Source organism: Malania oleifera, chromosome 8 (genome assembly GCF_029873635.1).
Source record: "Malania oleifera isolate guangnan ecotype guangnan chromosome 8, ASM2987363v1, whole genome shotgun sequence".
Taxonomy (NCBI): domain Eukaryota; kingdom Viridiplantae; phylum Streptophyta; class Magnoliopsida; order Santalales; family Ximeniaceae; genus Malania; species Malania oleifera.
The window spans coordinates 103,545,337-103,617,425 of record NC_080424.1 but is presented as its reverse complement, the minus strand read 5'-3'; the positions used below and the strand labels follow the sequence as shown (position 1 = coordinate 103,617,425).

Genomic DNA, 72,089 nt, shown 5'->3' with positions numbered 1-72,089 from the left:
AGATTACATAAGCATTTATAAGCTTTCTAAATTAAGTAATATACTAAGTTCATGTTTGGACTGCATTAATTTATTACAAACACTTTCCTTAGAAACATTTTAAGCTGTATACATGTACTTAATACTATTAGACTTCTCAAATTTAAAATTTAATAATCACATTTAGCATACAACACAACATAACATTTTTTGTTGGCAGGAAAATAAAATTATTGCTACACTTACATTAGCTATAATAACACAGCTGGAGTAACATGAAATAATTGTTGTAGCAACATTTATATAAAAAATGGCACGCCAACATGCCATATTTAAACCTAATTAATAAGAAATTTGTTGAGTCGTGACCTATATTTAGAGAGATTTTCCACTGGAAACTTATTACAAATAGGAGGTTTCGTGTGGAGTGCAAAGGAGTCCCAGAGCCCTCTATGCACGAAGTCTCCTTGTGATTAAATAATCGTCTTAGCGATGATTAGAATTTCAACACTTCTACTGATACCCGTTCACAAAATAGTTGCCACAATTATGCAAGTGTTACCTTCAAAAGGTAAAGAAATAAAAAATGAAAAAGAAAAAACTCCTTTTGGTCCTTCAGTGATCAAAACGCTGTCTGAGTACTCCAACATGACTTCAAAGAGTATAGAGTATTGCTCTAAAAATGGTTGGCCTCAAAACCCTAAATTTTAAGAAAAAAAAATAATGGTGATGATGGGAAGGAAAATAGTCAGTTTGTAAACGTCAGGCTTGTATTGCCGCCAACTTAGAAAACCAATAGTTTTAGAAAAGGATCATGCTTGTATTACTGGTATTTGAAAATGGCGAAATGGAGAATTTGAAAAGTGGAGTTGGAGTTGGGAAGAATATAGTGAAATGCACGACTTTTTAAAAATTTTAAGGTTTTTTCATCGGCCTACATATAGAAAATCACATAGTTTTTGAATTTTTTTTACAAGATTTTTAGAAAAAGGAAAATTCTTTTATTAACAAAATATAAATTCCAATGGTGAAAGCCCTAATTCTTTTTAAATCATACTATTCTTAAAAGTTAAAACTCCTCCCAAGCATAAGGATAAGGCGAAGAAAACATTACACAATAGAATTCTTCCCTTTATCTCATCATGAGCCAAAAATAGATTGTAGGAACCAATATACTAAACTCATATTTTTAAGATTTATTATACTTTCTATTTTTATTTATTTTTTTGATATTTTTCAGTGAAGACCAAATTAAATACATATGCTAATACACATACTAAAACACACTCAAACATATATACAAACACATACGTACACTTATGTTGACTTTTTGAGTCTTATCCCGTTTTAATAATGACAAAGCACAACATCTCATTTGTGTGTTTAATATTTGAACGGGTTAAGTTTCAGAAAACACAGATGACAGATGCAAAATGAAAGCCTTGAAGTACCTAAACGATCACAACTTCTGGTGTATTCCATGAATTTGTGAGCAAAAGCATGAAGACTTTATATTTTTCAGTTGCAATATTTATAGGTTTAAATTGTGCATACATGATTACATGATTTGAATAGAAGCTCTCAAAAACAACCATTGTCGCGACATTCTCGGACGCGAATTGAACGAGGTGGTTTTAAAAAAATATTTTCGTGGAAAAATATGATGTAATGGAGTCACCACTAGCCTTTTAGTGTGGTTATAACACTTGATTATCACCCAATTAAGGGTAGAATCGATCTGCGTTACTAGAGTCGGGCTTAGGAGTTTGGTTACGCTAGGAGAAGGTATTGGCACCCCTTGCACGCCCGTTCTTACGAACTGTACCTAATGAATCAAAAATTATCCATAAATTTAATTTAATAAGCTTTTGAAATTACTCTTTTTAAAAAAGTGTAAAGAGATGTACAAAATAAAATACCATATAAGTATTCCCTTATAACCAGAGCATATCGTACTCCGAAGAGCTCATGCCTCCCTTTTAAATCATCGAGATCGGAAAATTGAAAAAATAGTTAGAAAGATACGCTCCCGGGATTTTGAAATTTTTATAGAATTTTCTAAGTATGTAAAATAATATTCCGGGAGGTTTGGGAATTTATTTGAGATATAAAAGAGTTCCAAAAATGATTTTCAAGTCTCAAAATATTTTTCTTGATTTTTCTCTACTTTTCTGAATTTTTTATATCTTTTATATTTTTCCTAATAAAAAAGACAATTAAAGAGAAATAAATGAAAATCAAGTAAAATTTTTTTTTTTTGGCATTTTCTTATGATTCTGAATTCTCTGTGATTTTCTAAGTATGAAAATATTTTCCGAGCTTTAAAGGGTATTTTTGTGAATTTCTGCATTTTTTTTTATTTTTTTGTGATTTTTCAAAATGAAAATTATTTTAGGAGGGCCAAACCAAGAAAACTGGCTTAAAAACATTTTTTGAATTTTTCTTGATTTTTTTGTAATTTTTCTTATTTTTTTGAATTTTTATGATTTTGTTGAATTTATTTGAATTTCTAGTGAATTATTGAGTATTTAAATAATAAAATAAATGAAATGAAGAATCGTTGAAAACCGATTCAGGAGGGGGAAACCAGTCAAATGTTGACCGGTCTAGGGAAAATCGATTTAAGGTTGGGTCAGGGCCAGTTGCGCCACGTGGCTGTCTTCGGGTGGAGGAACATGTTCAGGTGAGGACTGATAGCGTGGCATCATCTTGATCGTCCACTAAGCATGGAGATCTTACAGTTGAGATGCGTGGACGCGCTCTTCTACAGGCTTGTGGAACAGATCTCAGATCCTTCACATGTGATCAGTTACGAATCACTGAAACTCTAAGATATACCATCATATGAAGAAGTGTCAGTTCAGATTTTGAACCGAAAGGAACAAGAATTGCGCACTAAAAGGATCCCATTGGTAAAAGTAATCTGGCGCAATCACGCAGTTGAGGAAGTTTAGCGAGAATTAGAAGAAAAAATGCGTAAAAAATATCCGCACTGGTTCAGTGGGACCAAGAGTTAGACAGGTAAAGGTGAGTAATGATTTTTGGTTTTTGTCTTGTACAGTATAGGATAGTTGATTATAGATATGTGTATTTGGTTTTAGAGCATGAATGGTTTTGGGAGAATTTTTATTTATGTGATTGATTGTAATCTCCCAGGACCTTAACTTTAACCACGGTATTCCTTCGCCATAAGTGAAGGTAATTAATAAAATTTTAATGGTTTTTCCCCAAATAATAGTACAAGCATCGAGTAACAAATTTTGAGGATGAAATTTTTATAAGGAGGGGAGGAGGTAGAGACCCAAAAAATAATATTAATAAAATAATTATGGAAAAAGAAGGAAAATGGTTTGGTGTAGACCAAACCGTCAACGGTTTGATGGGAACAAAAAAAAAAAAAAACTACTAATGGTTTTATGTTACTGCGGCCAAGTAAAGGTGAAACAGTTAAAAACGGTTTGGTTAAAAACCAAACCTTTAACCAAACCGTCGACGATTTCATAGATCCCAAGGAGAAACTGTCGATGGTTTTGCTCTAGGACAAAATTCTATATAAAGGCTACATGTCATTTTTCTTTGAAAATTTAAAAGACTCTCTCTATCTAGGCTACGAAGACTCTCTCACTCACTCTTTCTCTCCAAACTCACCCAAATTGACGATCAGATACCATTTTTAAGGCCTAGCAGTAATCCTCATCGTTTTTGTAGAGACCCAGAAAATTTAAATTATGAAATTAATAAAGGAAAAAGAAATTTCTAAGGGGAAACTACAAGGCTTCGTCGATGAAATGCCATGAGCTCGTCGACGAACTACCTTCTTTGATCCACCAATGTGGACACGTGTCTCGTCAACGAAGAGATACATAGAGCGGGGTTTCAGAACTTTCAGGTTCGGTGGTAAGGTTCATGGGTTCGTTGACGAACTCACTTCTTCGGTTCGTCAATGAGTACGCATGTCTCGTCGACGAAGTCATGTGGCCATCCATCTATAAACATGCAAAAATCACATTTCAGTGAGGGTTTCAGTCTTCTTACCTGTTTCTCTCTCTAAAATTTGACCGTCCCTCCTTCTCTCCTCCGATTCGGCTCCGTTTCTCCCCATTTCGACGATCAGAAGTTGTTACGATGATCTCCGGAAGATTCTCTATAACTTAACTGGAGCATAATGTTGATTTGAGTATCTTGGGCACCATCCCAAAATCAGGGTAAGTAAGCAATTTTAGGATTTATGTCCTCATTTGGAATGTTGGAACCCAGAAAATGTGTTAGATGTTAATATACTGGGGTTTGAGTTGAGTGAATTAGGGTGAATGTGATTTTAGGGTTTGGAATTTGGAACGCCATAGGCGTGATTTAGGGCTTTTAATAGGCTTTGCAGGAATCAGGTAAGGGAATAGATTAAGTCAGGTATTTTCAAGAATTTATTTATGAATTAGTGTATTTTTGGGAATATTGATGTTGAACAGAGGAAACAGGTTTTATAACATATTATAGTGTAATACAGAATAATACTCACTCGTGTGCCATGAGTATAAATTTAATGTAATATCAATATGTCAGAAATGTTATTATTTCAAAGAATATAACTGATTTTTCAGTAATTTTTAGAAGATCATAAACTGTGTAGATGTTAAAGATATTTTTAGTATATTATGATATGATAATCGGCGCAAATGTCGAGATATGATAGCCGGCACAGATGTCGTGATTAGTTTTATTACGATGATTTATTCAAAAATTATGAAATGATAGTTTTTATTCAGAAAATATGTAAAAACTAGATTTTATTACTGAAATATGAAAATGTTATTTACGAATAGAAATATATTATGTGAAATGTATTATCTAGTAACAGAACTCGAATGGTTACGTTTACTAAGAGCACGGTACCAAAACTAGTTAATCATATCAGTGTAGTAGAATACCCACTGAGTGCTGACCCCCAGAGGTTGTCGGTGAGTAGGTTGGGCAGACCAGATTGGGTATAACCGACAGTGCAACCACATTGTTCAGAAAGTATGGGTTGGTGGCCGATTAGCCCGAAAGTGTAGGCAGTGTAGTAGGATACCCACTGTGTTATTGACCCCTAGAGGTTGTTGGTGTAGTAGGCTGGGCTGGTCAAGTTAGGTGGCTGATCGTGCATAGTTATGTTATGTTTGACTTAACTTTGTAGGCCAACTAACGTTAAGTCTAGCTTACGAACCGCACAACCCGAATCATGAGGGGTGGAGTCATGATACACAAATTTACATTTAGGGTATAATTTCAGTAAAATACAGATTTAATAGATGATTTTTAAGATATGAAAATTCATTATGATATTGTATGTTTAAAAATAGAGATTTTCATATGATATCAACTACAGCTTAAGATAAGTATATATTACAGTTACATTATTTACGGTATATGTTTATAGTATGATAATACTCACATTGCCACACACTGATATTAGTTTATTTCCCTTATTGAGAGATGTCTCACCCCAGCATTACAAATATTTCAGGAAATCCCGACAGATGAAGAAGCGAACTCGGTGATAGAGGAGTTCGTAGGTACTACTTAGTTGCAGGGTAAGTAGTCGGATCATACTCATGATGGATTTTTGGGGTATATATGTGTATATGTAGAAACAGTGAAACTCTAGTATTGTATATATGTAAAGTTTATTTTGGTTCCGCTGCTTAGGTATTATGTATGTATAAATAGATAAATCTCTGGTACCCATGGGTCCGGATTGACTTTGACAGCGTAATATAGTATCAAAGTATTAATTATGTGTAAAAAAAAAGTATAGCAAAAAATTAGGGTCATTACATTTCGATATCAGAGCCTAAGTTGTTAGATTTTGTAAACTTTAGTGTGCAGTGAAAATAATACCAGAATATAAGAATTGATCAGGAATTTAGAGAGTCAATGCTGGGAAAATTAAGTTGAGTATTTAGGGTTTTGTTCTATAATCGGAAAGCGGGATTTTCGTAATGGTTTCTGTGTTTTTCCTGGGATGATGATTTAAGGAAAACTATAGTAAACTATTGTCGGGTTGTGTTTCTCAACTGTTGAGATGAATCTTAAATTGAAGAATAAGAACGTTAGATTAAATTGATGACATGATATTTCAGTTAAATAAATATGTTAGTTATGTTGCCTAGACAGGGTCCTCAGACTATGTTTATCTTCTTTTCAGAATGGACCCTGGGGGTAACAGCACTCACGCCAGTGGTGATGATGGTGCAGGCCCCTCAGGTGCAGGTGGTGGTGATTCAGATGCAGTTCTGCGTAGTGTGGCTCAGCAGGTTATGACTGAAATTGTATGAAGCTCTAGGGAGCAAGGAGGGCCAGCTGCATTACAGGGCTGCACTATAGAGAAGTTCGCTAAAATGAATCTATCAGCGTTCTCAGGAGGAGCTGATCATGCAGTTTCTAAAAACTGGATGTAGGAAGTTGATAAAATAATGATGGCGCTTCATTGCACCGATGAATAGAGGGTCCTATATGCTACGTATAAGCTGACAGGTGCGGCTGAGAGATGGTGGACAACCGTGAAGTTTCTTGAGGAAAAGAGACTCGTACCAGTGACCATGTCATGAAATGATTTAAGGAAATGTTCTTTGATCATTATTTTCCTTCCACTGTTAGAGAAGCTAAGATAACAGAATTTTTGAATCTGAGACAAGGGCAACTGACGGTTCACCAATATGCAGCAAAGTTTATCGAGCTGTCACGCTTTACTCCCTACATTATTCTAGATGAGGTGAAGAAGGCGAGAATATTTGAGAGAGGTTTGATACATGACATTCATAGATAGGTGGCAGTATTAGGTGCAAGATTTCTCTAAATTAATGGATAGGGCCATAGTGGAAGAGGAGAGCAGTCAGAAGGATGTGGAGACGTTGAGTCAAAGGAAGAGGCCCACACCTCTAGGATTCTAGGCGGGGTCCAACTGAGGCCCTTGGAGGGGAAACAGATTCTACAGAGCTCCGAGGTAACAAATAGGGAGACGGGAGGTTCAGGGCGAGCATGCATATCCAATTTGTCTTACATGTGGAAAGAGACATAGAGGTGAATGTCGGGCAAGGAGGAATGTATGCTACCGATGTGGTGGACCGGTTCATGTAGCACGGGACTGTCGTATGCAGTATAGTACTGCTCTTGCTCCCAAACCATTTGGAAGAAATATCCAGGCACTCAGGGGTGGGGCCAGCAAAGGAACACAGCTTCGGCGAGAGTCTATGTGTTGACGCCGGGAGATGCTAAGGTTGTAGGGGACTTTGTGATAGGTATGATTATTACTTTATCATATAAAGTTGTTGTTTTATTTGACTCGGGTGCCACCCATTCGTTCATTTCGTTTGGGTATGTCAAATTGACTGGAGTTGAAACACAGTTGAAATTAGGATAGCTTCCCAAGAAGAGGGTGAATTGAAATTTTAAAAACTTTCTTTTAATTCCTTTTAAGAATACTTAACTTATTTTATTGTTTAACCAATTCTTTGACTTGTTTGTGTAATTTATAAAACACACAATAACTTGGTTTCTTTTATACAATCAAAAAAACAACTAATTAAACATCCAATCTTCAACCACACTATCCAAACCAATCAAGCACAATTGGAAAGCAAAACAACCAAGTCAAGATTAAGATAACTGCATCACTATTTAGATTGATGAAAACATTCAAGATTCAGTACTCTTGGAATATAAACACACTACAATCAATATCAAACTTTAAACAATTTAACTTTCAGTTTTTGTTTGGTTTGCAGCCCTGTAGTGAATTTGAATCAAACCCTATATTAATGAATTTACTTCTTCAATATGATGTTCAATATAAAATCCAAACACTCTTTCCAAATATTCAGAATTCAAATAAACCCTTGATAAATTTATCTTTGGGTGTTTAACCAAGTAACGTACTCCCATATGGTTTCCGCAAAGTAAGATTTAACCAACATACTCTTTTTCGGTTTCCGTAATTCCAAATCAAAATTGAACCTTAAGTTTATTTAACTTCTAATTTACGTAGTTTGTATGTTTATCAATTAAACCATCCACGCAATTTTATATGTACTGAAAGTAAAGAGTAAGGGAAAGAGAGAGGAACACAAGATTTTACGAGGTTCGGCTTCAACACAGCCTACGTCCTCGACCTTGGCAAACCACCAAAGGGTTACACTATCGCAGTTCCTTTACCGGGCAGAACAAAACCTTTACACACTCCTTCAGTAGGCTAAAGCCCGCCTCTTCAAACGATGTCCCCTCGTTCGGTGACTCCTTAATTAGGCTAGAGTCCGCCTCTCTAAGCAATATACCCTTACTTAGCCAACTATCCAAACACCTCGAACCGTCCAAGAACAAAAAAAGATACAACCAATAGATGTGTACAAAGAGTGCTCACACAAAGAGCTGATTAGTACAATTTACAAACTAGTATACTTCAAAGTAAATAACAATATGGAATTTTAACTTGAAGCTCAAGGAAGTATATCACCGATTAATTCTTTCAATGATTGAAAGATTTAGAATTTGTAGCACAATTATGGTGGAAGAAGATCACAAAAACTCAGTTGAATTCATGCACAATATGTGAGCTTGAGAGCCTTTGAATGATGAGAACAATTGAGTGAGTATTGAGTTATGATTTTGTTCTTGGTTCTTAGTTCATTCAATGATCTTTAAGGCTTATTTAAAGAATTGAAAAAGTATGTTACTTGATCCCCAAGTGACTTGGAGTATTCCCCAAGTTTTCATAACATTTAGATTTAAAAAACTATTTTTTAGAATTTTCCTGTTAGAGGTCAAAATTTAAATTTCCGTTGGGTTAGTTGGCTAACCAGGCGACTGGGAGGTTGTTTATATAGGGTCAGTCGACTGGACAGGCGACTGGGTGCTTTCTGTTTCCCAAAAATCGGTTATCTTAACTGGTCAGTCGACTGACTGAACACAGTTCGTTCTAGTCAGCCGACTGACCAGACAACTTTATTGTGTTGCTGATAGCTTTGACCCCTCTTCTGTATTTTGGTCATAAAATTTTTTATATAGCTCCAAATTTAACGTTCTTGGTGTCAAAAGAAAGCTAAGAGAAAAGCCTAGAACTTTCATGTTGAACATTTTTTAAAATAATGAGGTTTTGATAAAGAAACATCTCATCAATACGGATGTATAAAAATTAAATAAAATTTGGAAAAATCCCATTTTAGTGTTTTTCATTCCAAAAACAATTAATCCTAAGAGTTTCATGCATCCATATTAAATTTACTTGAAGTACTTACATGAAATTTCCTTAAGATTCTAAATCCTTCATCTTTTGAAGTCTTCATGCATGTTGTCACGAGCTAAGCTTGTTTAGGGCATTATGCTTGCCTGTGACCGCTTGCCTCGTGTGTTCGGGATGGGTTTCCATCATGTAAATATTAGTGTAGGGTTATTTTCCAGTATTTATTTCATTGTAAGCCAAATAAGGCAATATGACTCTTCAGTCACTTTGATGTTTCCTAGTGTCAGAGTGAGAATAGCCCAGAAAGCTCTTTAGGGGAGGGTGAGTGTTCATCAATCATTGTAAAACTCACTAGAAATTGTCAATGTGCTTAGCCTACTTGCCTCCCTCACTACGTACACAATGTCAACAGAAGATTTGTTAATGAATTACGTTTGCTTCAATGTTTACTGCTTGCTTGCCACGACTTTCATGAATTGATTACTATTTCTGCTGCTATTTGAATGAATGCTAATGAAAGTGCTTCGTGGATGAATGTTGGTAAACGATAGGCTGGCTAGTTAAACAAGAGTGTTTTAGCTAGCGCCGCATGACCCTTCACAATGGTGTGAAAATAATCGGACTGTAACACTTGGTATCAGAGCCAAGGCTCAGTTGCTACGAGAATTCAGTTACCTTCGTTGTGGGATTTAGGAAGCTTTGGTAATTGACCATGGCACCAAACAATGCTGAAAGACTCAGTGCATTGGAAGTACGGGTTGAAGAGACAATCGACAATATGGCAACTAGATGGCCCAACTGAGGGGACTTGTTGATGAAGTCATAGGATCACAGCAGCATCAAGCAAGTTCGACAAGTGAAATGTCAGAGGACTTTCACCACACTATGGAAACTTTGCAAGCCCGGATGGCTGATCTGGATGCAAAGGTGAATCTGATGGTTCTTGCTATGGGGAACTCCAACACTCCGGGAGTTAGTAAAACCAATGTACCTAAACCCAGGACATATGGGGGTGCCCATGATGCTAAGGAGTTAGAGAAATTCTTGTTTGATATGGAACAGTATTTTCACGCTGTGAGGATGGCCTCAGAACAGGTGAAAGTGGATAATGCAACCATGTACTTGGTTGGTGACGCCAAACTGTGGTGGCGTGCTAAGTACAATGACATTGAAAATGGAAATTTTGTAATTAATAGTAGGGCAGACTTGAAGAGAGAGCTCAAGGCCCAATTCTTTCCTGAAAATGTTGAGTATAATACAAGAAAAAAGCTGAGAGACCTTAAGCATACTGGGTCAATCTGGGAATACGTGAAACAATTTTCTGCTTTGATGTTGGATATTTGGGATATGTCAGAGAATGACAAGTTGTTCTATTTTCTAGAGGGGATGAAACCGTGGGCAAGAACTGAACTTCATAGACAAAGAGTTCAAGACTTGTCTACCACACAAGCTGCTGCAGAACGCTTGACTGACTATGCTGGGGAGAATACCGCTTCGTTCAAAGGATCTGGCGAAGAGGGAAAAAATGGAAAGTCTTTCAAGAAAGGCAAACCCAAGAGTGGGGGAGCCGACTATAAAGCATCAACCTCAAAGGAAGCTTCGTCGTCTCGAGGCTTCAACACACCCAAGGGAAAGGGTCAACTTGAGTGTTTCTTTTGTTGAGGTCCTCATAGAGTCTTTGAGTGTCCTCACAAAGCAACACTTAATTCTTTACAGGCTTCCATTGCTGAACAGGTAGTGGAAGACGATGGGGAAGAAGATGAGACCCCGAGGATGGGTGCAATGTGACAGGTGAGCACATTAGAAAAGCAGGTGAAAGCCCCAAATGTTGCATGAGCTAGAGGGCTAATGTTTGTGGACTTGAGAATCAATGGGAAGAGCACCCGTGCTATGGTGGATACCGGGGCTACCCATAACTTTGTTTTGCAACCGGAAGCTTGGAGACTCAACTTATCCTTAGAGAATGATACATGACGCATTAAAGCAGATAATTCTATAGCCCAGCCTACTCTAGGAGTAGCCAAGCAAGTTACTACGAAGCTTGGGAAGTGGGAAGGTCATATGAATTTCATAGCAGTGCCATTGGATGACTTTCTAGTCATTTTGGGAATAGAGTTCCTAAGGGGAACGAAGGCAGTGCTGTGCCTTCGGCTGGTTCCCTATGTCTGATGGGAGATCACCCGTGCATGGTGCAAGTTGTTGCAACAAAAGGAGACGATGGGAAGTTCCTTTAATTCATGCAACTCAAGAAAGGTTTGAGGAAGGGAAAGCAGACATATCTAGCCACGGTGGTGGTAGATGAAGAAGTAGGCAAAGATCTGGTGCCTTCGACCATCCAATAGGTGTTGGATGAGTACAAGGAGGTGATGCCGGATAAGTTGCCTCACGAATTACCTCCACTACGGGGCGTGGAGCATGAGATTGAGTTGTTTTTAGGAGTGAAACTACCTGCAAAAGGGCCATATCGGATGGTACCTCCAGAGTTAGCAGAATTGAGGAAGCAACTTGGTGAATTATTGGAAGTGGGATATGTTCGCATTTCCAAAGCACCATTTGGAGCACCAGTGCTATTTCAAAAGAAACATGATGGGAGCCTGCGGATGTGTGTAGACTACCGTGCGCTCAACAAGGTGATAGTGCGCAACAAGTATCCTATTCCGTTGATTGCTGATTTATTGGATCAGTTGAGTCATGCCAAGTACTTCACTAAACTTGACTTGAGGTCAAGCTACTATCAGGTGAGAATTGTTGATGGGGATGAACCGAAGACTACTTGTGTGACACAGTATGGGGCATATGAATTCTTAGTGATGCCATTCGGGTTGACGAAAGCGCCTGCAACATTTTGTACCTTGATGAACCAGGTTTTTCGTGAGTACCTTGACAGTTTGTCGTGGTATACCTGGATGATATTGTTGTCTACAGTTCCACTCTAGAGGAACATAAAGAGCATTTGCGTAAGGTGTTCGATAGTCTGAAGGGGATCAATCTATATGTGAAGAAAGAGAAGTGCTCTTTCGCTCAGTGGAACATCAAATTCCTTGGTTATGTGATTGAACAAGGTTATATCAGGATGGATATGGAGAAGATAAAGGCAATTCAAGAATGGAAGATCCTAACGACAGTGAAAGAGTTGCGTTCCTTTCTTGGCCTTGCCAACTACTACAGGAAGTTCGTAGAAGGGTATTCACGGAGAACGACCCCTGTGACAGAACTACTAAAGAAGGGTCGTGGGTGGAACTAGACAAAGGAGTGCCAGGGAGCCTTTGATGACTTGAAGGATGTCATGATGAGATATCTGGTACTGGCTCTTCAGTATGTCATGAAACCCTTTGAGATACAAATAGATGCATCAGACTTCGCCCTTGGAGGAGTCTTGGTACAGGGGGGACACCCTGTTGCGTACAAAAGTAAAAGCTTAGTGAAGCAGAGCGGAAGTACACAGCTTAAGAGAAGGTGATACATTGTCTCCGTGTGTGGAGGCATTACTTACTTGGGTCAAGGTTTGTGGTGAAAACAAATACTTCAGGTGTTAGCCATTTCTTCACACAACCAAAGCTGACACTCAAGTAAGGCCGATGGCAAGAATTCTTGGCAGAATTTGATTTTTCCTTTGAGCACAAGGCAGGGCGATTGAACCAAGTCGCAGATGCACTGAGTAGAAAGGCCAAACTGGCGGCTTTACAAATGGTAACACATCTGACTTTAAGTACTGTTACCACAACGATGCGGGAGCGCATCAAGGAGAACTTAGCCAAAGATCCAGTTGTGCAGAACTTAATGAAACTTACCGAAGAAGGGAAGGCACGACAGTTTTGGATGGAAGATGGATTACTGATGACCCATGGTAACCGGCTCTTTGTGCCACGAGCGGGTGATCTGAAAAAGACATTGCTGAAGGAATGTCATGATACCATGTGGGCTGGACATCCAGGATGGCAGCGCACTTTGGCCTTACTGAAGCGAGGGTACTATTGGTCGCATATGCATGATGATGTGGTTGATTATACCCAAACTTGTCTCACTTGCCAACAAGACAAGGTGGAGCGAATGAAAATTGCAGGGCTATTGGAGGCCCTACTAATACCGTCCAAACCGTGGGAAAGTGTCTCATTGGACTTCATCACCAACCTGCCCATAGTGGGAGACGCAGGGTCTATAATTGTTATTATAAACAGGTTTTCGAAGTATGGTACATTCATAGCCGCACCGAAGTACTATTCGACAGAGGAGACAGCACAGTTGTTTTTTAAGAACATTGTGAAATATTGGGGTGTTCCCCAAGACATTGTTAGTGACTGAGACTCAAGATTCACCGGCAACTTCTGGACAAAACTTTTCAGAATCCTCGGTTCACTACTAGAAATCTCTTCGAGTTATCACTCACAAACAAATGGACAGACGAAGAAATTCAATGGGCTACTTGAAGAGTACTTGCGCCACTTTGTCAATGCCAACTAGAAGAATTGGGTGCAACTACTTGATGTGGCTCAGTTTTGTTTCAATGCCCAAAAGTGCTTCACAACCAACAAGACTCCTTTTGAGCTTTTACAGGCCAGCAGCCACTGTTACCTCACACAGTGGATGAGTCGTACAGAGGAAAGAGTCCCAAGGCGTACGTATCTACCAAAGAATGGAGACAGAATGCTGAGATTACCCGAGCCTACCTAGAGAAAGCTACTAAGCAGATGAAGAAGTGGGTAGATCAGGGGAGATGACCGCAGCACTTCAACGTAGGTGACTTGGTGCTTGTTAAGCTCAATCCTGAATAGGTCAGGTCACTACGAGGATAAGATAGGAGACTACTTCGCAAATATGAAGGACCAATCCCCATCTTGGCTAAAGTCGGGAAGGTCTCCTAAAAAATCGCTCTGCCTTGGATGAAAGTGCATCTTGTGTTTCACATCAGCTGCCTCAAGCCGTACAATGCCGACACCGATGATCTGAGCAGAAATCAGTCAGCCAGAGCAGAAGTGAGTACAGTTCAACTTGACAAATGTGAAGTTGAAGATATCCTTGCAGACAGAGAGTTCACATCCTCAAGGAAGAAGCGGCAAGAATTCTTAGTGAAGTGGAAAGGCCTTGGTGATGAAGAAATTAGTTGGGTTTCTTCGGAAGATATGCAACCGTTCGTAGACAAAGTCAAAGTGTACCTAGTGTCAAAGTCTACGAGGACGTCGACCGCATAAGTGGGGGAGAATGTCATGAGCTAAGCTTGTTGAGGGCATTATGCTTGCCTGTGACTGCTTGCCTCGTGTGTTTGGGATGGGTTTCCATCATGTAAATACTAGTGTAGGGTTATTTTCCAGTATTTATTTCATTGTAAGCCAAATAAGGCAATATGACTCCTCGATCACTTTGATGTTTCCTAGTGCTAGAGTGAGAATAGCCTATAAAGCTCTTTAGGGGAGGGTGAGTGTTCATCAATCATTGTAAAACTCACTAGCAATTGTCAATGTGCTTAGCCTACTTACCTCTCTCACTAAGTACACAATGTCAACGGAGGATTTGTTAATGAATTACATTTGCTTCAATGTTTACTGCTTGCTTGCCACGGCTTTCACGAATTGATTACTGTTTCCGCTGCTATTTGAATGAATGCTAATGAAAGTGTTTCGTGGATGAATGTTGGTAAACGATAGGTTGTGTAATAACCCCCAAAAAGAGATATAAAAGATTAGTAGAATGATTCACAAAAAAAAATTAATTAATTAATTAATTAAATAAATGGATTTAAAAATAAGAAAAGAAAAAGAAATTAATTGAAATTAATTTTATTTTATTAATAAAATATATTATTATTAATATTAATTAAATATTATTATTATTATTATTATTATTATTATTATTATTATTATTATTATTATTATTATTATTATTTTACTTTATCTTGAAGGTTTAGGATAGTTTCTTCTTCTTCTTCTTCTTCTTCTTCTTTACTTTTTCTTTCTTTTCTGCTTTTCCTGCAACGCAGGACTTTGTCTCTCTCCTCACGTTCTCTCTCCCTCTCTCCTCGATTTCGTGACGAATTTTCGCCCGATCGAAAATCCGAAGATACCACTAGATTCCATTCGCTATTGCCGTCATTTCTATCGGAGCAGATCGGTGGTAGGAGCGGCGTAAGCATATTCCCTAAGGTAAACAATTTTTTCCTTTTTCTTTAATTTCTTGCAAATAATAAGTTCAATTGACGAACGGACACCACCACGAGAATCTAGGGATGATTCTCTGCAAGTCTAGCGAGACGAAATTCTCGTGGGGGTGTCGGGCCAAAACCCCAAATTTGGGGTGCGGGGGTTATTAAGGGGTTTATTTTTAAATTAATTTTGAAAAGAAAAAAAAATTAATTGAAATTAATTTTATTTTATTATTAAAATATATTATTAATAATATTAATTATTATTATTATTATTATTATACTTTATCCTGAAGGTTCAAGATAGTTTCTTTTTCTTCTTCTTCTTCTTCTTCTTCTTCTTTACTTTTTCTTTCTTTTCTGCTTTTCCTGCAACACAGTACTTTGTCTCTCTCTCCTCACATTCTCTCTCCCTCTCTCCTCAATTTCATAACGAATTTTCGTCCGATCGAAAATCCGAAGATACCACTGGACTCCATTCACCACTGCCGTCATTTCTATTGGAGCGGATCGGTGGTAGGAGCGACATAGGCATATTCCCTAGGGTAAGAAATTTTCCCATTTTTCTTTAATTGCTTGCAAATAATAAGCTCAATTGATGAACGGACACCACCATGAGAATCTAGGGATGATTCTCTGCAAGTCTAGTAGGACGAAATTCTCGTGGGAGTGTCAAGCCAAACCCCAAATTTGGGGTGCGGGGGTTATTAAGGGGCTTATTTTTAATTAATTAGCATTAATTTAGAAATGCTAAAATATTGAGCATCTGGGGTTAAAGTAAGATTTCTGAAATTTAGGACCCGGGTGAGCGCCGCGGGTATAATTTTGAGACCCACAGGCAAAATTTAGAAAATTAAGCGGGGATGTTAAATAATAGTTTAAATATTAATTTGAGGTATATGGAACCTAGGGAAGGCTAGATGAGTATTATTTTGGAGAAATAGATTAATTAATTTGGAGAAAATGCAAATTGCAGGAGTTGAATTTCGGGCGCCAAGGGCGTAGAATTTGGGATTCTAGCGAGACTCTTAGTAAGTCAGGTAAGGGGAATAAATTATAGCAGTGTTTTTAGAATTATTATTTGAATGAATAGGTGAAAATGAGCATACGATATTTTGTCTGAAAATTATTATGATATAAATATCAGATAAATTGTGTGGCATTTGAGTAATTGTAAATTGTGATGTTTTGGAGTGTAAAATATAATAATGTGGTATTTATTTGTGAGTAGAAATTATGTGCATGACAAATGAGAATTACTGATGTGATTAGTGAGAAATAATGAAATATGGTATTTATATGTGAGTGGAAATGTTTTCCCTGAAAAATGAGATTTTATGAATTACAGATATTGGAAAAATACGTGAAATATGATATATGATATTACGAGATGATGAAATGTGCACAGAAAATGATGAGAATATTTATATTGAACTGAATTGTGATATACTGGAATATAATTGATGAAATGTCAATATTGCATAATGATTGCAGGTATGTGGTGGTAAACCCTATTGGATCGTTATGATATTGAGCACGGTACCGTTGCGAGTGGTGTTAGTGTAACCACACGGACTCTTGGAGCGTGTGGCGTGACAGTCGACTGAGCCATTTTGTAGGGTTATTAGGCCCCCTGAGTCCGGATCAGGGTATTAGGCCGGCCAGTCGTACTACAGACGCGATATGTGATACGATATTTGATCCTACCGGGCCCCATAACCTTGACCATGGGGGGAAGCATGGCGTGTATAGAAAGATCCTCAGGGTGGCCATGAGTTACAGACGCGATGTTGGTATTTGATACCGAGGATACTCATGAGCCGGAAAGTAAAGTGAAAATGAAAAGTAAAAGAATGATAAAATTGGCTAAAATGAGAAATTAAATAAAGAATGGAAATTAAGAAATAAAGAATGATAAAATGATAAATGGAACAGTGTGATTTAATAATATAAATAATTAATGCGAAGTGAAACTCTCCGCCTGAGGGCTTACTGAACAAGGTGAGTGCCCTGATGGGTATCAAATGTGGCCATACCCGGCTGCATAATGTGTTAGGGCAGAGGGAAGCGGGTAATCTTCCCTATTCTCAGGAACTTCACGGGTAAATATGTGTTGGAAATCATTGAATTAGATAAATGATTTTAAAGCTTATAAAAGCTTGTGTTGTACATCTATATGATTATGAGAATGTGTATATCAGTGTATTTTCTCAGATGAAATGGTGATTTGAAAAGTAAAGTGTATTATAATTGTACTTATATGGCCACACACTATAAATAATTTATTCCTTCTTACTGAGATGTGTCTCACCCAAATTATCTAAATTTTTCAAGGGACAGAGATAGGCCAGGTGGTAGAGCTCCGTGATCATAAGGAGCTAGGACCCTGAGATACAGGGTGAGTTTTGATTAGGGAGGTGTGGTTCCCTAGGGTTGTATTATTTTTGGGTATGAGATAGTATTGTGTATTTATGTACGTTGATACTCTGGGTATTGTATTCTGACTATTGTGTATATATTATCTTCCGCTGGGTTGTTTAATAAAATACTTTTTACCCGGTACCCAATGCAGGTCGGGTCGTATGAATGATAGTAGGCTTGTTGACGTGGCCGATTAATGGATTTATATGATTATTTATTTATTATTTTTAAAAAATTTTTATGAAAATCGGGGCGTCACAGTTTGGTATCAGAGCCTAGGTTGCTAGATTCTGCAGACTTTAGTAGACAACGAAATACAATACCAAAGTATAGGAGTAGATTTTGAGGGAAATAAAAGATGGGTAGATTGAAATGTGAGTTAGTTGTTGTTAAAGGATGAGGTGAGAATTTAGGATTCTATCTTGCGGCCTAGAGACAAGAGTACGAGGGTTGTTTCTGTGTTTTTCCTTAGGTGACGATTTTGGGAAAATCATGGATACTACCGCTGAATCTTGTTTCTGAGTGGTAGGACTGAATCTTAAATGGGGATTAAGGTGTGGATAGAAGGATAATTTATGAGTTATTGTAGTGTATGGGTTGTGTGATAGTGATTGTATATTGAGATTAGTTATTTCCTTTGCAGGATATATCCGGGGAACAGTAACACGAATACGGGAGGTGATGGAGCAAGACCTTCTAGTATGGGTGGTGCGGACCCTGACACAGTGTTACGTAGCATCACTCAGCAGGTGATGGCTGAGTTGGCCGCATCACTCAGGGGAGCGGAGCTGCATGATCGAGTAGTTCACACGTATGCGACCCCCATCTTTCGCTAGAGGAGCGGACCCACTAGTAGCAAAGAACTGGGTTCAGGACATAGAGGACATACTAGCAGTCCTCTCATGTATAAACGAGCAAAAGGTATTATTTGCTACCTTTAAATTGACTTGGGAGGCAAAGCACTGGTTAAGGTCAGTGACAGTACTGGAGGAGTAGAGGCCTAACCCTATAGCGATGACATGGAGTCACTTCAGGGAGATTTTCTTCGATCAGTACTTTCCCGCTACAGTTAGGAGTGCAAAGGCATCGGAGTTTCTGTATCTGACACAGGGGTCTATGACGGTGCAGCAATACGCAACAAGGTTTGTTCAGCTGTCCCGCTTCGCCCCGTATATGGTGCCAGATGAGGAGAGGAAGGCGAAGAAGTTTGAGGAGGGCTTGAGGCAGAACCTGTATGAGCATGTGGTAGGTTTCCGAGCTCAGACCTTCTCGGAGATAGTATATAGAGCTGCGGTGATTGAGAGCAGCATACAGAGAGGCGCAGCAGCCTAGAGCCAGAGGAAAAGGCCCACGTCTTCTAACTTTCAGGCAGGGCCCAGTCGAGGGCTGTGGAGGAGATTTGATACCAGAGGAGGGCGACGATAGGGAGGAGGAGAGCGAGCAGTGCAGGGCAGACAAATGCACCCTCTTTGTCCCAGATGTTTGAGGAGGCACCTAGGAGAGTGTCGAGCGAGAGAGGTTGTTTGCTATCTGTGCCACCAGCCTGGGCATATCGTGAGAAACTGCTAGGCACCACTAGCGGTAGCGGCTGCTCCTCAACCGTATAGAGGAGGCTACCAGGCACCTCGAGGTGGACAGCAGAAGAATGTTGCACCGGCGCAGGTTTATGCATTGACGCCGAGAGATGCTGAGGCGGCAGGAGATGTGGTGACAGGTACTATTTCAATACTGTCATTTAAAGCTACCGTTTTATTTGATTCTGGGGTGACGCATTCATTTATCGCTCGGGATTATGTAAAATTGTGTGGGTTTGAGCATCAGCAGTTAGAAATTAGTTTGTCTGTTGCTACGCCGACTAGGGCTGTAGGGGTATGTAGAAAGGTACTCAGGGACTGTCCAGTGGATATTCATAGGAGGTCTTTGTTGGCTAATCTTGTGGTTTTAGACATGCATGGGTTTTAGACTGCCCACTATGCTTGCATTAATTGCCATCAGAGAGTGGTAGTATTCAGACCTTTAGAGGGACAAGAGTACAGATTCATGGGATCACGTGTGTGCACCCCACCTCAGTTACTATCTGCTATTAAGGCACGTGTATTGTTATCAAAAGGTTGTCAGTAATATTTAACCTATGTGAAGGCAGTATTAGGAGGGGAGCTGAGGATTTTCCCCGAGGATTTTCCAGGACTACCTCCTCATTGTGAGGTAGAGTTCGTTATTGATCTGGTTCCGGGGACAGCGCCAATTTCAAAGGCGCCGTATAGAATGACACTAGCAGAGTTGAAAGAATTGAAAGAGCAATTGCAGGAACTATTAGATAAGGGGTTTGTTCAGCCCAGTGTGTCACCTTGGGGAGCACCGGTTTTATTTGTGAGGAAGAATGATGGCTCGATGAGGTTGTGCATCAACTATCGAGAAATAAATAAAGTAACTATCAATAATAAATACCCGCTCCCGCGTATTGATGATTTGTTTGACAAGTTACAGGGGACATTGATCTTTTCGAAGATAGATTTACGCTTCGGGTACCATCAGGTGAAAGTCAGGGCGGAAGATGTTCCAAAGAAGACATTCAGAACACGATATGGTCACTATGAATTTCTAGTTATGCTGTTTGAATTAACGAATGCTCCTGCAATGTTTATGGATCTTATGAACAGGGTCTTTCACCAGTACTTGGATCAATTTGTGGTAGTATTTATTGATGATATACTTGTGTATTCGAAGAGCTCAGAGGAGCATGAGGAGCATTTGAGTATAGTGTTGCAGGTGTTGCAAGAGAAGAAGCTTTATGCGAAGCTCAAGAAGTGTGAGTTCTGGCTGGAACAGGTTACCTTCCTTGGACACGTTATATCCAGGGGTGGTATTTCTGTTGATCCGAGTAAAATTGAGGCGATAGTAAACTGGGCACAACCAAAGAACGTGCACGAGATCAGGAGTTTCCTGGGATTGGCTGGGTACTACCTCAGGTTTGTTGAAGGCTTCTCTAGACTGTCAAGCCCGTTGACCAGATTAACCAGGAAAGGAGCGAAGTTTGAGTGGTCTGATGAATGTGAACAGAGCTTCCAGGAATTGAAGCAATGACTCATCACTACGCCTGTGTTGACGATTCCTTCAGGAGAAGAGGGGTTCGTAATTTATAGTGATGCATCCCATAAAAGGCTTGGATGTGTATTGATGCAGCGGGGGAGAGTGATAGTCTATGCCTCACGACAGTTGAAAGAGTATAAGAAGAACTATCCTACCCATGATCTGGAGTTGGCGGCAGTTGTTTACGCACTAAAGATTTGGAGGCACTATCTATATGGGGGTAGGTGTGAGATATTTACTAACCATAAGAGTTTAAAGTATTTCTTCACACAGAAGGAATTGAATATGAGGCAAAGCAGATGGCTGGAGCTAATAAAGAATTACGACTATACTATCAGCTTACCACCTGGGAAAGGCCAATGTGGTTACTGATGCTTTGAGTCAAAAATCAGTGGATTCATCTATATTTGCAGTGGAGATTCAACATCCGATCCAGATGGATCTGGAGAGGCTCGGTGTGGAGCTGGTTGAGGGCGATCACCAGGCGTTCATTGCTGACTTGGTTTTGCAGCCGACCCTACAGGAGAGGATTAAAGCAGCTCAGAGGAATGATGCAGAACTAGTAGAGCTTATGGGAAAGGTACATGATGGTCAAGAACCAGAGTTCAGCATTTCAGATGATGGAGCCTTGAGGTTCCGTACCAAGTTATGCGTTCCTGCTGATCCTGAGATCAAGAGGATCATTATGGAAGAAGCGCATCAGTCCCTATATACTGTACATCTAGGTAGCACTAAAATGTACAGGGATCTCCGAGAGTCCTTCTGGTGGAGCAACATGAAGAGGGAGATAGCTTAGTTTGTGGATCAGTGTTTGACGTGCCAGCAAGTGAAAGCTAAGCATTAGAGACCGGCGGGATCATTGCAGCCACTCCACATTCCTAAGTGGAAATGGGAGCATATAGCGATGGATTTCGTCTCAGGATTACCTCCTGCATTGCATGGATAGGACGCTATTTGGGTAGTGATGGATCGATTGACGAGGACTGCCCACTTTTTGCCAATTAGAGTTAGCTACTCTATGGACAGATTGGCTGAGTATACATCCAGGAGATAGTTAGGCTCCACGGCGTCCCAGTGTCCATAGTTTCATATAGAGACCCACGGTTCACATCTCGTTTTTGGAAGAGTCTGTAAGGGGCCATGGGTTCTTAGTTTTCGTTCAGAACAGCTTTTCATCCTCAGACAGATGGATAGACAGAGAGGACGATACAGATTCTGGAGGATATGCTGCGAGCAATGGTGCTGGACTTTGGAGGTCGTTGGATGTAGTATTTGCCACTGGTTGAGTTTGCGTATAACAACAGCTACCAGGCCAACATTGGGATGGCACCGTATGAGGCGCTTTATGGAAGGAGGTGCAGATCCCCGTTGTACTGGGATGAGGTTGGAGAAAGACATGTATTGGGGCTAGAGCTGATACAGCAGACTCAGGATAAAGTCAAACTCATCAGAGACAGGATCAGGACAGCGCAGAGCCGGCAGAAGAGTTATGCTGATACTCATCGGCGAGAATTGGAGTTTGACACAGGAGATCACGTATTCCTGAAGGTGGCACCGCTGAAGGGTGTTATGAGGTGCGGGAGGAAAGGTAAGCTGAGCCCTAGGTATATTGGACCATTCGAGATTCTTGAGAGAGTGGGTCCAATTGCCTATCGTTTGGCATTACCATTGGTCCTATCTAGGATCCATGACGTATTCCACCTTTCTATGTTGAGGAAATACGTCCCAGACCCCTCCTATGTGATCAGATATGAGGTACTAGAGTTGGGTGATACTTTAGCTTATGAGAAAGTGTCAGTGCAGATTCTTGACTGCAAGGAATAGGAGCTATGCACAAAGAAGATTCCACTAGTAAAAGTTCTGTCGCGCAACCATGCCATCGAGGAGGCTTCCTGGGAACTAGAGGATCATATGCGCCAGAGATATCTGCACTTATTCAGTAGAGTTTAGAGTTGAGCCAGTCAGAGTAAAAAGAATAATATTGTGTAGTTTTTATTTGTATAGTGTAACGTAGGATAAATAGGGTTTTTAGTTTTGAAACGTGAATGGTTTTGAGAGAATTTTGAATAGTTGTAATCTCCTAGAGTCCTCGTTGTAATCACGGTATCCCTCCGCCTTAAGTGAGGGTAATCAATAAAAATTGGAAGTGTTTTCGCTAAGAAAAGGAAATAGGGGAATAACAAATTTTGAGGACGAAATTTTTTTTAAGGAGGGAAGAATGTAATAACCCCAAAAAGAGATATAAAAGATTAGTAGAATGATTCACAAAAAAAAAAAAAAAATTTAATTAATTAATTAAATAAACGGATTTAAAAAAAAGAAAAAAATTAATTGAAATTAATTTTATTTTATTAATAAAATATATTATTATTCATATTAATTAATTATATTATTATTATTATTATTTTCTTTTTCTTTCTTTTCTACTTTTCCTGCCATGCAGGACTTTGTCTCTCTCTCCTCACGTTCTCTCTCCCTCTCTCCTTGATTTTGTGACGGATTTTCGCCCGATCGAAAATCCAAAGATACCACTAGACTCCATTCGCCGCTGCCGTCATTTCTATCGGAGCGGATCGGTGGTAGGAGCGGCTTAGGCATATTCCCTAGGGTAAGCAATTTTCCCCTTTTTTCTTTAATTTCTTGCAAATAATAAGTCCAATTGATGAACGGACACCATCATGAGAATCTAGGGATGATTCTCTACAAGTCTAGCGGGACGAAATTCTTGTGGGGGTGTCGGACCAAAATCCCAAATTTGAGGTGCGGGGGTTATTAAGGGGCTTATTTTTAATTAATTAGCATTAATTTAGAAATGCTAAAATATTGAGTATCTGGGGCTGAAGTAGGATTTCTGAAATTTAGGGCCCGAGTGAGCATCGCGCGTGTAATTTTGGGACCCGCAGGCAAAATTTAGAAAATTAAGTGGGGATGTTAAATAATAGTTTAAATATTAATTTGAGGTATATGGAGCCTAGGGAAGGCTAGATGGGTATTATTTTGGAGAAATAGATTAATTAATTTGAGGAAAATGCAAATTGCAGGAGTTGAATTTCGGGCGCCAAGGGCGTAGAATTTGGGATTCTAGCGAGACTCTTAGTAAGCTAGGTAAGGGAAATAAATTATAGCAGTGTTTTTAGAATTATTATTTGAATGAATACGTGAAAATGAGCATACGATAATTTATCTGAAAATTATTATGATATAAATATCAGATAAATTGTGTGTCATTTGAGTAATTGTAAATTGGGATGTTTTGGAGTGTAAAATATAATAATGTGGTATTTATTTGTGAGTAGAAATTATGTGCATGACAAATGAGAATTATTGATGTGATTAGTGAGAAATAATGAAATATGGTATATATGTGAGTGAAAATGTTTTACCTGAAAAATGAGATTTTATGAATTACAGATATTGAAAAAATACGTGAAATATGATATATGATATTACGAGATGATGAAATGTGCACAGAAAATGATGAGAATATTTATATTGAACTGAATTATGATATACTGGAATATAATTGATGAAATGTCAATACTGCATAATGATTGCGGGTATGTGGTGGTAAACCATATTGGATGGTTATGATATTGAGCACGGTACCGTTGCGAGTGGTATTAGTGCAACCACACGGACTCTTGGAGCATGTGGCGTGCCAATCGACTGAGCCATTTTGTGGGGTTGTTGGGCCCCCTGAGTCCGGATCAGGGTATTAGGCCAGCTAGTCGTACTACAGACGTGATATGTGATATGATATTTTATCTAACCGGGTCGGCCAACCGCGGTTAGATCCAGCCTTCGGGCCGCACAACCTTGACCATGGGGGGAAGCATGTCATGTATAGAAAGATCCTCAAGGTGGCCATGAGTTATAGACGCGATGTTGGTATTTGATACCGAGGATATTCATGAGTCGGAAAGTAAAGTGAAAATGAAAAGTGAAAGAATGATAAAATTGGTTAAAATGAGAAATGAAAGAAAGAATGGAAATTGAGAAATAAAGAATGATAAAATTGAGAAATGGAAAAGTGTGAGTTAATAATATAAATAATTAAGGCGAAGTGAAACTCTCCGCCTGAGGGCTTACTGAGTAAGGTGAGTGCCCTGATGGGTATCAGATGTGGTCATACCCGACTACATAACGTGTTAGGGCAGAGTGAAGCTACCTGTATGGGCGGGTAATCTTCCCTATTCTCAGGAACTTCGCGGGTAAATATGTGTTGGAAATCATTGAATATGATAAATGATTTTAAAGCTTATAAAAGCTTGTGTTGTATATCTATACGATTATGAGAATGTGTATATCAGTGTATTTTTTCAGATGAAATGGTGATTTGAAAAGTAAAGTGTATTATAATTGTACTCATATGGCCACACACTGTAAATAATTTATTCCTTCTTATTGAGATGTGTCTCACCCAAATTATCTAAATTTTTCAGGGGACAGAGATAGGCTAGGTGGTAGAGCTCCGTGATCATAGGGAGCTAGGACCCTGAGATACAAGGTGAGTTTTGACTAGGGAGGTGTGGTTCCCTAGGGTTGTATTATTTTTGGATATGAGATAGTATTGTGTATTTATGTACGTTGATACTCTGGGTATTGTATTCTAACTTATGTGTATATACTGTCTTCTGCTGTTAGGTTGTTTAATAAAATACTTTTTACCCGATACCCAATGCGGGTCGAGTCATATGAATGATAGTAGGCTTGTAGACGTGGCTGATTAATGGATTTATGACATGATTATTTATTTATTATTTAAAAAAAATTGTATGAAAATTGGGGCGTCACAGGCTGGCTAGTTAAACAGGAGTGCTTTAGCTAGCGTCAAACAGCCCTTCACAACGATGTGAAAATAGTCGGACCGTGACACATGTCCATGCTTTGAGTCCATCATTTCTTCAAGCTTTCATATCAAGCTCATCCTCTCATAGTCGTCAAGCTTTAATATATCATCTGTTCCTTTAAGTATTCTTTAAGTTTCATATGATCATGTTCCTTTAAAATATAAGCTTCAATTGATCCTTGTGAGTACTTGACCTTACTTTCACATATATGAGATATAAAATATCATCACTCAATCAAATATGTTAAGTTCCATTTGTTTGTTAGCATCAAAATAGAATGTTAAGCCTTGTAAGGCCAACAATCTCCCCCTTTTTTATGATGACAAACAATGAGCAAAAATAGGAGTGAGCCTTAAAAAGACCCCATGTTTCAATAAGCATCATATTAACAATATTTGCAAGATCAATATTAATTTCAAAAACTCTTTTTCAATCAAGCTCATCACTTCATCATCACTTCATTAATATCAAGAATTTGTCCTCCTTTTGATATTCATGCTCAATTTTTGCAATATCATGCTCAATTTTTGCTTAAAACATCTCCCCATTTTGACATCAATCAAAAAGAGAAACAAAATAACAACACATTCCAAGCATATCATGCATATCAACCATATGTACACACTCAAGTTATTATTTTTCAATATAACATGTATAGAGTATTATATATTTACTAACATCTTTTTCCCCCTTTGATATTATTCAAGATACCAATTTTTGATACCAATTGATGATTTTATGATACCAATTGATGATTTTATGATACCAATTGATGATTTTATGATACCAATTTAAAATTTAAAATTTAATTCATGATATCAATTTATTAATAGGGAAATTATCATAATATAAGTAGTAAGTCATAACTCCTCTTGAATTCAATACATTCAGTTTTGTTACCAACTTTGCATTTATCATCCCATGTTTCAAAACATTTAATCATGTCATGTATCAAATATCAACATCATGCTAATATCATCAATGTCATATCATGCTCATAGACATAATCATACTTGTCATGCTCAAAAACAAATTGAACTTTTAGATTGTGATACTAAGTGAGCTTTTAAATTTTGATACCAATTAAAATTTTTTAGATGTGATGCCAAAAATACTTTATAGATACCAAAGTCATTATCACATCATGCATAACTCATGGATACCAATATAACTGTTATATCTTTCATAGCTCATATATATCAATAGTAAAAGTAGTAAGTTTATCCATATGATTCATCAATAGCATGCATGGTCAAGAATTAATCTCATATCAAAATCCATGCTTATATGCAATAATCTCATGCTCAAATTTTCAACATAGTGAGCCATAAATTATCAATATAAGTCAAGTCATGTAGCATATAGCATATCAGCACATCACATAAATAGGGAGCATATCATATAGGCATGTAAGCATGTAGTATATAGACTTTCATTCTCAAAAATCTTCTTCTTAATCAAGATACTTATGTAATAAGCTTAATGTGATATTTTCTTAATATTTTCTTAAGTTTAAGCCTTGTAAAAAATCATCCTATGATTTTGGACCAACAATGCTATTTTCTTTATGTTTGTATGAAATTATTTCACTTTTGGTAACCATACCTTTTTGGGTCCGGTAGGTTTCACAAGGGATGTTTCTTTTATCTTTCATATTTGTTTTGTTTTAACACCCTTTCTTTTAAATGGACATTCAAACTTTATATGCCCATTTTTCTTACATTGATAGCATATGGTGTTAGTGTAGGCATTAGAAGATGTGTTTGCATAGTCTTTGGATCCTTTTGAGAAATATCCCATGTATAGATTCTTTTTCCTTTTATTTTCAACTCCATTGAAATCAATGTTTTCTTTGTTCAATGACATTCTTTGTGAGTCAATCATCTTATCAAGATTTTCTTTTCCTTTAGTAAAGTTATAAATGATCTTATCTTTATCTTTGATTTGACTCTTAAGATCGTTTGTCTCCATCTCTTTCTTGTTGTCAACTTTCTTTAATGATTTCTCTAACTCTAGAGATAATTTTCTGATTCTATCCTCTAATTCAGAAATATACATATCTTTCTCATATACCGTAGAGGATAGGGATCGAAGGTCTTCTATCATTTGTTCATTATTGCTTTCTAATTTCTTGATTTTCAAGTCGTTTTCTTTTTCAGCAAGAGTTTTAGCTTCTATTTCTTTTATTGCAGCTTCATACTTATTTTTTATTTTCTTGATCCTTGAATCCTTTTCTCTTTCAGCATTTCTAAGGGATTCTAACTCTTTCATTAATCTTTCATTCTTATTCTTCAATGAAGCATTTTGTTTATTTACTTTGATAAGCATCTTATGAACTTTGAATAGATCATTTTGTAGTTCATCATAAGATGGCATACTCTCATCATTGGATTCACTAGATGAATTACTACAAGAATTATCTAAGGGTTTGGATTAGGAGCTTTCCTCATTGTCCTAAGCCATAAAGCACGTATAAGCAACCTCTTGGTCACTTGATTCATTTTCTGAACTACTTGTACTCATCATGTCCCAAGTAGTGGCTTTCATGGCCTTTTTCTTTTTCTTCTTAGATTCTTTCTTTAGTAGTGGACATTCTGGTTTAATATATCGAGTTTTGTTGCAATTGTAACACGTAGGAGTTTTATTCTTGAATTTCTTACTAACTTCTTCTTCTTCTTCATCTGATTCAGATTTGGATTTTATTTTGAATTTATTTTTCTTTCTTAGAATTTTTGCTAGCTTCTTAGATATGAAGGCTACTTCATCTTCATCCATCTCTTCTTCACTACTTGAGTTTTCCTTTGAGGCTTTGAAGGCTATTGTTTCTTGGGCTTTAGTTTTGCCACTCTTTTCATTTATTGCCATTTCATATGTGAGTAAAGAACCTATAAGCTCATCTAAGGAAGCGGTTTTCATATTTCTTCCTTCCGTTATAGCAGTGGCTTTTGGTTCCCATTTAGGTGGCAGCCCTTTAAGAATTTTCCTTATCATCTCATAAGTAGTGTAGGTTTTTCCTAGTGCATTTAGGGAATTGATTATGTGAGTGAACCTAGTAAACATATTAGTTATGGATTCATCCAGGTTCATCCTAAAGGCTTCATAGTCACTTGTAAGCATATCGATCCTATTATCCCTAACATCGATAGTTCCTTCATATGTTACTTCTAATTTGTCTCATATCTCCTTAACTGATTTGCAAGTCATTATTCTATTAAATTCATTTGCATCTAAAGCACAATATAGAGCATTCATGGCACTAGAATTAACTTGCAGCATCTTATAGTCTATATCGGTCATATCTCTTTTCTCTTTGGGAATTTATTTTCCAAGTACTATCATAGTAGGAATTTGATCTCCATCTATAACAACTTCCCATACTTTCCAATTCATAGTTTGGAGATAGATTTACATTCTCTTTTTCCAAAAAAGTGTAATTTATACCAGAAAATATAGGAGGCCTAGTTGAAGATTGTCCCTCTCCAAAGGGAGCTACGCCTAAGTTAGTCATATAGATCTTTTTATAAGTACTTGTTAGGATTTGTTATAACCCCGCTCTGATACCAATTGAAATTAGGATAGCTTCCCAACAGGGGGTGAATTGGGATTTTAAAAAATTTATTTTAATTCCTTTTAAGAATACTTAACTTTTTTTATTGTTTAACCAATTCTTTGACTTGTTTGTTTAATTTGTCAAACACACAATAACTTGGTTTCTTTTATACAATCAACAACACAACTAATTAAACATCTAATCTTCAACCACACTATCCAAACCAATCAAACACAATTAGAAAGCAAAACAATCAATTCAAGATTAAGATAACTGCATCAATATTTAGATTGATGAAAGCATTCAAGATTCAGTACTCTTGGAATATAAACACACTCCAATCAATATCAAACTTTAAACAATTTAACTTTCAGTTTTTGTTTGGTTTACAGCCCTGTAGTGAATTTGAATCAACCCTTGTATTAATGAATTTGCTTTTTTAATATGATATTCAATATAAAATCCAATCACTCTTTCCAAATATTTAGAGTTCAAATAAACCCTGGGTAAATTTCTCTTTGGGTGTTTAACCAAGTAACGTGCTCTCGTATGGTTTCCGCGAAGTAAGGTTTAACCAACATACTCCCTTTCGGTTTTCATAATCCCAAATCAAGATTGAATCTTAAGTTTATTTAACTTCTAAATTACGTAGATTGTATGTTTATTAATTAAACCATCCATGCAATTTTATATGTACTGAAAGTAAAGAGTAAGGGAAAGAGAGAGGAACACGAGATTTTACGAGGTTCGGCTTCAACACAGCCTACGTCCTCGCCCTTGGCAAACCACCAAAGGGTTCCACTATCGCAGTTCCTTTACCGAGCAGAACAAAACCTTTACACACTCCTTCAGTAGGCTAGAGCCCGCCTCTCCAAACAATGTCCCCTCGTTCGGTCACTCCTTAATTAGGCTAGAGCCCGCCTCTCTAAGCAATATCCCCTTGCTTAGCCAACTATCCGAACACCTCGAACCGTCCAAGAACTACAAAAGATACAATCAATAGATGTGTACAAAGAGTGCTCACACAAAGAGTTGATTAGTACAATTTACAAACTAGTATACTTCAAAATAAATAACAATATGAAATTTTAACTTGAAGCTCAAGGAAGTATATCACCGATTAATTCTTTCAATGATTGAAAGATTTAGAATTTGTAGCACAATTTCAGTGGAAGAATATCAGCAAAAACTCAGTTGAATTTGTGCACAATATATGAGCTTGAGAGCCTTTGAATGATGAGAACAATTGAGTGAGTATTGAGTGTTGATTTTGTTCTTGGTTTTTAGTTCATTCAATGATCTTTGAGGCTTATTTATAGACTTGAAAAAGAATGTTACTTGATCCCAAGTGACTTGGAGTATTCCTCAAGTTTTCATAATATTTAGATTTAAAAAACTAATTTTTAGAATTTTCCCGTTGGAGGTCAAAATTTAAATTTCCGTAGGGTCAGTTGGCTGACCAGGCGACTAGGAGGTTGTTTATACAGGGTCAGCCGACTGGACAGGCGACTGGGTGTTTTCTGTCTCCCAAAAATCAGTTTTGTTAACTAGTTAGTTGACTGACTGAACGCAGTTCATTATGGTCAGCTGACTGACCAGACAACTTTACTGTGTTATTGACAGCTTTGACCCCTCTTTTATATTTTCGTCATAACTTTTTTTATATAGCTCCAAATTTAACGTTTTTTATGTCAAAAGAAAGCTAAAAAAAAATCCTACAACTTTCATGTTGAGCATTGTTTAAAATAATGAGGTTTGGATAAAGAAACATGCTCATCAATACGGATGTATAAAAATTAACAAAATTTGGAAAAATTCCATTTTAGTGTTTTTCATTCCAAAAACAATTTTAACCTTTTTGAAACAACCTCTGACCTTATAAAAATATTTTCCAAGTATGTTAAAAGGTATTTAGGTCCAAGTAATTAATCCTAAGAGCTTCATGCATCCATACTGAATTTACTTGAAGTACTTACATGAAATTTCCCTAAGATTCTAAATCCATCATCTCTTGAAGTCTTCATGCATGTCCATGCTTTGAGTCCATCATTTCCTCAAACTTTCATATCAAGTTCATCCTCTCATAGTCATCAAACTTTAATATATCATCCATTCCTTTAAGTATTCTTTAAGCTTCATATGATCATGTTCCTTTGAAATATAAACTTCAATTGATCCTTATGAGTACTTGACCTTGCTTTCACATATGTGAGATCTGAAATATCATCACTGAATCAAATATATTAAGTTCCACTTGTTTGTTAGCATCAAAATAGGATGTTAAGCCTTGTAAGGCCAACAATAGTTGTTAGATATAAATTTTTCAATAGCCACACCAACTGAATAAGTAGTGAGATGTGGAAGGGTACTTAAAAACTATCTAGTGGTCATTTAGGAAAAAATATTACCAACCAATCTTGTAGTGTTGGGCATGCAAGGATTAGATATAATATTGGGTATGGACTGGCTGACAGCTAAGTACGCTAGCATTGATTACCATAAAAAAGAGGTGATTTTCAAACCCCCGTGAAAGCAGGAATTCAGGTTTTTTGGATCGCGTGTGCATGCCACACCACAGTTAGTGTTAGCTATTCAAGCCAGGAGACTACTTCAGGATGGTTGTCAGGGGTATGTTGCTTATATAAAGCAAATGCTAAAGCAAGAATTAAAACAAGTTGATATTCCAGTAGTCAGATAATTTTCAGATGTTTTTCTAGAGAAATTGCCTGGTTTACCACTAAATCGAGAGATTGAATTTGTCGTAGATTTATTGTCAGGGTCGTCATCGATATCTAAAACACCCTATAGAATGGCTCCAACTGAACTGAAAGAATTGAAAAACCAGTTGCAGGAGTTGTTGGATAAATGATTTATTAGGCCTAGCGTGTCACCTTGGGGAGCACCAGTCCTGTTCGTGAAGAAGAAAGACGGGATTATGAGAATGTGCATTAATTATAGAGAAATAAATAAAGTGACAATCAAGAATAAATATCATCTTCCCAGAATTGATGATTTATTTGATCAGCTCCGGGGGACCCAGGTTTACTCCAAGATTGACCTTCGGTCGAGATATCACTAAGTGAAAGTTAAAATAGAGTATATTCCGAAGACGGCATTCAGGACCAGATATGGTCACTCTGAATTCCTAGTTATGTCATTTGATCTGACTAACGCACCCGCAACATTTATGGATTTAATGAATCACGTGTTATATCAGTACTTAGATCAATTTTTTATTGTCTTTATTGATGATATATTGGTTTACTCGAAGAGTTTTGAAGAGCACGAAGATCATCTGAGACTAGTACTGCAGGTACTAAGGGAAAAGAAGCTATAAGCTAAGTTCAAGAAATGTGAATTTTGGCTGAGGCAGGTCACTTTCCTTGGACCTGTGATTTTTGGGAATGGTATATCAATAGATCCAAGAAAAATAAAAGCAGTGGTGAATTGGGTAAGACCAGGAAATTTTCAAGAGGTCAGAAGTTTCCTTGGCCTGGCAGGATACTACCGGCATTTTTGTGGATGGTTTTTTCTAGAATATCCGGTCCATGACATGACTCACCAGGAAAAATGTGAAGTTTGAATGGACCGACAAGTGTGAACAGAGTTTCCAAGAATTGAAACAACGGCTTGTCTTTGCACCGGTGTTATCCATTCCATCAGGAGAGGATAGATTTGTTATATATAGTGACGCATCTTTGAAGGGACTCAGATGTGTCTTGATGTAGCGCGAGAGGGTTATCGCTTACGCTTTTCAGTAACTTAAGGAGTACGAAAATAACTACTCGGTACATGATTTAGAGTTAGCTGCAGTGGTGTATGCTCTAAAGATCTAGAGGCATTATCTTTATGGTAGAAGATGTGAGATTTTCACTGATCATAAAAGTTTGAAGTATTTTTTCACCCAGAAAAAATTTAATATGAGACAGAAAAGATGGTTGAAACTTATTAAGGATTACGATTGCACCACCAGTTACCACCTGGGGAAAGCAAACATGGTGGCTGATGCTTTAAGCCGAAAATCAGTGGGAGCAACACTATCAACAGGGATGATTCAGCATCCGATTCAAATGGATTTGGAGAGGATCAGTGTGGAGTTAGTAGAGTATGAGCACAAGACATTTATTGTTAATTTAGTACAACAGCCTACCCTATAGAAGAGGATTAAAGCTGCTGAAAGGAATGATCCAGAATTGGAAGAATTGATGGATAAAGTGCAAAGCAAACAGGGAGAGGAATTTAATATTTCAGATGAGGGAGCTCTGAGGTTTCAAACCAGGTTGTGCTTACTTGCAGATACTGAAATTAAGAGGACCATTCCAGAGGAGACGCACAGATCTCTTTACATAGTACATCTTGGAAGCACTAAGATGTACCGAGACCTCTAGGAGTCATTTTGGTGGAGCGGTAAGAATAGGGAGATAGCCGAGTTTGTGGAGCAGTGTTTGACGTGCCAGTAGGTGAAGACTGAGCACCAGAGACCAGCGGGACAGTTGTAGCCACTCCACATTCCTGAGTGGAAGTGGGATCATATATCCATGGATTTTGTTAAAAGGTTACCGCCGACGTTGCATGGGCAGAATGCCATTTGGGTGATTCTAAACAGGCTGACGAAGACTGCTTATTTTCTTCTTAAGAAAGTCAACTATACCATGAACAGGCTAGCAAAACTATATATTTAGGAAATAGTTCGACCTCATGGTGTGCCGATATCTGTAGTATAAGATCGAGACCCACGATTCACGTCAAGATTTTGAAAAATTTTGCAAAAGGCTTTGGGGTCTCAATTATCATTCAGCATAGCATTTCATCCTCAAACGGATGGACAAACGGAGAGGACGATTCAGATACTAGAAAATATGCTTCGAGCATGCATGCTGGATTTCGAGGGTAGTTGGAACCAGTATATGCTGCTGGTTGAGTTCGCGTATAACAACAGCTACTAGGCCAACATTGGGATGGCACCTTACGAGGCATTATATGGTAGGAGATGTCATTCTCCTCTATACTGGGATGAAGTGGGTGAAAGGCAAGTTTTGGGGTCAGAGTTGGTGCATCAGGAGTATAGTAAATTTCAACTTATTAAAGACCAAATCAGTGCAGCTTAGAGTCGGCAGAAAAGCTACGCAGATACTCGTCGTCGAAAATTAGAGTTCAAAATGGGAGATCAGGAATGTTTGAGAGTAGCACCGTTAAGAGGAGCTAGAAGGTTTACGAAGAAGGGTAAGTTAAGCCCTAAGTTTATTGGCCTATTCGAGATACTTGAGAGAGTGGGTTCAGTCGTTAGAAGGCTACCTTTACCACCAACTCTATCTAGGATTCATGACGTATTCCATGTTTCCATGTTGAGGAAATACGTCTCAAATCCCTCCCCCGTGATCAGTTACAAGGAGATAAAGCTTAGAGATACTTTAGCATATAAGGAAAAATTAGTGCAGATTTTAAATAGAAAAGAACAGGAGTTGCGCAACAAGAAAATTCTATTAGTAAAAGTACTATGGAGGAATCATGCAGTAGAGGAAGTGTCGTAGGAGCTTGAGTAGAAAATACGATAGAAGTACCCACATTTGTTTAGTGGGGATCAGCGTTAGTCGAAGAAAGAAAAAGGAATGGCTCAAGTAAGGTAAGTAATGTTTGGATTTTATTTTATGTTGTGCAGGGCAATAATGTATAAATTATGTTATGGTTTATAGGATATAATGGGTTTGGGGGAGAATTTTGGTTAGTTATTGTAATCTCCCAGAACCGTATGTGTAACCACGGTATTCCTCCGCCATAAGTAAGGGTAATTAATAAATGTACAGAAAATTTTTCTTTAAAGGTTGGTACATGTATGGATAGTAAATTTCGAGGACGAAATTTTTATAAGAAGGGGTGACTGTAGAGACCCAGAAAATTTAAATTATGAAATTAATAAAGGAAAAAGAAATTTCTAAGGGGAAACTACAAGGCTTTTTGACAAAGTGCCCTGAGCTCATCGACGAACTGCCTTCTTTGATCCGTTGACGAGGACACGTGTCTCGTCGACGAAGAGATGCAAAGAGCAGGGTTTCAAAACTTTCAGGTTCGGCGGCGAGGTTCATGGGTTCGTCGACGAAGCCATGTGGCCATCCATTTACAAATATGCAAAAATCAAATTTCAGCAAGGTTTCAGTCTTCTTACCTATTTCCCTCTCTAGAATTCGGCCCTCCCTTCTTCTTTCCTCCAATTCAGCTCCGTTTCTCCCCGTTTCGACGATTGGAAGTTGCTACAATGATCCCGGGGAGATTCTCTATAACTTAACCGGAACAAAATGTTGATTTGAGTATCTTGGGCACCATCCCAAAATTAGGGTAAGTAAGTAATTTTAGGATTTGTGTGCTCATTTGGGATGTTGGAACCGGCACCATCCCAAAATTAGGGTAAGTAAGTAATTTTAGGATTTGTGTGCTCATTTGGGATGTTGGAACCCAGAAAATGTGTTAGATGTTAATATACTGGGATTTGAGTTGAGTGAACTAGGGTGAATGTGATTTTAGGGTATGGAGTTTGAAACGCCGTAGGCATGATTTAGGGCTTTTAACAGGCTTCGCAGGAATCAAGTAAGGGAATAGATTAAGTCAAGTATTTTTAGGAATTTATTTATAAATTAATGTACTTTTAAAAATACTAGTGTTGAACAGAGGAAACAGGTTTTATAACATATTATGGTGTAATACAGAATAGTACTCACTCATGTGGCATGAGTATAAATTTAATGTAATATCAGTATGTTAGAAATATTATTTCAAAGAATAAGTATAGTTTTTCAGTAATTTTTAGAAGATCATAGACAGTACAGATGTTAAAGATATTTTAAGTATATTATGATATGATAGCAAGCGCAGATGCCGTGATCAGTTTTATTACGATGATTTATTCAGAAATTATGAAATGACAATTTTTATTCAGATAATATGCAAAATCTAGATTTTATTACAGAAATATGAAAATATTATTTACGAACAAAAATATATTATGTGAAATGCATTATCTAGTAACAGTACCCGGATGGTTATGTTTATTAAGAGCATGGTACCTTAGCTAGTTAATCAATTCGGTGTAGTAGGATACCCACTGAGTGCCGACCCCTAGAGGTTGTCAATGAGTAGGCTGAGCGAACCAGATTGGGTATAGTTAACAGTGCAATCACACTGTTCAGGAAGTGTGGCTTGGAGGCCGATTAGCTTGGAAGTGTAGGCGGTGTAGTAGGATACCCATTGTGTTACTGACCCTAGAGGTTGTTGGTGTAGTAGGCTGGGCAGGTCAGGTTAGGTGGACAATCGTGCATAGTTATGTTATGTTTGACTTAACCTAGTAGGCCAACCGACGTTAAGTCCAGCCTACGAACCGCACAACCCGGATCATAAGGGGTGGAGTCATGATACACAGATTTACATTCAGGGTATAATTTCTAGTAAAATACAGATTTAACAGATGATTTTTAAGATATGAAAATTCATTATGATATAGTATGTTTAAAAGTAGAGATTTTCATATGATATCAACTACAGCTTAAGATAAGTATATATTACAGTTACATTATTTATAGTATGATAATACTCACATTGTCACACACTGATATTAATCTATTTCCCTTACTGAGAGGTGTCTCACCCCAGCATTACAAATATTTCAGGAAATCCCGACAGACAAGGGAGCGAGCTCTGTGATAGAGGAGTTCGTAGGTACTACCCAGTTGCAGGGTAAGTAGTCAAATCATACTCATGATGGATTTTTGGGGCATATATGTGTATATGTAGAAATAGTGAAACTCTGGTATTGTATATATATATATATAAAGTGTATTTTGGTTCCGCTGCTTAGGTATTATATATGTATAAACATGTAAATCCCCGGTGCCCATGGGTCCGGGTTGACTTTGATTGCGTAATATGGTATTGGAGTATTAATGATGTGTAAAAAAAAAAGTATAATAGAAAATTAGGGTCGTTACAGTTTTAATCTGAGTAGATTTGTGTTTTGAGGATCCCAGGAACCACTCCAAAACTAGGCTAAGAGATTTGTTTTTAGGTTTAATTAGTTATTGGGATTGTGTGGATTTAGGAATGATAGGATGATATGCATTCTGGGGTTGAGCCGATTAAATTAGGGTTTGTAGTATACAGGATTTTGTGTGAACGCCGCAGGCACGAATTTAGGATCGCTACGAGCATTTCCTCATGAAACAGGTAAAGGGAATAAATAATGTCAATACTCTTTGGAAATTAATTGATTAATACAAAGTATGATATTAATATATTATATGTAACTTTCTGACTTGGGTATTTGAAAATAATGGCGTTGGTTGATTACATGTTTTTCTGGACAGATACTATGTTATGAAATATAACTGAAAAAATGTGTGGCATGAGGAATGATTTTGATTACTGCAAAATAAGTATGTGAAAATATTATATGATAAAATAACAAGATTTATACAGATATGTTGATATGAGATATGTACAGATATGTTTTACACAGATATGATGATATGAGTTATATATATATATTTTAAACAGATGTGATGAAATGAGATCTATACAGACATGTTTTTATTAGATATGATGATATGTGATATACACAGACACGATGGTTTTATGCTAACAGATATGATGAACAACCATGAGTTACAGACGAGATGTGTTACATCTACGTGGATACTCATGAGCTTAAGCATGTTTATGAGAAATGAAAGCTTTTGAAAATATATTATCATGTATATTAAGTGGTCAAAATGAGAACCCGATTGATTAATGATATAAGAGCATGGTACCGTTGCTAGTGATGAGTTAGTGCAACCACACAGCTCGGGGAGCATGTTGGTATTGGAAGTCGATTGAGCCTTCGGAGAGATGTTGACTGCCCCTGGGTCTGGACCAGGCTATGGTGGGCCAATTGTACTACAGACGAGGTATTTTGACTTAAGCCTAGTAGGTCATCTAGGCTTAAGTCCCATTTTTGGTTCGCACAACTCGGTCATGTGGGGTTATTACATGACGGTGATATGAATGGGTTTCTCATTACAAACGCGATACACTCATATGATTGTACTTTGGCAGATATGTTATTTTGTACATAGAGATATTTATTGAGCATGATCACAGGGTTAAGTCCCGCTTTCGAGTCGCACAACCTGGTCATGTGGGGTTATTACATGATGGTGATATGAATGGGTTTCTCATTACAAACGTGATACACTCATATGATTGTACTTTGGCAGATATGTTATTTTGTACATAGAGATATTTACTAAGCATAAGTACAATTACTATGAATTCTCAGTTGAATTAATATTTATATGAATATGATATGATACACTAAAACTCATTTGTCAGGCACTGATAATAATTTGTTCCCACTTACTGAGAGGTGTCTCTCGCCAACAATCCTGAACATTTCATGAAATCCGGGTCGCTAGGCGGAGCTAGTCAAGGTATGTTCTTATTTTGGGACTGGGAGTATATTTGTATAATCCTTGGGACATCTGATGGATTTTTGGGGGGGGGGGGGGGGGTTGTATGCATATTTTTGGAGTTTTTTGTACTCTAGTATTGTATATAAAGTGTAGGTGTATTATGTTTTCCGTTGCACAGTTAGAATGTAAATATGGACAGGTGGCTCGGTACCCCACCTTGGGCCCGGGTTGTTTGGCTAATTATTTTTAAAAAAAAAACAACAACAACAACAACAACAAAAACAAGGCGTCACAGTTTGGTATCAGAGCCCAGGTTACTAGGTTCTGCAGACTTCAGAGGATAACAATACCAAAGTATAGGAATGGATCTTGATAAGGGTAAAAAATGGGTAGAGTAAGAATCTAGCAAATCATTATTGGAAACTAAAGAGAATCTTGGGTTTTGGTTTTGAAGTCTGGAAGCGGAAATCCATTGATGATCTTTTGTGATTTTCCTATGACGATGGTTTCAAGAAAATTACGACAAATCATTGACGATTTTGCTTCTGAGCAGAGAGATTGAGACTTGGGATGTTAGTGGGCGGAAAAAAGCCAAAAATTTTGTGGATGTTAAATTGTTTCCTTAGATTGATGATAGTGCTCCTCATGTTAAGAAATTAGAATTCTAAAATTGTTTTTGTTCTATTTTCAGGATGGACCCTGAAAATAGCAACGCTCATGCTGGAGGTGGTGATGATGCGAGGCCTTCTAGTATGGGCAGCAGCAATTCTGATGTAGTCCTACGTAGTGTTGCTCAGCAAATAATGGTTGAGATAGCACAGAGTTCTAGGGAGCAGGGACACCTGCCAGTGGATCAGGGTTGCACTATAGAGTAGTTCACCCGGATGAAGCCTCTGGCCTTTTCAGGAAGTGCAGACCTAATTATGGCAAGAAACTGGATATAAGAAATTGAAAAGATCCTGACAGTACTACGCTGCACCGACGAGCAAAGAGTTTTGAATGCCACGTTCAGACTGATAGGGAAGGCTTAGCGTTGGTGGTCTGCAGTGAGGCTCATGAAGGAGTAGAGACTTGTACCAGTAGCCCTAACTTGGGGAAGGTTTAAGGAGATCTTTTTCTACTACTATTTCCCCACCCCCATCAAAGATGCAAAGATGGAGGAGTTATTGAATCTAACTCGGGGTCATTTGACAATGCCACAGTATGCTGCTAAATTTGTGGAGTTGTCTCGTTTTTCCCTATTCATGATACGAGATGAGTTCAGGAAGGCTCAGAGATTTGGAGAGGGGTGAGATAGCAGGTGTATTAGAAAGTGGCGGTTCTGCAAATACGAGATTTTTCTGAGCTGGTGGATAAAGCCACCGTAGTCGAAGCCAGTCGATAAAAGGGTACGAGAGGACAAAGTCATAGAAAGATACTTGCGCCTCCTAGTTTTCAGGCGAGAACTAGTTAAGGCCAATGGAGGATACATGATGTGGACCAGGGATAGGTAAGGGGACACCAAGTTCCTCTAGGGAATCCAGCATCCCCTACTTGCCCTCGATGTCACAGGAGACATTCAAGAGAGTGTCGGGTTGGGGTAGTCACCTGCTATCGATACGAACACCTGGGCCATATGGCGCGGGATTGTCTTGCATCCCTGAGCTATGCGCCTGCTCCCAGACCGTACCGAGGAAATTACCAAGCACCCCGAGGTGACGAGCAGAGGAATACCGCCCCGACGCGGGTCTATGCACTAATCCAAGGAGACGCAGAGGCAGCAGGTGATGTGGTGACAAGTATCATTTATATTATGTCATATAAAGCTACTATTTTGTTTGATTTAGGGGCGACACATTCATTTGTGTCTTGGAAGTTTATTAAGTTATGTGGGATAGAAACTCAACCGCTGGATATTAGTCTATCAGTGGCTACACCAATGGGGACCATAGCAGTGTGTAGGAGGGTACTTAGAAATTTTCCGATCAGTATTTAGGAGAGGTCACTGTCTACTAATATGTTCGTTCTCAATATGCATGGATTCGACATGATTTTGGGGATGGACTGGTTAGCTACCAACTATGTCAGTATTGATTGTCATAAGAAAGAGGTAGTCTTCAGATCTCCAGGGGAGTAGGAGTATCTATACATAGGGACGCACGTGCACTCCTCATCGCAGATGTTTTCAGTTATTCGGGCAAAGAGATTGCTCCTAGAGGGATGCTAGGGGTACCTGACTTGTGTGAAAGAATCATCGATAGGGAAATTAAAGTTAGAAGATATCCCAATAGTAAGGGATTTTCCTTATGTGTTTTCAAAAGATTTGTTGGGATTGCCTCCCGATCGAGAAGTTAAGTTTGTGATTGATTTACCTCCAAGGACGGCGCTGATCTCTAAGGCTCCGTACAGAATGGCCCCGGCGGAATTGGAAGAATTGAAAGAACAATTGCAAATTTTGCTTGACAGGGGAATTATCAAGGCCAGTGTGTCACCCTAGGGAGCACCAATACTCTTTGCAAAAAAGAAAGACAAGACGATGAGAATGTGTATTGACCATAGGGAGATAAATAAAGTAACAATTAAGAATAAGTATCATCTTCCCCGTATTGATGATCTGTTTGACCAGCTCCAGGGAACACTAGTATTCTCTAAGATTGATCTTCGATCGAGGTACCATCAGGTGAAGGTCAAGGCAGAGGATGTTTTGAAGACAACGTTCTGAACTTGGTATGGCCATTACAAATTCCTAGTTATGCCATTCGTACTGACGAATGCACCTGCGGTATTCATGCACTTGATGAATAAGGTTTTCCACCAGTATCTGAATGAGTTCGTTGTAGTTTTTATAGATGACATTCTGGTATATTCAAGGAGCCCCTAGGAGCACAAGGATCATCTGAGGATAGTTCTTCAGATACTAAGAGAAAGGAGATTGTATGCTAAATTTAAGAAGTGTGACTTCTGGTTGGAACAAGTTACATTCCTCGGGCATGTTATATCCAGGGGCAGTATTTCTGTGGATCCAAGCAAAGATAAAAGCAGTAGTGGACTGAGAGAGACCGAAAAATGTCCATGAGATCAGAAGTTTCTTAGGATTGGTATGATATTATCGCCGTTTTGTAGAGAGATTTTCTAAATTGTCATGCCCTTTGACCAAATTGACCAGGAAGAATGCAAAGTATGATGGACAGATGAGTGTGAGCATAGCTTCTAGGAATTGAAGCAACCGCTTATTACTGCACCAAATTCCCTCGAGAGAATGGAGCTTTGTAATTTACAGTGATGCGTCTCAGAGGGGCCTTGGATGTGTGTTAATGCAATAGGGAAAAGTGGTAGTTTATGCTTCCTAGTAGCTCAAAGAATATGAGAAGAACTATCCTACACATGATTTAGAAACGGCAGTAGTGGTGTTTGCATTGAAGATTTGGAGGCACTATTTGTATAGGGGTAAATGTTTACAGACCAAAAGAGCTTTAAGTACATCTTCATGCAAAAAGAGTTGAATATGAAGTAGAGGAAGTGGCTAGAGCTAATCAAGGAATACGATTGTACCATCAGCTACCACCAAGGGAAAGCAAATGTGGTAGTTGATGCCTTGAGTCGAAAATTAGGGAGGGCCTCAGTATCAGTGATGGTGGTGCAGCATTAGACTAGAATGCATTTAGAAAGACTTAGGGTGAAGCTTGTAGAGGGAAATCACCAGGCACTCATCGCTAATCTAGTAATTCAGCCCACGTTACAGGAAAAGATCAAGGCTGCTTAGCCAAAAGATGCGGGGTTGATGAAAATTATGGATAACGTATAGAGTGGACAAATATTTCAAATGATGAAGTATTGAAATTCTGTACCAGACTATGTGTACCTGCAGATGCTTGGATTAAAAAAACTATCTTGAAGGAGGCACATCGATCCCTTTATCCTAGGGAGCACTAATATAAAAACCCAGATAATTTTCATAATTTAGTAATAGGAGAAGGAGAGAAAAAGAATTAAAATTGGGAAATTAAACAAGGTCTCGTCGACGAACACAGTGGATTCGTGGGAGTTAAAGACAGAAACGTGCCAGAAGTACTCACAGCTTTTCGGAGAGGATTAGTATTAGATAGACCAGTATAGTTGCACAAGTAGGTGTTGATTTTATTTGTAGGTCCGGTAAATTAAGTATGTTTATATTGTTAGTTGCTTTTGAGTTTAAGTATGGATGATCTTTGGGAGGGTTTTTATGGTATTGTAAACTTTCGAGACATTATGTATAACCACGGTATTCCTCTTCCATAAGTGAGGGTATCTAATAAACTTGGAACCGGGCTGCTATATGGGTGGCTACCGACTCTTCGCTAGAGATGGATTGTGAGTTTAGGGTGTGTTCAGTTTCAGTTAGCAAATTTCGAGGACGAAATTCTTATAAGGAGGGGAGATTGTAGAAACCTGAACCCGAAAAATAAAAGAAAATAAATATAAAATAGAGAAATAAAGGAAAATAAAATAAAATGAAAGAATTTAGAAGACAGGGCCAAAAATCGTCAACGATTTCATCAAGCATAAGAAAAATCTTCGTCGATTTTGGGTCAACAGGGCGAGTCAACCACAAAACCGTCAACAATTTTGTGTATACAGGGAAAACCGTCGCGGTTTTCTCCTGGGCTGCTCACCTATAAATAGAAGTGAACTCATTTATTTTAGGAATTCCAAAATCCTCTCTTTTGAACTCTGCTAGGGTTTCGGGTTTTCTTCGTCAAAAGACTCCTACGGGTTCCCTTGTGCTCCCGGATCACTCTCTCTCCTCCCAACTCAAAGGATCACGTGTTTCTACCTGTTCACAAAAGCTAGGGTTTCGGCCTTTTGGTATGTTTCGGTTTTTTTTTCAGAATCAAGTAAGAGGATTAAATTAAGTCAGCTTTTTAACGAATTTGAACCGTATGAAATGTTTTTGGACTAAGTATATTTATGTTTTCAGTTGATGCTTTGAAAACCGACCGTTCAAAATAAATCTTTTTCAAACCTAGGATATATGTTACGTTATTATTGAGTAAAAATGAATGGTGGGAAGCTTGGTTTTATTTTCTAAACCGAATATACTATGTTTTCTTGGTTGCCTACAGGCTATGTTCAAATATTGAAACTTGTGTGGCGGGTGAATGATATGTAGGTACTATTTTATAACCAAAATTATGAATGTTTGAAAAATACTAGAACTATTTATGAAAACACAGGGATTTGATATGACGGCCGCAAGGGCCAGGATTTGATATAGCGGCTGTGAGCCGAGTTTTATATGATGGTCGTGAGTGCCAGGATTATGTATAGTGGCTGTGAGCCGAGATTTATATGACAGCGGCCACGGCCGGGATTAAGTATTAACGAGAGTTATTAAATGATAGGTTTTATATAAAATGAGTTTGAAATACATTTTTTATTACTTAAATTGCACAATATTCTTTAGGAACCCTAAAGACTAGTATGTTATGAGCATGGTACCGTTGCTAAAGATTCAGTATGTGGCCATGTGCGCCCACACTGTTCTAGATAGCAGTATAGGGTGGTTTCAGCCAATTAGCCTTGGTAAAGGGGATACCTTCCCTGGAAGCCTGGACTTTCAGGATATGGTAGGGCAATCGAAATCTCGCAAGCAAGTTGTGAATGCCTGCGTAGTCGAAGTTAAAAGCAGACGTATGTTTTGACTTAGTCTAGGTTGATCACCCCAGGCTTAGTCCAGCCTTCGGGCCGCACAACCCGTGTCATGGGGGAAGTAAATGGCGTTAGTCACAGGAACTGTCTTTTATGCATATTTGTATATTTATGTAAATGATGTTACTTATTTATTGAATTGTTTATACAATGGAAACGAGACAAACATTTTCAACTGTATAAAGTTAGTACGATGTAAAGTAACTATTTTCGACTAAATGAAGAATGGATGTTTTCTGCAAACACCTAATGCATGTTGACCACACGCTGATATTAACTTAATCTTTCTTAATAAGAAGTGTCTCGCCCCAATATATAAATTATCTTTTAAGGACCATCTCGACTTCGGGTTTAGCGCACTCTGAGGTAGGTTGATAGTCAGATAGATTTTTGTGAGAGTCAGAAACAACTTTGTTGTATGTAAGTTAGGTTTGAAACCCTGAGTATGTATTATGGTTGTATAAACTGAGATGGGTTTTGTTTTGTATTATGGATTGTAGTATGGATATTTGGAAACCTACATGTATAAAGGAAACTTAAAACTCTGGTAATGTATGTTTGCAGAAGGTTTCATTATTTTCGTTACATTTATTATGATGATTATGGTATCAGGTACACAGACGTCACTAAAGTAGCACCCCGGGCCCACGTGGCGGGTCGAGGCATTACAATTTATCTCGCCTAGAATTCAATGACTCTATTGAAGGACCACCCATTCGAGATGACTTCCCTGATGAACACCTATTTGCCATTAGCCAAATGCCATGGTATGCTCACATTGTCAACTACTTGGTTTCTGGTGAAATTCCATCCAACTAGAGTGCACAAGATAAATGTAAGTTCTTGGTCGAGATAAGAAATTTTTATTGGGATGATCCTTATTTATTTAAGTATTGCCCTAACCAAATCAAGAGAAGATACATTCCAGAAGCTGAGGTAATGAGTGTCTTGAACTTTTTTCATTCAGAGGCTTGTGGTGGTCATTTCTCTATGAAAAAGACCGCTGCAAAAATTTTACAGTGTAGTCTTTATTGGCCCACTTTGTTCAAAGATACTAATGTTTTTTGTCATTCTTGTGAAAAATTCTAAAATTTGGGAGCACTAACCCGATGTCACATGATGCCCCTTAATCCTATTCTTATCATTGAAATATTCGATTGTTGGGGTATTGATTTTATAGGTCCTTTTCCTTCTTATCTTGGCTATCTTTATATTCTTCTTTATGTTGACTATGTGTCCAAATGGATCGAGGTCGTGTCTTGTCGTACTAATGATAACACTATTGTGATCAATTTTTTGAAAAGGAATGTATTGTCTAGGTATGGTACGCCACGTGTCATCATCAGTGACCAAAGGGCACATTTCTGTAATCATTCCTTTGAAGCTTTGATGCACAGGTATGGAGTTGTTCACAACGTCTCCACTGCATATCATCCACAAACTAATGGACAAGCTGAGCTAGCAAATCGTGAAGTCAAGCAGATTTTGGTAAAAACTGTTCAACCAAACCAGAAATATTGGTTTTTACACCTATCTGATGCATTATGGGCTTACCGCACTACTTACAAGACTATTCTTGGAATGTCTTCGTATCGACTTGTCTATAGGAAAGTGTGTCATCTACCTGTTGAACTAGAGCATAAAGCTTATTGGGCTGTTAAAGCCCTTAACTTTGATATTAGTGCTACAGGTCTTCAAAGGAAGTTACAATCATCAGAAATAGAAGAGTTGAGGAACGATGCCTATGACAACTCCAGGATTTACAAAGCTAAACTAAAAGCGGCACATGATAAGAAGATCCTAATGAAATATTTTGAGCCAAGGCAACGAGTGCATCTATATGATTCCCGTTTGCATCTCCATTCTAGAAAGTTGAGATCCCGCTGGACCGGTCCATTTTTTGTGAAACAAGTATTTCCCAACGATGCTGTTGAAATTGAAGATCCAAAATATGGGAGAATTTTCAAAGTTAATGGAGAACGATTGAAGCATTTTGTGGAGCGCTTAGACCAACCTGAGGAGATCACTTTGGTGGCTCCTATCTACCTTAATTAATCAAGTTTTATCTTTCTATACTATAGTTTTTATTTTATTTTATTTGTTTTATTTTATTTTATTTTCTTTTGTGTGTTTTTATTTTAGTTCCTCTGGTATCTCCTTACATGCCTAGTTCTTATACAACACCATTGCTATATTTGGTGACAGTGAGGACACTGTCAAATTTAGGTTGGGGATGGTGGCATATTCATGCACGTTTGCACATTTGCACTTATATTTTTGGTAATTCTTGTGTAAACAAGTGTACATTGCATATTTGAACGGATTGACTTGGAATCTTAGCTATGATACCCCGTGGAAGAAAGGCTTAAAAAAGGATTTGATGTTACTACCATATCAACAAGGTGCACCTTTCTTTTCAAGAGTCTTCCCATAAGAATTCTGTGGTTAAGCATGCTTGGTTTGGAGTAATCTTGGCATGGGTGACCTTCTGGGAAGTTTTCTCAGGAAGTATGTGAGTGAGAACAAAACACATTGAAAATACATGCGTTGGTCTGTGAGGCCAGTCATTAGTCCGATAAAACCCACCCCCCTTGTTGTCTGGTCCAAGTGGAGGACGAGAGATGTAATGCTCCCTAACAGACTCATGTTAGGGCATTACAAAATGGTATTAGAGCAATTACCCAGTCAAAAATGTGATGAGATTCACATCGCTTGGGTTTGGAAATGTGGGTTCGCAACGAGGACGTTGCGTTTTGTAAGTGAGGGAGAATGTGATACCTCGTGGAAGAAAGGTCTAAAAACGAATTTGATGTTACTACCCATATCAACATGGTGCATCTTTCTTTTCGAGAGCCTTCCCATAAAAACTCCACGGTTAAGCGTGCTTGACTTGGAGTAATCTTGGGATGGGTAACCTTTTGGGAAGTTTTCTTAGAAAGTGTGTGAGTGAGAACAAAATACATTGAAAATGACACATATTGGTCTGTGGGGACAGTCATTAGTCCGATAAGGCCTGCCCCCCTATTGTCTGGTTCAGGTGGAGGAGGAGAGACACAATGCTCCCTGATAAACTCAGATTGGGGCGTTACATTAGCAGTTCTATACATATATTTTGGTCCAAATATTTGATTTTAGTCAAATTTTCTATCTTGATTATTAGAGAATAACTTCTAAAAATTTTATCCGTACATTGCTAGGTTATATGGTAAAATGGATGTTCATTGTATATAGTTGAAAAAATTACCATGGTTAAGTTTATTTTCCTTTTAAATTCACACATCTTTGGTGAGTAAGTGGAGAGGATGAGAAAACAGCTTATGAACTTTCATTGATTTGTTGGATTGGTTAATTGCTGCTAGGAATGTCAATACGTGATGCTTATCAGCCGAGGGATGATATTGGTCAAAATGAGGATTTGTTTTATTAATGAGCCTAGATAACATGAATATTCTTTATCCTTAAGAATATCATGGTAAGAATTGTTATTTTATTTTGATTGTATTTGTTCTTCCAATGATCCCGAAAAAAAAAAAAAAAAAAAAAAACATATATGAAAAAAAAAATTTGTAAAAAAAAAACAAAGAAAAGGAGGGAAAATGTTGAAAAAAAATGTTTATTGAGATCTATAAAGTCTTCTATCATTTATAGACAACGATCTTAGTTTTCTCTTTCTTTATAAATAATTTTCTCACTGGGCTCTCTTACTTGTATTATTCTCATAATAACCTATTGAAATCTTGAAGCTAGTAGTAAGATGGGTGAGTTCTATAGCAGTTAGTTTTCCTATCTTCTTATCAATGTTAGTTTATTCGTCTGTCCTTAATTGTAACCTTTTCTAGAGTGTTTGTCTGTTTTCCAACTCCATGAGTGAACATCTAACCCCGCAAATTAATATTTGTACCTATGAGGATATGGAGTTGAGACTTTTTCATGGTTAATTTTTCAACGTTATATGTATTATGGTATGTAGTAAGAGCAGTTTGGGCCTAGTACACACACACAATTTCAGAAGTTGAAATCAAAATAATCTTATTAGCACTTGTGATCTTACCGATATTTTGATCCAAAATACTTTTATAGTTTTACTTATTTTATTTCGATCTTATCATTGTGTTGTGTATCATGTTTATGCTTGAATTGCTAAGGATTAGCAATAAGCTGGTTGGGGGTTGTGATAATAGTCTAAAAATTCAATATTTTCATACACTTCATAAGACTTTACTCATACTTTTGGTCAAATTTTAAACTCATGTCACAACTTTAATTTGTATCAATTTTAATTGTAAAAATAAGACTATGCATACATGTTTAGGTTGTCTTGAGTATTATTCATAAAGTAGAGTATTTATGTAGTGTATTTGTTGTGTGCAAGTGGAAAAAAAAAACACGTGAAAGAAAAGTCAATAATTTCAGTTTGCTTACCTACTGGGTAGCAGTCAATATTTTGAACATATCTAAAGTTGTAGACCTCAAATTGAGTTGATATATTATATCTAGAAGGACAAGACATATATCTGCAAATTTTATGTTTTGAATAATTTCAAATTCGATGTACATATAGGTGAAATATAACAATCAATCTGAATGAAGACAAGTCAACAATGCTGGCCGCGCGCAGCTTGCTATTTTGGACATATCTGGAGCAAACCTTGAATGAAGATGAAATTTGGTATCTGAATGCCCAAGACATGGGGCTACAACTTTCATGTTTTGACCAGCTCCCAATTCCATGTGTAAATGGGTAAAAATGAAGCAATCTAGTGGAAGTTGATAAAATTCTAGGTTGTGTTCAAACTTGTGTTCACACTTGCATAAGGTGCTTGTGATGCCTATAAAAGGAAACCTTGGGAGAGCTCTAGGGACATGAAATTCTGACCATTCTTCTCCCAAAATTTTTGTAGAACTTCTCTCTCAAGTTTGTGAGATGAATTGTAAGTTAGGCCAGATTTCTTAACAAGGCTAGAAATGAACCTTTATGTGTAGTATTTCTACTTCTCTACTTTGATTCAAATTAGAGTTTGATAAATGTAATATTTTTTATTATGTATGAAGCTCTTTATCATTTTCAGTTTCATTTAAACTAAAGATTATGGTTATCAAGTTTGTATAAATTCAGTTATGTTTTCTTTATGCGATTTCTTTTTAATCATAGTTTTATTTTATAGATTGATCTTTTACTGCAATATTGTCAGTAGATATATTGTCGATTTTGGATAACTTATAAGATAACATCTTATTCTCAAGGAAAAAGAGTTTTATGCATATCAAATACATTTTCTTATCATTTGTTCTTCAAAGAAATACTTTCTGATTGAAGGTTTGGGATGTGAAACTTTCAGTTGAGTTATAAACTTGAATCAAAGTAGGAAATAGATTTACGAAGCAAAGAAGGGATTCTCAATGTCTTGTTATCCTTAACACTTGATTATCTTCAACCTATTTTGTTGTAAGCGCTTCCTCGTAGGATCGACGCCTTAATCTATAGTTCAATAACCACTAGTATATTTTGAGCGTAACCACCATGTAATATGGTTTGAACATTCACAACATATGATTGATTCAAAAAAGGAGAAAAATCTCTTCTGAATACTCTTTTGAATTCATTATTAAAGATATTTTTAAGAGTATTTATGCATACTCCCCTCATAAGCTCTCGAATTTAAATTAAATCAATTAGAGCTTTTGAATGGTTTTGAATGGCTAAGATAGCACTAGATTTCAATCTAAAAGTAGGTACAAATGTCTAAGAAATCTATGCACAAGCAAGTCAAAATGAAAAGTCATTTGAACATGTTCCTCTCACATGCTGCAATGAAACAAAAATGGGCTTACTTCTTTGAAAGAATATTCCTTGAGACTTTTTGGTCATTTAAGCCTAAGAACTCAAAGATAAATTCAAGTTATTGAAAATTAAGAGTATAAGATGGTAATGTTTAGGTTGCATTATTAAGGGAGAGCAGCATTGTAGAATTCAATTGATAAAAATTTTGAATTTTTGGTCTATAACTATATACATCTTATCTTGTTTATGTTTAATTGTTGAGAGCACAACACTAAACACTTACTATTCATTACTTGCTTTATATTTAAACATATTTAATGAAGGGTTTATATTCTCTATTTTGACATGAATTGTTGTAGGCTATACTGAATTGTTGAAAACCATCTGCATAGTTGATGCAGAATGCATGTTGTAAAAAAATTTAGGACACTTGAATGCTAATTATATTGAACAGCATCTACATGGCGGATGCAGACCTTGCGAATTGCATGCTGGTAGTTGTTTAAATTGTTGCATGTTTGGATTGAACACCATTTGCATGGCTAATGCAGAAACTTTGTGAATTGCACGTTGTATAAACAACTAGGTATTTGTAGCATGCTCTTGTGAACTGCATGTTGAATCCTAAATGCTATATGCTATATTGAAATCATGTAAAATCATTGTAGGGTTAATATTATTTGAATTTTCCTAAAATGCACTAAATCATATATATGTTTCCAATCCTAGGAAAAGCTAGTTCATGAACACCATTTAGTCTAAGCCATATTTTCTGAACTTTATTTAGAACCTAAATGGCTAATCATGTTGTTTTAAATTCAATATTACATGCCTTGATTAAAGTCCATGAACTAAGTAAAGACATGACATTGGGGAACTTTTTATTTCTCACACACTCATTAAGTCTTTCAAGTTGTGTCATTTTCATGTTGAACCCCAACTGCACAATTATTGCATAATTATTGAGAATAGCCTTGATTGGCTATCGTGTGCTGAATGGAATGCAATATGCAATAACTATGTGCTGGATGTTTAAAATATACTGAATGATAAATGTATGATAAATTATTTGATAAATGAACATCATCCTTGTCTGAACATGCATTTATGTGTGCATAAGAATATACAGGGAAGATGAGCTCCATCCTTAGAGAAAAGAATTTAACCTACCTTAAGGATTCACATGTATCACATTATCATTGTTTTTGCTTTGGAGTCCTAAAGCTCTTCTGAAAACCAAGAACATCATATCCTATTTTCTTTGTGGATCTATGAATTTGATATGGATTGTTCTTGTGATTTATGAACACCTTGCAGGACTTAATTTTAGTTTTCTCACACATGTGTTTTTTATAGGAATGACTTTATTGGTTGGACAAAGATAGCTTAATCATTATCCAGTAGAATTATTTTTAAAGGCCTAAACCAATTGTTTATACTGTTCAACATTAAATGAATTCTCACATGTGGTATCAATATGAGTGGTTAATAGCATCTAAGCTAGTACTCAGATCAAAAGGGGGAACTTTGAACTTAAAATTTCTTTTCTTTTTTTTTTCCGCTCACCCATCCTCTGGCTTAGATTTCTTTTAAAAGCTTACTGTGGCATGCATGTTTAAGCATAATGATGTTTTTGCACACTAAATCTTAGGTGGAACTATGGTGCTTAGGCACAATTACTCTAAGCCCTGCCATATGATCTTGCATTAAACTTTTTGATATTTAGGATATATATATATAGTCGCTCATTGTGGTTGAAGTATGAATTCTGACTTGATAAATGTTCAAATATTTACCATAAAAATAGAGCTTGCTTGAACTTTATCTTGAATTTACTTTGAAATTTACAAGCAAGCATAGTCCCCCTAGTACTTGTTGATAATATCAAAAGGGGGACTATTTTTTATAAAATGAAAATTTTTATGGCAAGAAATGAACTTATAAAAGCTACATCTTATCTCTTGGTTCAAGCTTACAAACTAAAAGGCATTCATGACATATGCTACTTGAAAATTTTCTGAAATTCAATTTTTGTCATGAAGTTCAAAAATTCAAGGGCTCTGATGTTTAGCCCTTTTGCTGAAGACAAAAAGGGGAGAAGTTGTTGAGCAAAATTATCATAATTCTTTTACAATTGGTATCCTCCAGCCTTTTGTTATTCAAAAATGAAAATGATTTCAAGAACTTATTGTGACTTTGTTATCTGAATATTTTTTTTCAATGTCAACTTCATATACAAAATGCACATTGAACCAAACTGAACTCAAATTGATCAACTTAAAGATTCAGAAGTCTTCATTTTGAATATGCTTAAATTATATCGTCTATTATTAAAGTATGCATATTGTAAGGGAGAACCTTGTCAGTCTGGCCTCATTTTGCTCATATGTTTGTCATCATCAAAAAGAAAGAAATTGTTGACTTTTTGAGTCTTATCTCGTTTTGATAATGACAAAGCACGGCATTTTATTTGTGCGTTTAGTATTTGAACAAATTAAGTTTCAAAAAGCACAGATGACGAATGAAAAATAGAAGCCTTGAAGTACCTAAACGATCACATCTTCTGGCGCATTCCATGAATTTGTGAAGAGCAAAAGCTTGAAGACTTTATATTTTTCAATTGTAATATTTATAAATTTAAATTGTGCATGCATGATCATATGATTTGAATTGAAGCTCTCAAAACAACCATAACCTTAGAATGAGCTTAGGAACTCCAACCTTTTATGAAAAACCTTTTACTTATAAAGTAACTTACCCAAAAGGTTTAAAATGATTTTGAAATCAAAACAATGGCAAAAACATCATTTGGACAAGTTTAAATCAACATTAGACTCAATATAATTCATATACACTTGTCCTAGCATGTTTTAAGTCATTAGAAGGCTCATTGGTATGGAAAAATAGGGGATTCGTCAACTAATGCATAGCATTCGTCGAATAATGTAAATTGGTAGCCTTATCGAGTTTCTGCCTAGGTCACTCGTCAACGAATGGGCTCAACTCATCAACTAATGATAATTGAGTCGTTGACGAAAAATTCTAATAGCCAAATATGTTTTTCTGCCCAGGTGACTCGTCGACAAAACGTAGCGACTCGTCAACGATTGGATTGCACTCGTCGACGATTCGTATCTGAAGCTGAACACCAACGGCCATAAAACGGCTAATTTTCAAAATAAAATAATATTTTCACTCCCCAACGGTCATATAACGGTTATATCTCTAATTTGCCAATAAATATCAACCCAAAACAATTGGAGAATGTTAGGAAATTATGTTGGGGGGGGGGGGAGATTAGCATGTGGCAAAGGAGAGAAAAGAGAGAAAAAAGGGGGGAAAGGGACCCCTCGCTTCCAAAAATCGTGGCTTCGAAGAAACCCTGCTAGAAAATGAAGAAGAAGAATGGGGGCTGCGCCAAATGGCATTGTACCCCTCCCTGGCTTATATTTTTAAAATTTTAAAAACAACCAAAATAACGTCATTTTGTTAAGTGAGCAAGTGCACGTGGGGGACACTCATGGGCATGTGCACCTTTTTTTTATTTTAACTTTCTTTATTTTTACTCAAAGAACAAAATGAAATTGTTTTACACGTGTGCTCGCATGCGTGTGCGCATACCCCACGCTACCCCCCCCCCCCCCCACACACACACACACACACAATTATCTTCACTAAAATTAAGGTTCTGAAGCTAGCTCCTTAAATAGGTTGTGACCTGTGGATGTAGCCCAACTTGGGCTCAAGTAATGTTTTACTTGATAGTTCAAAATTTGGTAAAATCAGAAATAACTGAACCAAACCGCAAAGGTGATGGTTTGGCTTGTTCATAAACCAAAGGCAAACGGTTCGGTTTTGGTTCAATAGGTCTAAAAATCGAGGAGTTCAGTTGGGTTGACGATTTTGGCCAAAACCGAATCGAGTCGTGTACACCCCTAGCCATGGAGCTTGTGACCAATTGGGAATCCATTCAAGTAGTAACAACGATCCACAGTGTGAGTTGTGCCCTCCCAATACGAACATAGCAGAGATTTTCTAGTGCCTTGTGACTTGGAATGAGAGAATGACCACTGTCTGTGTTGTCGTTGAGGATCAAATTGTGATTCTTTAGAGTTGTCATAAGTTTTGATACTCATGGCATGAATGAGATCAGAACCCTTAGCATCAGTAAGTTTTCACTGCTTTTCATCTTCACATAGAAGTGAATACGCCTTTTTAACAGTTGGTAAAGGGTGCATTAACATGATTTGCCCTCACACAGCAGAGTATGTCTCATTCAATCCCATAAAGAATTATCCCAGTTGAATCCTTTCCTCTTTTTCTTTTAGATCTTTTTGTCCTCCATAAGTATATGTGATTGAAGGATTGCAAGTAGTTAGCTCATCCCACAACATTTTCATCTTTGTATAGTAAGAAAAAATTAAGTCTTGATTTTGTTTCAAATCACCTTGGGAGAATCGTTCTTGAAGATCTATCAAGATCTCTTAATGTGTTTCAGCATAGAGTATGCTGTTTGTAAGCTTCTAACTTAGAGAGTTAAATATCCAAGAAAGCACCATATTGTTGCAGCACTGCCATAAAGAGTAATTTAGATCGTTTCATCTGAGGTGGCAATTGTTCCTTTGATGAACCCCAATTTGTTTTTAGCACCGAGACTTACCAGCATAGATCTCTTCCACATAGCATAATTGGTTTCATTTAAGACTTTTAGAACAAGAATCATGACAGGATGATCAGAAGGATGGAGACAAAAAATGATCTGCAGAATTAATCGTAGATGTAGCCATAGTGTGATCAAAGTAGGCGAAAATGATTTACAAAGGCAACAAGATCATTGCTCTATACCATGATAAAAATAAGTTTCCGAAAAAAAAACAATTGTATCTCCCATTCATATTTTTACAATCAAAATGGACTGCTATATGTAAGTTTACAAGAGTAAATCAAGATCCTAACAAATCACCTAAATATATACAGGAAACTAATTCCCTTAATTGAAGGGATTACAAATCACCTAAATATCTCTCAATTTCTAAAATTAAGCTAATGTAATCTTAACAAATGGTAAAAGATCAAACCTTTAATTTGAATATAGAATTTTCTTTTGTTATTGTTCACTTAACCAAACTACCCGAGGGTAACCGATCAAACCAATTCCTCTTACCCATTTTCCTCCCACACTACCTCTTCCTCTTTCTTCTTTCCCTTTCTCACAAATGCAATCGCTTCTACCACACTTTAGCTTTGTAACTCCAATCCATGGAGAATTGTATGTTATCCATAAAATGGAATCAGAAATTCTAGACAACCCATAATTTTTCTGTGTTTTCTGTGTTTTGGGATAGGCATGAGAGAACAGATCCAGTATAGGACCACACTGGGAAACATGTTTTTTGCTCCAACCATATCTTCATAACCATCATTCAAAATGTATGGCCTTCCATTCATGCAAAAACACCATGAAAACATTCATTATCCAATGCAAAAAAGAGAGAGAGTTGCCAAGAAAAATACAAAAACTAGTCGTGGACTTGCGGTCTATAGGATCTCCAGCCCAATCAAATTCAGAATAAGCACGAAATTCTAAAGTAGATGTAGAAGAGATTAATAGACTCTAATATAATATCCCTCTGATATAATGTAAGAGACAGGTAACAGTAGCCTAATGGATCGTAGTGGAAGAGGAGACAAATTGACTAACAATATGAACCACATATGTAATATCAGGTCGAGTGATGGAGAGATAAACCAAACTGCCAATAATAGTACGGTATAGAGTTGGATCCGCCAATGGAACCTCATCAGAAGAGGTATAATAAACATTAAGTTCAAGAGGAGTTTCTACATTTTGAGTATCAATAAGACAGACTTTTTGAATGACATCTGCTGCATATTTAGACTAAGAGAGGAGTTAACCTTTAGGAGAATAGGCTACCTCAATGCCAAGAAAGTCTCCCCGAGACCCTAAATCTATCATTTCAAAGTGGTAGTGCAGCTCTGATTTCTACTTTGCAATTTATCTATATCATCCCCTATTAAAATCATATCATTTACATAAAGAAAGAGAATAATACGCCCAACAGATGTAAAACTAGTAAATAAGGCAGAATCACGATCACTTGAGTGGAAGCCAAAAGAACAAAACATTTCAGAAAACTTCTCAAATCAAGCCCTGGAAACTTGTTTAAGATCATACAAAACTTTTCTCAGTCTACATACCTCCCCTAGATGATGAGGAACACTAGGGAGTGGAGACATAAAAACTTCCTCTTTGAGATCCTCATTTAAGAAGGCATTTTTTACATCTAACTGTGAAAGGTTCCACTGGTTAATAGAAGTTACTGCAATAAAAGTACGTACGTATGTCATCTTAGCAACTGTTGCAAATGTCTCCTCATAATCAAAATCAATTTTTTAAGTGAATCCTTTTGCAACCAAATGGACTTGGTATCTTTCAACAAAACCATCAGACTTAGTTTTGATCTTGTAAACCTAGCGACGTCCCACTACCGTTTTACCAGGAGAAAGAGGTACCAACTCCCACATGCTAGTCTTATACAAAGCAGCAAGTTCTTCATTCAAAGTATGTTGTCAAAGAGGGTCAAGATTTGCTTTCTTATAGGAAGCAGGCTCACAAAGGGAATGAAGAGAAACTGAAACAGGAGCAAAACTTGAAGAATAACAAGAATGAGACGTAAGAACATATGAATCAAAATGAGACGGGGGCTTACGAAGTCACATTGGATAACAAGAAGATGCAAGATCCACATGATCGGAAGATGAAGAGGCATCGGCCAAGGAGGATGGGGGCTTTGTACCTGCAGAAGAAAATGAAGGACAAATAGAAGACTCTGAATCAATATCACAAGTAAATGGATCAATATTTACAAGGTCGGACTCATTTAAGATGCTAGAACTTGTTGGAATAGAGAAGAAAGAAATGTGTTCAAAAAAGACGACGTAACGAGAAACATAAAGCTTTTGTGTTTTCGGATCATAACAACGATATCCTTTTTGTCTATCACCATAACCAAAAAACACACATAATTGAGTCATAATATTTCAATTATTTTACACGATAATTCACATAAATGACAGTTTTGCTCACTTGTAAATGATGAAATTAGGTCTTGAAGATAAAAAACACGTTTAAATCCGATTCTTAAGAAATCACTGTGTTTTCCCTTTATTAGCTATGTTCTTAAGATATGAACTGGTTATAAAATGTTTGGAACTTGTGTAATACTAAAACACAGCTTAATGCTTAAATTATCAATATATTTTATTTTATTTCCCAAAACACAGTTTACTATTTCTTTTCTCTTCAGGTTAAAATGGAAACAGAAATTTATTCCAATCCCAAATAGTAGGGGCTCTCGTAGCATTTAACGAACTTGAGGGGCCCTTGCAGCATTTCAAGAAATTGGAGATGCAACCAACCCAACCCACCCCCGCCCCCCCCCCCCCCCCCCTTCCCTCCCTCCCTCCCTCTCTTTGCGCATGTGCCAAATTTATTGGGAAAATTTGCAGCTGGAATAGAAAATTGAGCGGATGCATATGCAATCCATTGGGGGAAGATTTGGCTGGGAGAAGGGAAGAAAAGGGAGCACGCAACATCAATTTCAATTTGGATTGGGTGGTTCATAGATTTCTTGAGCCGAGCTCCAGCGCCCACTACTTCTTCCTCCTCCATTCTTCCAATTTTTCTTCAATTTCTGGGTTGGATTTCACGCGCACAGCACTCATGACCAGCAGCTTCGGCAGCCCACAGTGCACGCACGGCCAGCAAGCACACAATAGCTTCGACAACCCACGCAACAGCAAATTTCGGCCATCAAGAAAAGCCCACGCAGCAGCAGATTTTTCACACGGCCAGCAGATTTTTCACACAGACAGCAGCAGATTTCGGCCACATCAGGAACAGCCCACAGAGCACCAGATTTTTCACACGGCCAACAGATTTTTCACACGGACAGCAGTGGATTTCGGCCATAAGGAATAGCTCGGGACAGCAGCAGTTCGGCACGGCACAGCATCCATGGCCAGCAACAGCAGCTCACCCACGGCCAGCAGCAATAGCTCTTCCATGAAAAGCAGCAGCAGCTCCTCCACACGGCCTGCTCAACAGAAATTCAACCACCCATTCTTTTTTTCCCTTTGCATCTTGTCTTCTCTAAATTTGGTTTTTAATTTGGGTTTGAAATTTAGAACATGGCTGAATAGGAAACCAATCTGTGTTTCATTTAATTTTGCAACTCTTAAATTGTTTATTTAATTTTCTACATTTTTTTTTTTTTTTCAACTTCACACAACGTGTCTGAAAAAATGCCCCTTAGAGTATAAGCATTATACTTAATCATTTATTATTGGAAATAGGTGGTTTTGATGATGTCGATGATTATAGTTTAGCTCCTTGAGCAACGATAACCAGAATTCATTCAACACACGTCCTCAAATTCCTCCAATTTAGGGGCAAGAGTAATGTTAGTGCCAAAGGCATCGGAGCATAAATCCTAAACTTATTATGTAACTGTGTTCTGCTGCCACATTTGGATTTATAAACATGCTACATTTAAAATTAATTTAGTTCATTGAGTACACATTTTATCATTCTCATACATAATAAGAACAAACCATCATTGGGTAATGCCCAAAAACCTCGTTTCACTGTAAATAACATTTTAATTAATCGTAGTGCTTAATTCTCCCTTATTTTTTATAATAGTTAAATTTGGAACTTAAACAAACCATTCCATGTGAAAATGATTTAGGGACTTCCCTAATACTACTTGGTGACACTCTTATACTTTGGAGTTATTCTCTAAGGTTTTTAAAGTGAGTCAACACACATAGAGGATCATGCAGACAACTTAGAACGCTCAGTATGAGGACGAAGAAGAAAGCATGTGCAACCAAATACTCTAGAACCTTGTCGTACAATTTCTCATAAGGAGATACTCCCAAAGTAAGAGCGATAAGAATTTTGTGAATCGAATATGTGGCAGTGAGTACTGCTTTTCCCCAGAAAACTTTGGGAGCATTATTAGAAAGGAGAAAGATCGAATTGTCTCAATGATGTGCCTATGTTTTCTTTCAGCCATACCATTTTAGCTCAAGAATGTCTGTTCACAATGATTGATGTATTGTGCCATCAAAGTTGAGTAGGGGGAAAAACTCAGTAGAATTATATCCCCCCCCCCCCTCCCAAATCGCACTTGAAACACTTCATGACGGCTGAATATTGTGTTTGAACCAAAGCACGAAACATTTTATAGATGCTAATGAAATCAAAACGTTTCTTCATAAGATATATCTAATAAAAACGAGTATAATCATCAATGAAAGAAACATAATATCAAGATCTTCCCTTTGAGGTAGTAGGAGTTGGTCCCTAAACATCAGAATGAATTAGATCAAATGGTGCAAGAGATACTGATGTACTTTTATTAAAGGATAAAGTAGAGAATTTTGCAAGCTTACAACCACTACAATCAGAAAGATCATGAGAAGATAAATTTTCTAATACTCCTGTGGAAGCCAAAAATCTCAATCGAGAACTAGAAACATATCCAAGGCGTGAATGTTATAAATAAAAATTAGAAGAATTTGAACTCAAACAAAATGAAGACAAATCAACACTACAACCAGCAAATTCTTTGACCCGAAGCTCTTCCAACACATATAATCCCCCCTTCCTATGGCCTATCCCAATCAGCTTCTTGGAATGTGGATCCTGCAACTACCCTACAATAATAGATAGTGTAGGCAAAGTGAGATACAACTCTTCTGATGATATAGTGGCTACAGTGTGATAATGTCTAGGCTTCGAAGCCCGTTGTTGTCCCTTAATAATAATGGACAATGAGTTTTCCAATAACCCTTCTACTTGCAAAAACTACACTTATCAATGACAACTTTCTGACGTCAATTTTGACCATTGGAAGATTGCTTAGATGAGACAGCCAAAACAGTCTTGAATAGGAACTGGGAGAAGACCTTTACCCACATGTGACTTGAGACGCACTTCCCTTGCCATTATTTCACTAACAACTGAATTAACAAAGGGAAGAAGGCTCCAATGAAGGATAAAAACATGAAGTGCCTCAAATTCATCTCGAAGTGGCATCAAAAACTGAATAAGTCATTGTTCATCTCTATAAGTGCAGTAAGACTTATTCAAACTAAGATCTGCAGGTTTAGTTAGTGTCAATTCATCCCAAAAACTAGTCATAAGAGTGTTAAAATGTTGAATACTTTGATCTTCTTGCCTTACTGCTCTAATATTCATCTCTAACTGATATCATTAAACAAAATTGGATTGCGTGTATAATTTTGCTAATTAATCTCAAACTTGCTTAGTTGTAGAAAATTTAGCTAGCTGCACACCAATGGACTAATCAACGTAATTATCAATCCAGGCAATAATTTTGGAATTATTCACCTCCCAAACGATTAACAATTTTATATAATTCTCTTTCTTGCCATCAGAGTGGATATATTCATTTTAGATAAATCCTATATATTATAATATTTTAATTAAGGGACACTTTAGTCTTTGTATCATTACAAGGGTTAGGTTTATTCATTTGTCTCATTAGTGCTAAATTAAATGGAAATAATTATTCATATTGGGCATATGTTATGAAAAATTTTTTGATTGGGAAAAAAAATTGTGGAGATATGTTTCTGGTAATGTGTCTATGCCCTCTAATAGCAAGAAAGAGAATTATATAGAATTTTTAACCGTTTGGGAGATGAATAATTCCAAAATTATTATCTGGATTAATAATTTTGTTGATCAGTCCATTGGTATGCAACTAGCTAAATTTTCTACAACTAAGCAAGTTTAGGATTATTTAGAAAAATTATACACGCAATCCAATTTTGCTAAAAGATATCAATTAGAGATGGATATTAGAACCGCAAAGCAAGGAAATCAAAGTATTCAACATTTTTACACTCTTATGAATAGTTTTTGGGATGAATTTGCGCTAACTGAACTTGCAGATCTTAGTTTGAATAAATCTTACTCCACTTATAGAGAGGAACAACGACTTGTTCAATTTTTTATGGCACTTCGAGATAAATTTGAGGCACTTCACCATTCTATCCTTCATCCGAGCCCTCTTCACTCTGTTGATTAAGTTATTAGTGAACTAATGACAAAGAAAGTGCGTCTCAAGTCACAAGTGAGTAAAAGTCTTATCCCAGTTCTTACTCAAACTGTTTTAATTGTCTCATCTATGGAATCTTCCAATGGTCAAAATCGACGCCAGAAAGTTGCAATTGATGAATGTGATTTTTGCAAGCAGAAGGGTCATTGGAAAGCTCAATATCCATTATTATTAAGTAAAGAACAACAACAAGCTTCGAAGCCTAAGCAATATCACACTACAGCCACTACATTAGCAAAAGAGTTGTCTCCCATCGCGCCTACACTATCTATTATTGCAGAGCAATTGCAAAAGCTTCTTTCAACTGTCATTAAGCATTTTAGGTGCACTTTTGGGGGGTATAATTCTACTAAGTTTTCCACCCTACTCAATTCTAATGGCACCATACATCAATCATCGTGCACAAACACTCTTGAGCAAAATGGTGTGGCTGAAAGAAAACATAGGCACATCATTGAGACAACTCGATCCCTTCTCTTTTCTAGTAATGTTCCCAAAGTTTTCTAGGGAGAAACAGTTCTTACTACCACATATTTGATTAACAGAATTCCTACTGCTCTTACTTTGGGACTATCTCCTTTCTGAGAAATTGTACGGCAAGGCCTTAAAGTGTTTTCATTTGAGAGTATTTCATTATCAAACTAAGCGTTCTAAGTTGTCTGCACGATCTTCTATGTGCGTGTTTCTTGGTTATGGTGATGGACAAAAAGGATATCGTTGTTATGATCCCGAAACACAAAAACTTTATGTTTTTCGTCACGTCATCTTTTTTGAACACATTCCTTTCTTCTCTATTCCAACAAGTTCTAACGTCTTAAATAAGTCTAACCTTGTAAATATTGATCTATTTACTTACGATATTGATTTAGAGTCTTCTATGTGTTGGGCTTTTGTGGAGCCTAGTTGTGTTTTAATTTGGATGACGACCGGACCTCTATTTAATTAGAAATTTCTATCCTAAGGCTTAATCCATGGAGCGAATGCTTAGGCCGTACTTGTGGGGGTCCGGGGGCAACGGCCCCGGGAAAATTTTGGAGCCCATTCGGAACGGAACCCTAGGCGCAACATATAAAAAGGATTGCTGTCGGATGATTAGGGTTGGAGTGGTTGTACCTGCGAGAGAGCGTGAGGGAGAGCATTGTATCGCCGCACTCTCTATGTTTTCTTCCTAATAATATTGAAATCCCTACAACTCCGTGGACGTGAACCACGTAAATATTGTCTTGTGCGTGTGATTGATTTTTCTTTAGCGTTATTTTTCTCTATTTTGTTTCTCACAGGTTTCAGGAATTTGTACTTTATTCCCAACACTACGTGTCCTTCATTTTCTTCTGCAGGTACAAATCCCCCATCCTCCTTGACGGACTCCTCTTCATCTTCCGATCATGTGGACCCTACATCTTCTCGTTATCCAACGCGATTTCAAAAGTCCCCTTCTCATCTTGATTCATATGTTCTTACGTCTTATTCTTGTTATTTTTCTAGTTTTGCTACTTTTTTAATTTCTTTTCATTCCCATTATGAGTCTGCTTCCTATAAGGAGGCAGTTCTTGACCCTCTTTGGCAACATGCTATGAATGAAGAACTTGTTGCTTTGTATAAGGCCAGCGCATGGGAGTTGGTACCTCTTCCTCTTGGTAAAACGATAGCGAGATGTCGCTAGGTCTACAAGATTAAAACTAAGTCTGATGGTTCTGTTGAAAGATATAAGGTATGTTTGATTGCAAAAGGGTTTACTCAAAAAGTTGGTTTTGATTATGAGGAGACATTTGCACTAGTTACTAAGATAACGTATGTACATACTTTGATTGCAGTAGCTTCTATTAACCAATGGAACCACTCACGGTTAAATGTAAAGAATGTCTTCCTAAACAGGGATCTCAAAGAGGAAGTTTATGTCTCCACCCCTTGGTGTTCCTCATCATCTAAGGGAGGTCTGTAGACTGAGAAAAGCTTTGTATGGTCTTAAACAAGCTCGCAGGGCTTGGTTTGAGAAGTTCTTTAAAGTGCTTTGTTCTTTTAGCTTCCGCTCAAGTGATCATGATTCTGCCTTGTTTACTCGTTCTACATCTGTTGGGTGAATAATTCTCCTTCTTTATGTAGATGATATGATTTTAACTGTAGATGATACAGATGGGATTGCAAAGTTGAAATTAGAGCTGTACCACCACTTTGAAATGAAAGATTTGGGACCCTAATATACTTTCTTAGCATTGAGGTAGCCTATTCTCCTAAAGGTTATCTCCTCTCTCAGTCTAAATATGTCGTAGATGTCGTTCAAAAAGCCCAACTTACTAATACCCAAACTGTAGAAACTCCTCTTAAACTTAATGTTCATTATACCTCTTCTGATGAGGTTCCATTGGCGAATCCAACTCTATATCATACTATTGTCGGCAGTTTGATTTATCTCTCCATCACTCGACCTGATATAACATATGTGGTTCATATTGTCAGCTTATTTGTCTCCTCTCCTAATACGATCCATTGGACTGCTATTCTCTGTATCTTACGTTATATCAAAGGGACATTGTATCAGAGTATATTACTCTCTTCTATATCAACTTTAGAACTTTGTGCTTATTCTGATGTTGATTGGGCTAAAGATCCTACAAACCACAAGTCCACAACTAGTTTCAGTATTTTTCTTGGTGACTCTCTCACTTCTTAGAAAAGCAATAAGCAATCTGTAGTTTCTCATTCTTCTACTAAGACTGAGTATCGTGTCATGGCTTCAACTACTGCTAAAATAATTTGGTTGTGTTGGTTATTTACTGAAATGGGTGTCTTTATTGCTGAACTCACTCCTATGTATTGTGACAACACCAATGCTATTCAAATTGCTCATAATTCTGTCTTTCATGAACACACTAAGCATATTAAAATTGATTATCATCTCACAATCATCATCTTCGCCTTGGTACCATCTCTCTCCCATTCATTTCCAACTAACTTCTTCACAAAATCTCACACTATTTGTTGTTTCCAGTTTCTGCTTGGCAAACTCTCGATGCTTCTTCGTGCGCCATCGTGAGTTTGAGGGGGATGTTAAATAATATCTTATATATTGTAATATTCTAGTTAGAAAGCTTCAAACATGTGACTCAGACAGCTGGTTGAGAGCACATTCTTAGCTATTTCCAAAGAGTTGCCATCCACTCATCCAAGCCTCTGAACCACCTTTATAAATGTCAAACTCAAGAAAGAGTATGCTTAACTCGAAAAATCGTTGAAAATTTCTAAAAGAAGTGGTCTCCATGAAATAGTAGATACTCATCTTTAACATGTGGGAGTCCTATGCAACACTGACTTTCTCTTAGATACCTTAGAAATTCAAACACTCATGCTCCAGACCAAATTACCCTTTGCTCATTCTTAATATTATTATTTGTAATAGTATAACAAGAAAGCACATAATATGTTTATTATAAGTTTAGGAATATTCTGGTAATCTTATTGAAATGAGAGCAGAATACTCTTGCTAAAGGAAAATTGAATTTTATGTATTCCCAATGAGAGAATCGAAAAAAACATTACCCCATTCCCAATCATAAAATAACTAAAACAAACAAACAACGACGACGACGACAACAATAAAAGTAAAAAATTTAAAAATATATATATTTATACCACAAAATACAATGCCATCAATCCATGGATAATATCTATCTTTGATGACAAGAGAAGAATGAATCAAGTGCCTACAATTTAACAAGAGCATCTTAATTACTGAACCTGAACATTTTTTCATCAGATCACACTCTTATTTTTGTGCCATGCACCAACACAAATTCATTAAGAATAATATCTTTCAACCCATCTTGTTAAGAATAGAAAATCTAATCAACAAAGCATATATTTTTCAAGCACAAGACATGGTTTTGTCTAATCAATAAAGGCATAATCTGCTATTGAAACACATATCTTCTTCAAGTTCCAGTTGTGTGAACAGAAAGAAGCACCAAATAAAGTTTTAACATCATTGACAGAAGTCTGCAAGCTCAATGACTATTAGTATATCTCTTCTCAAACTAAATAGAGATGGAGGATTAAATAAAATAGGTCACCTCCATATAACATGTCATCAACATCTAAAAACGATTTTTCATTGAATCTTAGTCAATAAGCCTAAAATTTGATTTGCAAATGAATGTGTAGATAAATAAATGGGTTTACATAACCATAGCCCCCCAAGTCCCCTGCAAATTGCAACACATTGAGCCCATCTATGATCCATCTTATTGGTAAGATTTTGATGGGATCAACTTTTAAAATTTTTCTTGCTCTCAAAAACAAAATTATTGCATTTTCTCTTCCTTACCCCCATACCATCAAAAAAATATTTATAAATCCAAATCAAACATTATCTAAATTACCATAAGATAGTGTTTCGGGGCATGAAATTGGAGAGAGGATTTGAATTTGTGTAAATTCGAAAAAACTAAAATACAATTTTGTACAATGTTTTACCTAAATCCACGCAAGTTAAAATCCAAATTTTGAATTCCGTACTCCCAAAAGAAGGGTAAGGTTCTTTTCTTTTGGGCGCGTGCATCAACTCATCCCATCAATGCAGATAATTTTAAAAAAAAATCTTTTCAAACCCTATACAATCACATTCATCTACATTCTAGAATTAGACAAGAAAAAGTCATTTAATGGCCATTGAAATTTGAATCCCTCAATGAAGGAATCCAATGGAACAACTTTGTCCTGTCCTAAGAAAAATTCAACTCAACTGAAGCATTCATATTAAATTATACATCAGTTCCACCATCACAGTTTATCATCCAATATTGACATTTCTGCATTGAGATTTGATTTCCCAACACACAGAAAACTCAAAATACCATCTTACCACCATATTATTGCTCTTTTCCCTAATATATAAATGAATGTAACAACGCAGAAAACACAAAGTTCCCATGCCATTGAAGCTTGGAGAGGGCGTGATGTAAAGACTCTTACCTCCATACTAGGACATACAATTTTCATAGTTTGAACTTACAACCTTCGGGCTTGGACTTTGGATGTAAAAACCTTATCATTGAGTTAATATATCTCATTGCATAATTCTAGTTTTATAATTTTTAACTCAAGGAGATGGGCAGCATTAGCAATTGCTTTGACAATATTCACAAAACAAGGAGGGTCCGGCGGATGCAATACAGGTCTGAACATGTGTGATGGAAAGCAATTGGTGCTTATGTCCTATATAAATGCCATTTTTCTATTAAATCATTTGTTCATATTTTAGCTGCAGTAAGATATAATAAAACCTGAATTGTGCTGATCCCACAATTCATATGAAACGTGTATGATCACAGAAAAAGAACAACATATATTGGAAAAGAGTCATTCATCTCTTTTCTTCTGTCCCGACGAATTGCCTGTAGCAAACCAAAGCAGCAGCAGATAATGGAGACGATGGAGAATTTAATTGCAAAATAGCAGATAACAAGCTCAAACTGTACGAAATGTTATTTACATTCAGAAGATAAAGGAAACAATTCTAAATTTCTTCAGCTAATCCACAAGTAAAGTGATCAAGCAACCAACAAGTTCACAAAGACAAAAATTTAAAGAGAGAAATAAAACATCACAGAAATTTCAGGCGTACCGGAAGGGATCACCCGATGACGGAATTGCCCCCACGCGAACCCGAAGCTCCGCCATCAAACGCCGTCGTTTTTTTCTTCCTTTCCTCCTCGTACTCTGGATCGTCCGTCGGCAACTCGAACCGACACACGGGGCAGGAGTTTCTAGAACCTAACCACGGAACGATGCAGTCTCCGTGGTACCCGTGCCCGCACGGCAGCTTCCTCGCCGTCTCGCCCACGTTCACAGCGTCCTTACATATCGCGCAAACCAAAACATCCGCCTCCGATGTAATCTCCGCAGTCTGTAACGCTGAGATAGCCGATTTAGACGCCGGAGGGGGCCCTCTCCGTCCGCCGCCGTCGCTCTCCGCCAAGTTCTGCAGCAACGCCTCGTACTCGGCTGCGTCCACGTAATCCTCCGGATTACCAATATACTCTTCAGATTCGGGCATTTCGACGCGCAGTTCGATCGAATTGTCGTCCAGACCCATCAGGATCTCGGCCAAGTCGAGGAAACGGTGCCGCCCGCTCCCGGATCGGGCCGCGAAATCCTGGATCCTGAGGCGGAGCACATCGCTCCGCCTCCGCCGCATGTCCTCCTCTTCGTCTCTCTGGCGATTATCGGATCCGTTCTCATCGGTTTCGTTATCGGATCTATCTTCCCCTTCCTCCTCTTCTTCGTCTTCTGCTTCATTTCTCAATTCAACCTCGCCCGGATCGTCCTCTCCCTCGCCTATGTCCCAGCCGTTGAGCTCAATTCTCAGGAAATCGTCTCCGTGGGCGCGATCCGGCGGCGGAGATGGCGGCGCGTCCTCATCCCGCGCCGCCTGAGCTATTAAGCGGAGGACCTGGAGGAACTGACTCCCGAATGAGGGCTCGTCGATCTGATCGAAGCTCAGCGTGGGCGGGCCGACGGACGGCGGAGATGCCGCGGCGATTGATTCGACGAAGCCGCCCTTACAGTCGAGGCAGATCACGTCGGGCTGATTAGGTAGGGTTTCGACGGAGACTCGCTTCTCGCACCGATGACACCAGTACTGCAGCGTCTCAGCGTCCGATGCGGACGGAGACGGCGTCGGCGTGTGGGAGGGGGCTTCAGCCATGGGCGGTTTCGGATCCGAAGCGGCGGAGGAACCACCACGCGCGGCGAGGCCTGATGATAGAGCGAGGAAGGCGGGGGTAGGTCGGAAACTTCGGAATTTTGGAATAAGTACGAAAAAAAAAAAATGTAGTGTGTTTTCTAAGGTGCTGGTTGTTCGTGAAACGAGGGCCGTCGGATGGGATTAAATGAGATGACTTTGACGATCATCTGAGGTGGGTAGATGAGGGTGGCGTAGGGTTTTTTATGGGCGCTCCAACAGAGTTTAATTTTCTCTTGTGCTATCGGGCCTTTAACAGAGTCGGTTCGTAAGCACGTGATGAGGAGTGGGTTTTGTCGAAAGAAGGTTCATGTGCTTTTTCCGGCCCAAGCCCATTAGGCCATTACTAGTTTCATAATCCCAAATAAATTCTCATTCTGGCTGAGCAATGATTGTGATTGGGCTCAAACAGCCCAATTAATCTAATTAAACATTTTAAAATTCAAAATTTATATTTTAAAATTTTAATAAATTGTTTATATTTTTGGAACATAATTAATAATTACAGTTTGAAATATGTAGAAAATAATTGTGAGGCAAATCATTATGCATATATTATATTAATATTTACATATTTTATGAATAATAAGCCCATAATCCATTTTTAATAAGTCTATAACTAAACTAATCCTAAGGACAAAATTACATTTATGTTAGTGTGATGAGTTTAATAATAGTAATCCTAATATTTGAAAACTCTATTTATTTAAAATGCGATTTCTACGGTGTTCTAATAATACCTTTATATTTTTTGAGTTTAATGTTCTCATTGAGTTTGAAGGTATTTGAATTGGAATTTTATCATTATGTTTCTTTCCTTTGTAACATCGCTCATCTCCTTCCTAACCTGTTTGTTTCTATTCAAATCATTGATCAATCTAACATGAAGGATGTGCTATTTTGGTTATTGCATTCAAGTTGTCTTGTATGTCGTAGGCATCCAATAACTAAATTGATGGATGCTTAACACACTGAATCCTAATAGGAGAGGGTCAACTCGATGTCACCTTTAAGAATTAATTCACCTTCCTTCTATCTAGGCAATTTGAGTGCTTCTACATTCATAATTTTTTTATAGTATACATATATGTCGTAAGCACATATACTTGGCATTCCACTAAAGCTTTTATCTTCTTTTATAGGTTCATCTTCAAATAATAGGCTTAGAAACATTGGTCTTTTGTAATAAGTTCTTGCACTTTTGTTCTTCCAAGAGTTATTGTTTATCTTGTTGATTTCATAATTTCCTTTTTCTCCAAAACTCTTCTCTAAATTATGAATAACTTCTTCTTTAGTTAAGATATTTAAATTACACTTCTTAAACACTTCTTCAATCTTTCCCATAATTTTCTCTTCTTTGGATTCAAATTTAAAATTAATATCAGGCATTGAGAAAGGTTTTAATAAAGGTTATTGTTTGTTAACTTTACTTGATTCCCCTTTTTCGTAAATACTATTAGTTTTAACTTCTGATATTCCTTCTAAAAGATTTTCTATTCGCAGGTGATTGCAACATTTGATTGCCATAATTATTTTGGCTTACTAATTTATCAACTTCATTATTAGTATTTTTAACCTCTTTAAAAGGTGATGCAATAACTTTGTTTCCTTATATGGAATTTTGAAAGAATATTTTGGTGGATGTGTTAAAGATACGTAATTATTATCTAATAACTTTCATTTGTTATTATGAGCAGCATTAATTGTTTGTTTATCTTTTATATATTTGAAAAATAAAATATTTATTTGAATCTTTTGCATTTCTTCTAACCATTCTTCTCTTATTTTCCCCCTTTCTTCCTTATCATATTTTTCAAAAAATTCATCTCAATTCTTTTTATTGAGTTTATGCTTATAATCTTCTCTTAAAACTTCCATGTTTGGTTCAAACTTTTTACTTATAGTTAATAATTTTTTTTTTGACTTTCTTCTTTTAAAGCTTCTCGTTGTTCTTCATCTAAAGCTTGAAACATTGTTGGCGAATCTAATTCTTCATAATAATAACCTTGAGGAACTTCTAGTTCAAAATTAATTCCTTTAAGTTTGTAATACATATTAGGTTCAGTATAAACACTTGAAATATTTTTTCTACCTAAATCTTTTGTTATATTTGATCTTGAAGATTGATCTATGCTTTTGCTTCTTGTTAATAAAGATTGAAAATTTGTTTTGACGTTACCAGTTTGATCTTGAATAATGCTTGTAGCAATTGTCTTTTGAACACTTTGAACTTTTTCATCAATATTTTCATTAAGATTATTGAATTCTCATTCTCCCCCAATTTGAATTTCATGTCAAAAAAGTTTCTTTGGTTGAGATACCAATGAGGTTCTTTCATTATTAGACTAGAGTAAAAGAGTTTCACCTTTTGAACTTTCTTTTATCGCATTTGGAAAAAATTGTTGAAGTAGTTACTTTGTAGTAAATTTTGTAAATCATTTATAAGTTTGATGATCTTGAGTCCATATTATAATTTTTTTTTGAATACCTAATGTTAATAATTTGTAAATAGATTCATCATGAAGATTTGTTTTTATGTTTGAATAACATTAAAAGTAAATCGGTCCATCGGCAGTATTTGACTCTAACATTCCTAATAAGAAATCATTGAACTCATGATGTCTAACATCTCTAAGTAAGATGTAGACTGGTTTGTTAAGACCTTCTCTTGTTAACAGAAACAATTTTACTTGGACCATCCCAATATGAATCCAATCATATATTGACCTAAAGACTTCTAAATCTTCTAAACTTAGTAATCTCTTTTGTTGTCTATATAGTAACCTAGGAAAAAAAATTTTAATTATTAATTAATTCATTCATTAATTAAACATTATTAATAAAATTAATAAAATTAAGAAATCTAATGGTTATGTGTATATATATGCTTAAACACATATAAGGATAAATTATTATTATTATAATATATATATATATATATATATATATATATATATATATATATATATATATATATAGGTATATAGAAAGCTTAGTGTTTAAGCTTCTTGGAACAAAACAGGAAGAGGAAAAGAAAAAAAAACTTCTCACACAATAGATCAGAAAGGAAGGAAGGGAAAAAAAGAAAAAAAAAACTTTCACGCCACTCTATCTCTTCTCACGCTTTCCACTCCTCTCTTTATGATTTCGTGGCGAATTGTCGCCAAATTGAAAATCTAAAAATACCACTAGACTTCATTCTCCGCCACCGATATTTCTACCAAAGTGAATTTGTTGTAAGAGTAACGTTGGCATATCTTCTGAGATAAGGCAAATTTTCATTCTTACCTCAATTTTTTAAAAATTTTAAGTCAAATTGACGATCAGACACCACTACGAAAATCTAGGGATAATTCTCTACAAGTCTATCGAAGCGGATTTCTCATAGGGTCGTTGTAGGCATAACCCCAAAATTAAAATAAATGAGCTATTTAGAAATTAATTATTATTTAATTATTATAAATTATGAAAGATTAAAATAATATTTTATTGGGGTTGATTTGATTGAATTAGGGTTCGGGTGAACGCCACGGGTATAATTTTGGGAACCCTGCAGGCGTGGTTCAGGAAATCGGATAAGAAGGAATAAAATTATATCAGTATTTTATTAAGGTGAACTGATTATTTACGAGCATATGAAATTTATTATTTATCTATATGATTTTTTTTTAGAACAACTTGAGTACTAGAAAATGATGATTTTGTTTAATGTTTGTATTTGGGATAATTGCATATGATATTAAATTCGTATGACATGGGAACAAATTTTCCTAATAAATTGAATATGAATTACTGTAGTATTTGGGTTTGCATATGGAGATGTTTGGAATAATTATGACATAATGAATGAATTGTTATGTTTGACGCATGTGTGGAAATGTAGTGATCTGTTGGATTACTATGTGGGAATGTATTGATCCGTTGGATACCTGTGTGGTAATGCATTGATGCGTCTGTGTGAACTAACTGGTGTGATTATTTGTATGCATCTCAATATAATGTTGGCATGAGGGGGTTGTTATATTACCTAAATATAAATCATGATATGAA

General features: G+C 37.0%; 1 protein-coding gene across 2 annotated transcripts; it reads right to left on the bottom strand.

Annotated features, from left to right (window-relative positions):
- Window positions 1-56,245: 56,245 nt before the first annotated feature.
- Window positions 56,246-68,474, bottom strand: LOC131161447 (E3 ubiquitin-protein ligase CIP8). Of its 2 annotated transcripts, none has more exons than XM_058117197.1 (2): window positions 66,921-68,474; window positions 56,246-56,944 (listed from the first exon to the last, which is right to left on the bottom strand). In XM_058117197.1, exon 1 carries the CDS (start codon window positions 68,001-68,003, stop codon window positions 66,930-66,932), a length of 1,074 nt encoding a protein of 357 aa, XP_057973180.1. In that variant the 5' UTR covers window positions 68,004-68,474; the 3' UTR covers window positions 56,246-56,944; window positions 66,921-66,929. The 2 variants fall into 2 exon arrangements, with proteins under 2 accessions (XP_057973180.1, XP_057973181.1); XM_058117198.1 differs by lacking the exon at window positions 56,246-56,944 and adding an exon at window positions 66,489-66,690.
- Between the last annotated feature and the right edge of the window lie 3,615 nt (window positions 68,475-72,089).

Coding starts and splice junctions, on each gene's coding strand:
- LOC131161447 (XM_058117197.1), bottom strand. CDS start 68,003: ATGGCTGAAGCCCCCTCCCACACGCCGACGCCGTCTCCGTCCGCATCG.